General features: G+C 33.1%; 1 protein-coding gene and 1 pseudogene across 1 annotated transcript; both read right to left on the bottom strand.

The window, feature by feature from the left end:
• Nucleotides 1–29,179: 29,179 nt before the first annotated feature.
• On the bottom strand, nt 29,180–34,639 carry LOC129315630 (uncharacterized). The gene is made up of 3 exons (XM_054959501.1): nt 34,372–34,639; nt 34,210–34,283; nt 29,180–29,503 (listed from the first exon to the last, which is right to left on the bottom strand). Exons 1-3 carry the CDS (start codon nt 34,637–34,639, stop codon nt 29,180–29,182), a joined length of 666 nt encoding a protein of 221 aa, XP_054815476.1.
• A 2,662-nt stretch (nt 34,640–37,301) lies between these two features.
• On the bottom strand, nt 37,302–57,031 carry LOC129315631 (casein kinase 1-like protein HD16; annotated as a pseudogene).
• Nucleotides 57,032–72,089: the final 15,058 nt, after the last annotated feature.

Below are 72,089 nucleotides of genomic sequence, written 5' to 3' on the forward strand. Positions count from 1 at the left end.
GACAGGATGAATCTGAAGCTTGGGAGGGAGTTATACCTGATACGCAACCCTTCCTATACATTTGACGATAGGGAAAGGGCCTTCATATCTCCTGACCAAGCCTTTGTGGACTTTGCATAGTGACTTGAATTGATTCGGCAATAACTTGACCATGACCAAGTCACCAACTTGAAACTCAATGGGGCGCTACTTCTTATTTGCCCACTTCTTCATTTTACAGGAGGCTTTATCTAGGCATACACGAGTAATGTCGACTTCTTCTTGCCATTCCTTAGTAAACTTATAGGCAGCTGGATTGTCTCCCTTGTATGGTATGGCAAGTGTGTTGGGGGTTAGAGGTTGTTGCCCAGTAACTATCTCAAAAGGGCTCTTACATGTCGACTCACTTCACTATAAGTTGTAGGAGAATTGAGCCACATCAAGCAACTTAGCCCAATCTTGTTGATGAGTGCTCATGTAATGTCAAAGGTAGAGCTCTAATAAAGTGTTGATTTGCTCTGTTTGTCAATCACTCTGAGGATGAAAGCTTATTGAGAAGTTCAAGTCTATCCCCAGGAGCTTGAAAAGTTCTCTCCAAAATTTCTCGGTGAATCAGGGATCTCGATCACTGACAATGCTTTGAGGAATCCCCTATAATTTTACGACATGCTTGAAAAATAAGCGTATCGCTTCATCAAATTTGCAATCTACTGGGGCTGGTATAAAGGTGGCATATTTATTGAATCTATCAACCACCACCATGATACTCCTATATCCTTCAAACTTAAGGAGAGTAATTATGAAGTCCATTGAGACACTCTCCCATAGTCTTTCAGCCACCGGCAGAGGTTCGAGTAGAACAGTAGGATGTTGTTATTCAACTTTATCTTGCTGGCATACTAAGTATGTCCTCACATATGCTTTGACATCGTATTGCATATATGGCTGGTAGAAATGATTTTGCATGAGAGCAAGAGTTCTGGTCATACGTGGATGTCCAGCCCACATTGAGTCATGGCACTCTTTGAGGACATCCTTTCAAAGGTTGCCCCATTTCGGCATATAGACTCAGTTCCTAATAGTGTAGAGTATTCCATCATTCACCCAGAATCTTCGAGTCTTGCCTTTTGTAGCAAGCTTTACTAAGTCGCTTGCAGTTGAGTCTTGAGACATACCTTCCTTGATTCATTCAAGGAAGTCATTCTAAGGCATGCTTGCTGTGAGAATGGCTAGCTCAGCTTTTTTGCTTAATGTGTTCGCCACTATGTTTGCTTTGCCAAGCTTGTACTCTAATTGATAATCAAACTCAGCAAGAAAATCTTGCCAATGAGCTTGCTTCGGGCTGAGCTTCTTTTGTGTTTGGAAGTAGCTCGTAACAACATTTTCTGTCATTATAGTGAACTTACTTCCAAGCAAGTAGTGACGCCAGGTTCGAAGACAATGGATGATGGCAGACATCTCTTTTTCTTACACCGTGTAGCGCCTCTCTGTCTCATTTAGCTTGCGGCTCTCGTACGTAATAAGGTATCTTTCTTGCATCAACACACCTCCTATTGCAAAGTTTGAGGCATTAGTCTATACCTCAAATGACTTGGAGTAGTCGAGCAAGGACATAACAGGCTCTTGCATGACCATTTGCTTCAGCTTTTCAAAAGCATTTTGGCAATCTTGTGACCATTGCCAAGACTTATTCTTCTTGAGTAAATCTGTTAATGGAGTAATAATTGTTGAGTACCCCTTGATGAACCGTCGATAGTAGTTCACTATACCAGGGAATGATCTTAACTCTGGGACCTTAGTTGGAGGTTGCCATTCTTGAATAGCTCGAACTTTAGTTAGGTCTATCATGAGCCTCCCATCCTTGATCTTATACCCCAAGAAGTTTACCTCTTATTTGGAAAAAGAACATTTTTCCAACTTAATATAGAGTTCGTGATCAGAGAGTACCTGGAAGATTTTCTTCAAGTGTTGAGCATACTTTTCAAGAGTATTGCTGTACACCACGATGTCATCCAAGTATACCACCACGAACTGGTCCAAGTAAGGGTAGAATAACTTGTTCATGAGCGTGCAAAATGTTGCTGTGGCATTAGTCAGTCCAAAAGGCATGACAAGAAATTCAAATGCTCCACATCTCATCATGCAGGTTGTCTTCAAATCGTCACTTGCAGTAATGTGTACTTGATAGTACCCTGATCAAAAATTGAGCTTAGAGAAGTACCTGGCCTTTCTAAGCTGATCAAACAAGTCAGTGATCACAGGTATCAGGTACTTGTTCTTAATTGTGATCTTGTTCAAGACCTTGTAGTCAATACACATCCACAACAATCCATCCTTCTTCTTCTGGAAGAGGACTGGAATACCATATGGGGCCTTGGATGGTTGAATGTACCTAGAATCAAGGAGATCTTGGAGTTGTCTCCTTAATTTAGCAAGTTCTAGAGGTGGCATGTGGTAAGGTGCCAAGGCAAGTGGTTTGGCACCAAGCTCCAACTCGATCTGATAGTTTACCTCTCTTCTAGGAGGTAGTTTCTTGGGCAACTCATCTAGCATGACGTGCTTGTACTCTTGTAGTACCTCGTAGATGTAAGGGGGCAAGGTTTCCCATGGATTAGTTGTGCCATCCTCTTCCTCGGCCAATGAACGTACAGTGGCAACATATCCTTTTGAGTTCTTGAGACCCCTCTTGAATTGTAAGGCCAAAATCACAGGTTTGGATTTCTCCAAGCGCTTCAAGGGGATCACCCAAATCATGTTGGAGTCGATGACCACCATAGACTTGGCTTCAAGAATAGGGAAGGCATGTGCTTTGCAAAAGAAAGCAAGTCCCAACATAACTTTAAAATCATCTATAGGGATAATAGTAAAGTCCAGCATACCTTGCCAGTCCTTGATCTTCACTTTCACACCCTTGGCAATCCCAAGGACTTGTTTTACTGGAGAGTTCACCACCTTGATGGTGCCTTCTTCCTTATTGAGTTGGATGCCTCATCTCTTAGCTTCTTCAACCTCCATGAAGTTGTGAGATGCTCTAGTGTTGAGCATGATAGCGGTAGTCTTGCCTTCGATGACAAGATCTGTATAGAGTAGACCCTTCTCTTCCTTCTTGGATGGAGAAAAGAGTCCAGTCAGTGCATTCAAGTGTTAGAGGGAACCAAGGTTGACTTGTTGCTCTTTGTCCTGCCTTTCCTTCATTTCAGTAACTAAGGCATTCATAGCCTTGCGATTGGGGCAGTCACAAGTCCAATGTGGACCATCACATATGAAGCATGGCTTTGGTGGCTTTGAGGCATCACATTTGGTTGAGAATGATTTATCCTGTTTAAAACTTCCACTAAGGGATTTACTACCATCCTTACGATCAGAATTCTTCTTTTGTCCTCTTTTGTCTCCCCTACTCTTACCAGGATTAGACTTCTTGGACTTGGTAGAGTAGTCGATGAGGTACTCAGCAACCACAATTGCCTCATCTAGAGTTTTCACCTTGCACCTATCGAGCTATACTCTAAGCCAGTTTTTGAGTCCGTCCATAAAGTGGAAAAGAGCCTCCTTGTCGGACAGGTCCTTAATCTCGAGCATGATGGTAGTAAACTCTTTGATGTAGTCAGGAATACTACCAGTTTGTCTCAACTCACGGAGCTTACCTCGAGCCTCTATCTCAGTGTTGTGGGGAATAAAGTTCTTTCGAAGTTCTAACTTGAACAGCTCCCATGTGTTGAGAGTGCAGATGCCCTTCTCTCATTCAGCATGCTTTCTATGCCACTATAGTTGGGCTGCATCTCAAAGGAAAGTTGAAGCATTGTTAATTCTGATCAAGTTGCCAGTGACTCCCATGGCCTTGAAGTACTATTCTAAGCCAAAGAGGAAGTTCTCCACAACTGTGGCACTACGAGCCCCATTATACATTGCCAGCTTGGGCACTTTCAGACCCTGAGAAGTGGCGTTTGAAGTATTTCCACTAATAGGGTTGCTTACACAACGATGAGATTCCCACTCATGATGAATCTCTATTTGAAGGTATAGACCTTGTACCTCATCCTCGACATATTTGCAAAGATCGATGAGATCATGTGTAAGGGAATGAATGTCCTCCCCCAAATTATGGCCAAGTTCTGCGATCATCGACTTGGAAATGCACATTACCTTAGCATTCTCTTGGATGAGATTGCTGAGTTGATCGTCGAGTCCTCCCATAGTGTTTCTCACTTCCTTCATATTAGATTCCAAGCTAGTAACACGAGGTTCAAGGGACTCATCTGCGGGTGCCTTGCTCCTACTTCGCTTGGACTTGGAGTGAGCTTGCTCCTCAAGTACGCAAGCTTGCTCTTGCGCTTCCATGCCAACAATGTTTCCTTCCTCAGTTGCCATTGCACAATACCTTCCTTCAAGCACAAAAGTTAGAACCGTGCTCTGATACCAACTATCACAGGGCTAGTCTTTCAACCCGTGCAACACTTAGACAATCTTCACTAGAAGTTGCTAAGTAAGCCTAACTCGTATGAAAGGAGGATGCTTGGCTAAGTTGAGAAAAGGGAAAGCTTGAGGGCAAAGGATACTTGAAAGAGAGCTTGGAGAATGTGAGAGTAGTATTACTTTGAGAACTCAAGGTTGGTTACAAATGAGATGGGGTGAGGTATTTATAGATCTCCCCCTTGGATCTAGAAAGTTCCTACCTCCTTAATGGACGGTGGAGATTAAATTGATCCTACAGTTACAATTATTTTTTATAATCCTCTCCTAGATATTTACAACAAATATCTAGATATTTACATGAAATATCTAGTGGAAAATATTAAAATATTGAGGCTAGAGTTGTGTATACTTCTCTAGAATATTTTTGCACTCTCTAACACTCCTAAGGTTATCCGGGAGCCTTCTGGAGGGTTCTAGAATATTCTGAAGCTCCTTAACCTCATGAAAAATCATGAATCATGATAATGCGCTCTTTGAATTGCTAACACTTTCATGATGTGCTTTTTCTTCGATGCAATCTAATTCTGATGCAATATTTCAGAATTTCAAATATAGAAAGGACAAAGCGAAGCCTACTTTACACGTATTCTATTATAATGGCAGGCTTCCCATGGATAGTCTCAAAGAAGTCTTCCATTATTGTGAAAATTGTCCCCACGAGTCAAAAGGCTCAAATATCCAGTCATAAATTTCTATTGTTGAGATAAAACTTGAAGCAACCATGGTCTCTTAAAAAGACAACATATATTTTAGCAAAAATACTAAAATACTCTTCTTCTTTTTTTGCACTCATCATCCTTAGAATATAAATTATTAAAGATTCATGGATGATTTCTGATTTTCGATGCATTTTGGTCCTCATGACCAATTTTCACAAAATTACTTACATAACCACATACTTTACATGGGTTATTAGTTGGTAGTGTTTTAGATGGGCATGTTTGGTAAGATAGATTGGATAATATATATGAACGAGAATGTGATTCAAAATGGATGAATTATAAGAATGAAAAAGATATAAGAACAATTTATGATACTATTCTTAATAACAAGTTTGGGTATTTTAGAAAAAACGATATGATATGATAGGTATTTTAGTAGGGAAAAAGAGATTAATTACCTAGTGACCAAATTCATAAGTTATTTAGTCTTAAGGATAACAACCGTATTATTCATCGGACAAAAGTATACAAGTAAATAATATTTACATTTATTTACCCCTCAAACAACATAAATTTATAAGTAGAATTATGAGTATTAATCATTAGGAATGAATAATTTTAAATTTGGTCCTTAAATGTAATAATTAAATTTTATAAATCTCAAGTTAATAATTATCACTAACATGAATTTTGAATTTTTAATAATCACTTGGCTTTTCAAAAAAATAAGAAGGCTATAGACACCAACCATTAGAACCAGCTGAATGCACCAACGCAATTATGTGGCTTTTTTATGTGTAAAGTGATGAAGCACTTTCAGCTCACAAAAATATTATTGGAAAGCATCACTTTTTTTAAGGTGAAAAAAAAAATTAAGGTACAATTTTGAAGTCTCCAAGAAAGCACATCTCATATTCTCTTTTTTTTTTTTCAGTGACACCTCAAAGTTTTTTAATTGAGGATAATATCTTGACCGAGTTGATTATTAATTTTCTAGCATGTTACATTCATGCAGCTTTACCACCTCCTTCTTTTTCCTTTCTTTTCTTCTCCTCCTCCTCATATTCCAATCCTCACTTCAAAGTTTTAACTCTAAAAAACAATCTAATAAAACTAGCTAATTTTTAGATTTTAAAAATTTTACATTAATTTTCTTTTAAAATTAGAGCTAATTAATGCTCATAAATATGCCTTAATATATCTTTATTTAACCTTTTTCATTTGAATAAAGAATTACTAGTTGAATTTGTCTCTACTATATATGTATGTATGTATGTATGTATATGTATATCTATTTTTTCTTCTACATTCTCTCTTCCCTCTTTCCCCTCATTCTAGTCCACTGTACCTTTTCTATCAAGTCATTGAATTTGATATGTTTATTTAATTTACTATTTCACTACTGTTTTTTTAATGCTCAAATCTTGAGAAATAGCAAAGCAGGAGCATCGATAAAATTGTATGAGATGATACGCTGTGAAAATTGTTTATTGAATGAAATTCAAAATATAAAGTCCTGGTCAAAAAAAGCCTACTTTTCTATCTCTTAATAAATCACATAACATTTAGTTTTTAGAGTTTTATCGAATTTTATTTTTAATTTTTATAATCTTTTTAATATTTTTAATTCCTATAAAAATTAAAATCACTAAAAAATAAAAGTTATAAGAACTTAAAAATAAAGGTGGTGCAATCTTTTTAAAATTATAAAAATTGAAAATACGAGAGAAAAAACCTATCTAGAAATTGTGTTCTTCCATTTTTTAACGTGTAAAGCCTCAAAGAACCCTGACATCGTGTACAATGTACATTACTTTACAGTCTTTAGTGTTAAGCAATCGTACAACGGGGCGTAGATTTTAATGGTTATCCAAAAATATTGGCATAATAAAAATAATTGTGTTACTATACTGACATAGTAGAAATATAGTGGAAATGAAATATATATATATATATATATATAATAACAGTTTATCATAGTAGGCTTCATAATAAGACATTAATTATAGGTATTAAAAAAATATATTAATTAATTATTTTTAAAATTTTAAAATGTCTTATAAAATTTTTTAAATGCATCTTATAATTTTTTTTATTATTTAAAGTATTTTCACAACCGATAATCATAAGATTAATTTCTTTAAAAATTTAAATACCATTTGAAGGGTTATATATCCTTTTCAGATGATTTTTTTTTTGACATACACTTGAAGAAATCAAACAAAATGTCTTTATATTTGAAAGAGAGTTTAGGAAAAATTAAACCTCACGTACACATTTACAAGTTATTTATTTTTAATGACATTGAGTTTACTATTTACATAGGGCAAATTTAATAATCGAAATACAAGTATTTACTGTTAAAATAATGCTTTGCAACTCAAATAATATTTACTAGTATTATTTATCACTCAAACAGCACAAATTTATAATTAAATGGAATTATGAGTAGTTATCATAAGGAATAGTTATTATTTAAATTTGGTCCTTAAAAATAATTTCCTCCAAAATTTTTACGACATATAATGTAATCACTAAATTTTATATTTCTTAAGTTAATAATTATAATTATTTTGAATTTTGAATTTTTAATAATCACTTCTCTAAAATAAGTACATTAATTTTATAATGATTTTGAAAAAAAAGAAAAATAAGAAACTTCAAATCAATTACCAATGACCATATAATTAAACTAGCCCGAAGGCACAAACTTTGTTCTGTAGCTTTTTTATTTATAAAGTGGTAAAGCGCATTCACCTTCACAAGCTATTATCAAAAAGCATCACTTTTTTTAAGTTTCTTTTTTTTTTTCATAAAAAAGCATCACTTTTTGACTTGACTTCGAACATATGTGTACAACGGGATACACTTTGAAGATCCTTATTGATCATTATCTAGAAGAAACTTTTGGTAAATTTTTTTAGGAAGAATTTTATTAAAGGATTAGGATGAAACATTATTTTAATGGGAGAATCTGAGTCCTCAAAATGCAAAAATTTGTACTATAAATTCAATAAAATTTGAAAACACAACATAGGCTTGAGGGCCCTTCTTGCTAATTTTGTTGTGGACAAAAACTTATATTTGCTCTTGTCTCAATAAAATATTCGTGTATATATATATATATATATCTCACGATATTCACAAATTTTTAATACAATGTTCATGAATATACAACATATTTGATGGATATTAACTTGAAGTATGTTATTTCAATAAAAGTATTTTGTTCATTATGAATTTTATGTTCTACAAATGTTATAAGATTATATATGGTCATTGTGTTGAGAATTGAAGGACATTGTATTGTGTATTCGTAGATATTGTGATGTTTATCATTTGCTTACTTGTCCATTTCACTTCAAATTAGATCATGTCTACTAAATATGTTGTGTATTTATGAACATCATATTGAGAATTTGTAGACATTATGTTATGCATACATGAACATGCCCTTGAGAGAAGGGTAATTACATCTTTTTATTCATAACAAAATTTGCAAGTGTCTTCAAACCTGTAGTGCATTTTCAAATTCTTTTACGCTTGTAGTGTAAATTTTTGTATTTTAAATGCCTTAAGTGAGATTTTTCTTATTTTTTTAAAATTGAGGCCCAAATAGATCTAAAATGTGATCACATGAATTGGGCCGGGGCTGAAGTAATATTAAAATTTAAGGGAAAAAGATGAAAATAACATTCTTGAGTTAATGGGAAAGTTGCCACAGAAGAGAGAGAGAAAAAAAAAAAAAAGAAAACTGGCATCAAGCTGCGGCTCGACGTACACACTACCATTTCTCAACCATTGAGCTAAAGATGAGCTAGTAAATCATGGAGTGCATGATTACATCCTTCAAAAATTAGTTTTAGTTATTTTTAATTAGAGTGGATAATTCAAGTAAGCTTAACTTATTTAGATCCAATTTAAAATATTCAAACATATAAAAAAACTCATATAGCTAAATTCGACCCTAACATCTCAAGCTTTTGGACTTGTTCAAGTTTAATCAAATGACTTGATTATTAAATATTATTTTATTTTACCTTTTCTTTTTTATTCAATTCCAATTTATATCTTAAAAAATTAAGATTTTTGAATTTTTATTTAATTTTAATTTTATTTTGTTAATAATGAGAAAAAAATTCTAGAATTTGGACTAAGCCCATTGCTTAGATTTTTGAAGCTTGTTCAAGCTGCCAAAAGTAAAGAATTTCTAAACTCTCAAGCTAAGCTCTAAGATTTTTTAGTCTTATTCTAGCCAGCCAATAGGGTTTGGTTTAAATTACCTACTCTATTTTTAATAGAATTAATATTGTTATGAAACATATAATCAAATAAGTCTATTGCTCTTTAATTTCTTTTCTTCTGTTTTTTTTGGCACTATTACTCTTTAGTTAAGGTTTAGCAAGTCTATTCCTCTTTTTTAGTTTTGTCCCCAATTATTATAAATAAAAATTAATTTCTTTTTAAATATATAAATACTTATTTTTTTATAAAAATAAAGTTTTAGAAAATTTGTTATATTCAGGAAGGGAGAGAGTATATTAGACTAGATAGACTAGGTATTAGATTATAGGGGGAAATAATGGTCCCTCGTCCAGAACGTTGATGTTTCTATTTTAATGTGAATGTGAAGACCAAAACCACAAAAATCGTCCATTCTTTCCCACAGTTTTCAACAAAGTAATCAATGTAATTAAGTCTATGAAGTCATTGATTGAAGACTGAACACTTTGATTCAAGACAACATTGAAAAGAAAAATTAATTTTTTAATTTATATAATTCACTTATATATAACTCAATTTTAAAAATACTCTTTCAATTTTATTTGTAAGTATTTTTAACATATTTAATTAAAATTAAAAAAATTAAATTTTATTAATTTTATCTAAAAATTTAATAAATTTTTAATATTATCTTCATTATATATACACATATTTTAATAATATATTTTTTTATTAATATTTAAATGAGATGATGTGACATAATTAACCCAATGGCCGCTCTTTTTATAAAAGTTTGAAATGATTAGGGGCAACATTGACGAATATAAACCAAAGGGCCAGCCATATTTAATACTATTAAGAATAATTAAAATTGAGACTTCTTAGATACAATAATGTAGCTTTATTATATATCACCGACTTGCCAGTTGCCAGGGTTTGCTTTTTGCTTGACCACATACAGGAAAATTGAGATCAGCTTCCCTCCTCCTTGCCCTCCCTTCCTCTCATCCTTTGTTAGATCCGTTTGTCCAGGTTAAATATTTTAATTTTAATTTTAATTTTTATATTTATTAAAATAAAAAATTATAAAATATTTTATTAAATTTGATCAGTAATCTGGACTGTTTGATTTAGTGTATATAGTCTAAATTTCATATTAAATTTTTTATAATTTTAATATTAAATATATGTTGTTTAGAATATATTTGAATAATTAATTTATAAAAATTACAAAAAAATTATTACATCTAATCACTAGTCTGTACAGTCTATATTTAATATAAATGGTTCAAATTTAATATTAAAAATTTTTAGAATTTTAATATTAAATTTGTACTATCTAGAATATATCTAAATAATTAATTTATAAAAAATTATTAAAAAATTTAATATTATATTAAATTTGAACCACCTATATTAAATCTATAATATCCAAATTGTTGATCAGATTTAATAAAAATTTTGTAATTTTTTATTTTAATAAATATAAAATTAATATTATATCATTTCATGAGGACCATTCAAATTATACAAATTTAACAAGGAGAGGAGGAGAGTGGGGGGACTGGGGAGGAGAGTGGGTGACTCTTAAGGAAATTGTCCAAGTCTCTCAAACTTGGCTTCTCTCTTCCTACCCGTCTTCCCATCCTTTATTAAATATGGATCATTCAAATTTAATATAGTACATTCTTGATGATTTATTATTTTAACCCTTTTTTATATTATTCATTAGATTTTTTTTGGCCAAAATACTATTCATTAGATAAGATGAAGATAAATGTAGAAAATATTAAAGTGTCTTATAAATAAAATTAAAATTAATCTTCTTTATTTGTCCCATAAACATGATTAGAGGAGTATGAGAAACTCTTACTCATTTTCTCAAATTATAGATGATGAGGGATTTGAAAACAGCATTATATTATTGAAAAAAAATTTCATTGTATAATTTTTTAATCTCTTAAACAAAGTTAGGCTTTTGAATGTACTTCCTTTGTCTTTAAAAAAATTTGCCCCCAAATTTAAGAGGTTATCAGTATATTTTTAATAAATGGACCATTATATTCTAATTACATTGGAAAGGGAAAAACATAAGTATTCATAAATTTACTTGGAAAAAAAAATTCATTTTTTATTTACAATATTTAGAGATAAAATTGAAATATTTGTGTGCTTTTAAGTAGATAACTAATTTTTATTGATTTATGTGATTTGGTTAAAAATAATTTATATATAAGGATGGAAGGAGTATCTTCTTTTGCATAATTTAAATAGTGGTCCTTCCAGATGTTGATGTCTCTACTTTAATGTGAATGTGAAGATCGAGACCCATCAAAATTGCTCATTCTTTCCTACAATTTTCAAAAAGTTAATGAATAAGATTAAGTGTACATCTTCGAAGTCATTGATTGCAGATGGAATAATTTAAAAAAAATAATTTTTTAATCCTTGTAGTTACAATTCACTTAAAAGTCAGTTCTCACAATATTTTTCTAATTTTATTTATAAATCACTTTCAATATATTTTATTAAAATTAAGAAAATCTTAAAATTTATTAATTTTGTCTAAAAAATTAATATATTTTTAACTTTATTCTTATTAAATATATATATATATATGTGTGTGCTTTAAACACCAATCATTTATTTAATTATGAACATATGGAGGGTATTAACAAACCCATTATATAATGCTTAAGATTGTGGTTCTTCATAAAATAAAAATTAATATTAACATAAATAACGGTGTTTAAAACACCTGTCATATAACATGCCTTTTAGTTTCTTGCTTTTAAAATATTAAACAAATTTATATTATACATCATTACTATAAATAAATATGTTAAAAATTTATATTATACATCATTACTATATATGACATGTGTTTCAAACACTTGCCTTATATTCCGCTACACAGCTCCCTTTATATTACAGTTATCTCAAATTTTTATGTATGAATGAGTAAAAAATTCAAGACCTGAGGTACACTAAATTATACTCCCTCTAGTCCAATTTAAAAGATAGAGAGAGAATATCTTTTTTGTCATATTTATTACTCACATCGTTAAATTTTTATTATAATTTTTTTTACCCTCCATTAAATGTTGGTGAAATAAACATCATTTATTTTGTTAGCATCACCCAACCTCTCAACTATATGACGTATTTTATTTTAATCATTATTTTTCTTAGTATTATATATAGAGATTTTTGTAGTAGTGTTTACATGTTAAATTCTCTAACATTACATGATAACTATTACCGTACTTATTAAAGGCATATAGTTACGTGTTAATATATATACTTTACATGTAATTTACTAATATTACTTGATAACTTGTTAACTCAATTACTATATTTGTTAAATGTGTAATGCCACTTATTAATATCTTATAGTTACTTGTTGAAATATTTACCTTACACATTAATAGGGTTATTTTAGTAATTTTGCCTTACAGTTTAATTTCACTTGAGGTTTAAATTCCTATGGTGAAATTTTGAATTAATTTGAGCTTTATTTATAGTAATGTCACATCCATGGTCTTCTAATCTAATTTTGAGGAAATATTTCATAAAATTTCAAATAATTTTCTTAAAAACAAAACCGTGTTGTGTGGGATGCAATGTGAAAAGTGCTAATTGAAAGAAAGATAAAAAGGATGAATTATAATGGTAGGCTTCAGATGGAGAGCCTTAAAAAAATCTGTCATTATTGTGATAATGGTCCCCACGAGTGAAAAGGGTCAAATATTTGTCCATAAATTTCTAATGTTGATATAAAACTTGCAACAACCATGATCTTGGAAAGGCAATGTGTATCTCATCAGCAAAAATATTAAACCACTCATCTTCATTTTTTTTGCACTCATCATCCTTAGAATATAAATTATTAAAGATTCATGGCTAATTTCTGAATTCTAATATATGTTGGTCCTTGTGACCAATTTTCCCAAAATTACTTACAATAATTGCATACTTCACATGGATTATTAGTTATTACTTTTTTTTTATCCACAAGTATCTACTTATTATTAGAGGCAATCATATTTAAAGTACTGTTGAATACTAAATATTAGTACTTCTCTCAATGAAAATTCAAACTTTAGTTCGTCATATTATAAGAAATTAGCTTCTTCAACTAGATCTAACCCCATTAATCCTTATTATTATTTTAGATTGGCATATTTTGGAATGATAGAATGGATAATAAGTATTAATGAGGATGCATGATTGGAAATGGATGAATTATAAGAATGAAAAGAGATATAATAACGACAATATTATACTATTCTTACTAACAAGTTTGTGTATTTTAGAAAAAATGATATAATATGATAGATATTTTTAGGGGAGGGAGGGGATATTATTGCCCTTAAAAATCCATGCATATTTGAAACAAAAGGAGTTTGGGTAAATTTTTAGGGAACATAGCATCTAAGGACTACTAAGAAAAATTAATATCAATCAAGGACCAATTGACTTTAAGATTGCACTATAGTCCCTTGGTCCTTGACTGATATTAATTTTTAAAGTCAAAAGTCCAAACTACCCCACTAGTTAAAAAACAAAAAAAAAAAAGTTGCAGAGCTGGCTATTGGACTACCACTTGCAGCGAGGTCGTTGGAGGCCCTACTACCACCAAGGTCACTAATAGTAGGTCACTGGAGCTCTGGCGCCATCAACATTTTATTTAAAAAATAATTGATTTAGGTTGCCAAGGAAGGATTTGATCCCATGACCCTTGGCCACCTAAAAAGCTTGATAGCCTGGCCACCAAACCCTTTAATTGTTTATAGCAATATATATATATATATATATATATATATAAGTAGGAAACCAAGTTTCTAACTACTTCCATATCATAACATAATAGTGTGTTATTAATTTTTGAACAAAATTTATTATTTCACAAATGTTACTTATTAATTTGACATGTTAAAAGTTTGAATGTATTGTTGTTATTCATGAATAACTTGTTATCAAAACTTGAATGGATACTTGTTAATGAATGATTAACATGTACAACTAAACCTTTCCTATCAGTTTTTCTAACTTGTTAAAACCAAAATTGATTGTTGTTAATGTTGAATGAATTGTTGTGAAAACCTAAATATACACTTATTAATGAAGGACTAACACATGCAATTAAACATATTTTATCTATTTTTCTAGCTTGTTAAAGCTTGAATGGATTGTTGTTAATTTAGAATGAATTGTTGTCAAAATTTAAATCGATACTTGTTATTACTTTTATAGCTTTTTAAAATCTTGAATAGATTATTGTTAATTTAAAATTAGTTATCATTAAAACCCAAATAGATTCTTTTTGCTGAAAGACTAACATGTACAATTATGCTTATTCTATATGCTTTTCTAGCTTATTAAAGCCTGAATGAATTGTTATTAGTTGATTTAAGTTAATTCATTTTAAATTAATAAAAATTCATTTGAGCTTTAATTTGATACAAAGGTCCTTGGATGCTATTTTCCCGAATTTCTACCAAGTGACCGAATTCATAAGTTATTTGGTCTTAATGACAATAACCGTAGTACTATTCATAGGACAAAATTTTACAAGTAAAATAATATTTACAATTATTTATCACTCAAACAACATAAATTTAATTATAAGTAGAATTATGAGTATTTATCATTAGGAATAAATAATTCTAAAATTTGGTCCTTAAAACGTTCATGACAAATGTAATCATTAAATTTTATTAATTTAAAGTTAATAATTATCATTAACATGAATTTCAAATTTTTAATAATCACTTTTTTAAGATAAGTACATTAAATTTTTTAGGGCTTTAAAAAAATAAGAAAATTCAAGCCATCAACCATGTGAACCAGCTAGATGCACCAACGCTATTATGTGACTTTATATTTGGCATTGGCAATAATGTTTTTCTATTTTTTGAAGAAAAATTATAAGAATTTTTCTAAACCATGCACTATAATTACAAAGAAAAGAGGGGTGCATGCAACCACTCAATAATTAAGGTTAACTAACTCTATACTATTGCATGTCAATTAATTTTAAGACACAAATGGCAATTACAATCATTTTACAAAATCTATTTACCTTTCAAAATGTTGCCATGACCATAAAACTATCAACTTTTTAGCCAAGCACAAACATATATAATTTGACATCGATATTAAATATCTTAATACATATGGGGTTGTAATACTAATAACCATGAGGTGTGATATTTTTAATCTAGCATCCTCAGGAACCAATAGAGATTAATTAGATTTAAGTCCTGCAAAGGATAAGTGGGACTATCCCTCGATAATAATGAGACAATGACTAGCTCTCGATTTTAATGGTTGGTAGTTCAGTTAGTTTTTGATTCTGACGGTAAGTCGCCAATATCATGTAGATTTTATCACTATTCCTCTTTCTAGATGAACTCTTACTATAAATGATCATACCATACACACATTAACATTTTGTATGCAATTCTACTGACATTAATGACCTCATATCATGCTTAATACACATGACTTAATTCACAATTTCATCTCATTTTATTACTCACGACATTAATCATACATGTATAAATATACATATCATTTTCATTGTTTCAAAACATTTTTATACATCACATAACTTGCCACAATTTGCATCAAACTAATTTACAAAAATTAATGAGTTTCAAATAATTCTTTTTAATACATAATTAATTAACAAATAAATGCATAAACTATATTTTCCTTTGGTTACTTTAAACTTTTGAGATAAAGATTTACCCCTTAATTACCAATACTTTCAAAGCTCAAAATAACTTGAATGATGCTAATTTTGTGATTAATTTACAATTAATCTCATCAATAACCATCAATGTCCTCATTAGGATAATTTCTAATACTATAATTCGACATTTCCAACTCACAAGATCACAACCCTCACTTTTAAACATATCTATTAGGTTTATTAACCTTCTTTAACATACATTATTATTAATAAATCATTAAATTACTATTAATGGCCATTAAACACCTCTGCCAACCCTCATTTATGGCTATTTTTGGTCATTAATGGTCTTTCAACTACTAAAACTTACTAAGGCATAAATACAAGGTTTAAATAATTTAAATATATTCATTAATTCTATTTAAATAGGTCCTTATCTTATGTCCCTTGTGGCGGAGTGAAGCTTTATGTTCGATATTTTTAGGATCTCCTAGGTCCTTCTTGATAGAATTAAGCTTTACGCACAAGAACTTCAAGACTTTTTAGATTTACATAGAGTAGAGCCTCATCCCCCTATCTTAATCTAGGGTATACTTGTAGATGCAATGTATATCTCTATGCATGTCTCTTTAAATTCATTTCATACATGACTCATACACTCGCATGCATACTCTTTCATAATACTACTAGTCTATCAGTTTATAACACAATGCACATAATTATATAAAATACTTATAAATACACAAACGAGCAAGTAAAAAGGTTACTCTAATTACCTTTTTCCTTTACTATTAAGGGTTACCAATTGTAGTGGACTTCCAAGCATGTAGATTCGTACGAGCAATGTCATAGGTGCTCAGTCTACACAATGCAATCTTTTAGTCAGTTCTTAACATTCAATAGAAGTATTGATTTGGCTGAATCAAATCACTTAACACATAAAACAGTTCAATTAACACCTTTTGAATTTATAATTCCACTATCTAGAGTTATTGGCCTTATAGGCCATTCAAATGACCATAAAAACATTGTAATTCATTTATTCAACCAAATTTTCATCATTTTAACCTAATTTTCTAAGTTAATTGAGCCTCAATTCTTAAAACTAACTCCAGACTAGTTACAAAATCTTAGTTTCGCATTCGATAGCCTTCTTTAAACCTTTCTTTTAGATTTTAACACTTTAAAACTTTCTAATTTGATTTTTCAACCAGTCAAATTTAATGAAAATAGGATAAAACTAAAGCTTAAGGTTGTACAATATTTATCCGACAAGTCACTAACAAAGCAGATTCTTGAGCTCTTGCAAATCAATGTCCTAGTAGAGCTAGGTCTTCTCTCCTCTTCAAATATGTTTTCCAAATCCTTCCCTTCTATATTTACGAGTTAATCACGTCAGCTTTAAGCAATTTCTATGTAATGTACCACGGTGTGTGACATAATGTGGAAACTCTCATAGCTGCTCGTGTGTTACGCCACGAACTGTCATTTTACCATTCAATTCTATCAACATAATAGTCAACCAATGCATTATCAACTGGACATTCAAACCATAATCAATTCACTAATTATTAATTTGCCCTTAATTAGCAACTAAGGAAATGAAATTCTCCAACACCGCATCTCATCAGACATTAAGGCCTCGTTTGGCATAAGGGATTGAAGGAATGGGACTGGAATTAGGACTAGCCCATACCACTTTTTCATGTTTGGTGTGAAGGAATGAAAAATTTAATGCTAGTCCTAATCCCGTATAAGTAGGATTATTCAATACCACCACCCCCATGATATTGAAAAATCAATCTTGGGTTTGAAATTTTAAAGACTAAATTACCCTGCACTCCCCTTATCGTCTCTTCCTCTGCGAGATCGAGCCATCAACCACTCTCCTCTCCCTCAACCTTGCTTTCGTTCTAGCTTATCAGTGCTATATGAGTTTTCCTTCTCTCCATCTGGTGTCATCCTTGCTTTTCTTGGCACCACTATCACGGTCTTACTCAAGCTCCCTTAAGCTGTGCAGAACAAAAAAAAAAAAGATGCATGATGATTTAGCCTGGATTTGAGAAGAGACATTGCAATAAGAGTGAGAGATTAGAGTTGTGAAGATAAGTTCTCAGTAAAGTGTAAAGGCACATGTCTAGATCTAGTGAGTAGGAAGAGTAAAGTTGTGAGGTAGAGGAAGGAGGCAAGTCGTGAGTAGCGTAAGACCAAATTTGGTGATTAGAGGGCTTGAATGGATAAATTTTTGAGAGATGTGTGAGCTGTGAGGTACATAGCATAAAACTAGTGGCAAGCTTGCAACTGGTCGAAGGAAGAAGATGAGTTTTTGTGTCTTTTGGTTAATTTCTTGTTAATTATAGAGGTTATTATAGTATTTTCATAATTTATGTTTAATTATAAAATAAAATTAAGGAAACTATTCCTTCCCATTATTACTCTATATCAAATATAATTTTAAAACTTCAATCCCACTCAATCCCAATCCAAATTCCAATCATTTCAAATTCAAGCTTACATACCTAACAGGGTCTAAGGAGAATATACCATATGAGCTTTCTCTATTTCTCCCTTTGGATGAACTCCTACTCCCTACTATCATGCTTTCACATCAAACACTGGTTTACATTTAAATTTGCTTATACATACATACATATATATATATATATATATATTATATTTTCACCCGTTCATTGATCTGAAATCCATTTCATGCAACAATCATGCATTATATCAAAACATGCTTAGTTTAAAACAATTTCATGCATTATTTATGATACTTTCAAACAGTTTACAATAAACAGTCAAATAGAGTAAGTTATTTGGCTATCTTAATTTTTCTATTACAAAACAGGTTATTTGTGGATTTCACGACCACTAACACGTCTTTACAAGCTTCCTTTCTCACTTTACATATGCTAATCTATATACAATTGGCACTATTAGTCAATTAATAAAATTGACTAAAAATACTTATTTATTGCCTAAAACTACATTTAGCCATTTATTCATTTTCACTTAGTCAATCTAAGTTCATCATTACTGATTCACTACTTTCAATCTTCTAAGAACCCTTGCCGTAGCAAAGATATCTCTCCTTCTCCTCTTTGTTCGTGTTTCCTTTCCCTTTTTCTCTCCTTTTTACAAGTTGATCTCGCACTTATTAAATCATTTTCTATGGCATAGTGAGGAAAATCTTTATTGCGTGCACATGCTTCATTTCAAAAGACAATTCCTCCATCCTTATCTGTTCAATCGATACTCCAGTGAGTCAAAATATCAAGTTGTTATTTAGAATTCCAATCATTCACTAATTACTAATTAACAATTAGTTCTAGGATTGAAAAATTAGAATGTTATAAGCCTTAGTAGGACTTCAATCCTTATCTTTTGATGGAGACTTGGTAGTATGGGATATGAAGTTCCACATTGAGTAGTATGACATGCTCAATGGGATATATATGTAGGTTGGCTCTCCCACTTCAATAGTTATCTTTTGGGGTAAGGTTTCCCATTGCACTTATGTACCCATCATCTTTATTGTCTTTTCCTTTCTTAACTTAGCACATGCTTTTACTCAAGTTTTTAAAACATGATACATTTTCATAATAGTCATAAGCCAAATAGATTCCAAAGTTGGGAAAATCACATTTGCTAAGGAATTCAACATAAACATTCTCATCATCACAAACATTTCATAATCATACATGACCTACATACGACCTTATAAAAAGCTCATGAAGCTAATATAATAGTTTTATTAATGGTTTGTTATTTGTCTCAATTACTTTCTCCTATACCTTTAACCTTGAGGTACATTCACAAGCATCGAATGCTATTGTATAAATTAAATATTATTGCTAATACTAAAATAAAGTTTTTTAATAATTAAATAATGCACCTTAGTCAACTTTGACTTAAGTTAGGGATTGAATTAGGTGACCTGCAGTGGCATATGGACACCTAACTATCTTATTCACCAAGGCTGGATAACCCAACACAAAGTTAATTGGTTGCAACTTGGGAAACAAGCACTGGGTGCATGATGCTAATTTCTCAAGATCTTTAATAAAGCTTTTACATGAATGGATAATTTCCCTTTGACATTAATTAAGTGCTGTGTCTATAAATGAAGAGTTGGTTTTTAGACAGGGCGGTGGCACACTATACCTCTTGAGTTTCAATTGTTTTATGTTGTTTCTTTATAGCCATTACTCTCTTCCTTGCTCTCTTATTATCTAATCCAACTTTGCAAGTATAGGTGATTGAATATGATTTCTACTATCCAATTGCTCATTTCTTGTTGCTTAATGTTGGAGTCTCATGGTCAATGCCCTGACTATCAGAAAGTTGCTCTCCCTTTTCTTGAATCTTCTTAAGCCTTTTCTCAAAGGCCTTTGCAGCAAAAGTGGTTCTATCAGATACCAAGTAAATTTTGAATAACTTATTGTATTATTTCAACTGATTAGAGGGAGTATTTATACACAAAGAATATCCTAGCTAATGAGTTCCTATACATACATAGCCTACCTTATACAACCATGCACTATCAACTAGCATATTTATGCCTTACAACTAGTAAGAATTCTATCTATTTTGACAGTAGTAGTAGTAATAATAATAATATCTTAACAAAAATTAGTAGGGGTTGCCATCCAAAATTAAGTTCGAAATTAGGCTATGCACTGTGGCATGCAGTATATGTACCGTGGCATGTGGCACAGAGCCATTCACCTAACTTTCCATGCCATGCACCGCAACATGCCATTTCAAAATTTTTGTTGTCACTTTAATAGCAAAATGACAAACTTCAGGCATGCACCATTTTCACATGCAACGTCCGGTCGGAGTGATTCAAGTGCCCACACAAAGCTTATATCATAAGCTAGCTAATAAGATAGGTTTAGACATGATTTAATGGTCTGATTAAAATTTAGATAACTGAGTGTAAAAAGTCACTTTTTTTGAAAATTTTACTATGCACTCAAATCAATCCCTTTCTCTCATTAGACCACACAAGGCCTTGAATGAAGTCTAAAAGGACCTACTACACCTGATTAACCATAATATGTCACATATACACTTGTATATCAAAATTTAACCCCTCAACAGCCAATTTTTACATTTTATAAACTTTCACAATTTGCCATTGCTTGGCCCTTTTTCTATCACATATTTACTACTCAATCTTTGCCTCAAATTACTCATTTCATCATAATTTCACACATGGGCATAAGATTTACCAACATTCACAACATTTTCAACACATATACACCTAAATCTTAGCCCTTGATTCATTTCACCATATATGTACACAATTGGGCTAAGATGTTTTAAAATCACTACCTAAAACATGCATGCAATCCTATGACAACTCATATACACATTATCTACAAGAATTTTAGTTCATTACACAAACTCTAGAATCACCCAACTTCTCAACTCTAAGCTGATCTCAACTCTTTTTCCCTACCCTGATCACTGCCGTGTCCTGTAAAAATATATCCACGGGGGTGAAATAAAAATCTCAATAATAGAATAACTCACTCCTATCGACTATCACATGCAACTATATAAAAGTAAAGCATATTATACCATTTAATATAGTATATCACATATTCCATTTCAATTCACAATCATAAGTGTCAATTCATTTCTTTTACCACTTTAATCACCACTTTTACATATAGCATCACATAGCATCCCATAGCATGATCACTACCAACTGAACCTCCAAATCACCTCAACACGAAACCATAGGCTCGCATTAGACTAATGTACACTCTCAATAGTTCTAAGCTCACCTTTAGTGGTAGAATCACCCGGCCAAAGGTGTTCTATCTCACTTTTGGACTATAGTTTTTCCCAATACACACAATGAGGTGTCATTTAGTGTATCACATAGACACTAAGGAGTCTTAAATCTCTAACACCGCACCTCAATAGGCACCAAGTAAATCTTTTCCAACACCGCACCTTGAAAGGCACTAAGGAGGTATAATTCTCTAACACCGCACCTCGTCGGGCACTAAGGAGAATATGCCATATGATCTTATCACCACCTCTCCACTCGGATAAACTTCCACTCCTATGATCATACTTTTCGAATCATATAGGTTCCCAATCACTACTTTACATTTTTTTGTTCATACATAGTAGATATATATGTATTTTTATACCATATGAAATCACATGTTTCTATACTTTTATCTAGTCAAAAGTCATTTGATGCAACATTCACAAAATTCCATAAATCATGTTTAGTTGAAAACCATTTCATGCACTACATAGAAAACTCACACACAGTTACAACAAATAGTCAAACAAAGGAAGTTATTCAGTTACCTCAACCCTTCTATCACTAGAAAGGTTACCCGTGGATTTCAATTACCACTACAGCTTATCACAAGCTTCCTTTCTCAACTCACATGCTCAATATGCCAATCTGAACATATTTGGCACAATTTAGTCATTTAGTCCAATTTAACCAAAAATACAAAATCACTACTTATGGCTATATCTAACTGTATATTCTTTTTCATTTATCCATTCTAAGTCTATTAATACTTGATTACTACTTTTCATCACCTCAAATAGTCTCATTTCACTTAAATAAGATTTTCACCCTAAAATCTCTCTCTCTTAGGGCCAAATTGAGCTTGCAGGTTTAAAGCTCTATTGTTCAACTCTAAACCAGTCCCAAAGCTCTAATTTAACTCTTGAGAACCTTTTCATTACTATTGGGCAAGAATTAAACCCTTAAAATTTTACCAATTCAATTTCTCTATAACTTATTTGCATAGAAATTTGTTTAGAATGAAAAGTAAGAGTTATACATAGCTTACCTGTTAAGTTATCGATCAAAAGCACCTTTCAATGACCTAATATGGCTTGCCCTACCTGACTTGCCCTTCTTCTCTTCTCCTTTCATGTGTTTTTAATTTCTCTCTTTTGAAATTTCTAAAATTTCATGACTTAAGAAGTCACTTTCTAGTCTATGCGCTGCGACACATGCAGCACAAGGTGCTGGACCAACCTGCTATGAGAAAGTTGCATGGTATAAGTCATAAGCTTATCTCATATGTAACTATATCACTAAGTCTTTTAACCTGAGATTATCATATATTCCTATATGATGACCACTAAACTTTGACCTAGTCAAAAGTCACCTTTGACCAGGTGATCATAAAGGCTATGATTGAGTTTAGTGATATTTATGCAGAGGAATATGAGTGGTCAAGATGGAATTTGTCCCCCATATTAAGTGAGAGATATTGCTAGGCCACTCGATGAGTAAGACTGAGAAAATGTATGGCCATACTAGAATAGAAAGGGTTTCTCTATTGGTATTGTTAGTCTACTCAAAGATCGAGAAAGTAAGGATCAGGTAAAGGAGAATGATAATTCCATGTCTCATACTTGACAAAAATATCACTTGACAAAAGGAATGTGATATGATTGCATGATAGGTTACATCGGATCATTAATCCCCATGTAAATTGGGTAGTTGCAATATCTTACTAGAGGCTACTTGTGACCTGTAGGCTAATAGTGTAATAAGCCTATGCCAATTTCATATAAGCCTACAAGGTCATACGTAAGAACAGCCCAACTCAAGCTATAATATCCAAGTTCATTGAATCTGGAAATATGTCTAGATTCAATGAATGTAATATATATAGATAGGGATTAAATTTATGAGATAAATTTAATTAAATTTTTGTAGGCTTTTAAGTAGAGGACGAAAACCCTTAACTATATATAGATAGGGATATCCTTTATGAAGAATGAGAGAGTTAGAAAAGTTTTGACAATAAAAATACTCTAAGCACGAAACACCCTATAGAAAGGAAAATTAACGTTCAAAGAAGAACGGACGTTGAGAGCGCTAGCATGCTGTTCAAGTTAGAAAGCTGTTCATATGGATACCAATAAAGGGAGTAGATCTATGTTGTCAGCTCTTGAGATCCAAACTCTTGAAGAGAACATGCGCCAAGCTTGAAGAATTAAAAGGTAACTCTTCTATCCACCTTGACTTAGACGAGTTCGTTCGGTCCATATCAGGATAGGAACTTTAAAATTTTAATCTTCCACTGCGCCTTTGTATCCAACATTGTGTTACCAAGGAAGTGATCTACACCTAATAAGATACTCCAACATGGATTTAGGCGAAGATGAAGATGAACGAAGATCAACTTCAGGATACACTTTATTATTAAACAATGGGACTATTTGTTAGAGCAATAAGAAGTAGACATGCATTGCACTACACTTTATATAAGTTAAGTTTGTAGCATGTACTGCAACAGTGCAAGAGTCTCTATGGCTGAAGAGATTTTTAGAACATCTTGGATTTGGAAATGAAAGTACAAATCCAATGTTAATTCATTGTGACAACATTACAGCCATAGCCTATACCAAAGATCCTAAGTACCACAGTAAAACCAAACATATAGACTTGAAGTACAATTTTGTAAGGGATCATATAGTACAAAAGGTTATCATTGTTCAATACATTTCCATGAAATGTATGATAATAGATCCCCTAACAAACTCCATAGCCAAAGAGATATTTGAGAAACATGTAAGGGCCCTTGGAATGTCTAGATTATGAAAAGATAGACTTGATGTAATATTTTTGTTAAATTAATGAGAATTTTATTAGATTAATGATATGTTTGAGTAGAAAACAAGTCCCAACTTGTACTTTTTACTCAAGTCTAAAATCTTAGAAGTTTAAAACTCAACTATTTAAAGTCCATGTTTGACTTTTGAAATTCGATTCCTTTCTAAAAAGAAGAAAATAAGTGAAGCAATCCCCGAGTGATATCTTAAATTTGTAAAGATAGAAAAATCCCAAACCTTAATTGGCATTTGTGGCCACAAGAGTACTCCACTTCGCAAGGAAGTGGACAAGGAGGACAGGCTCTATAATGACATTTGTGAGGCTAGACAAGAATTATAAAATTATTAATGATAAGGGGGAGAAAAGATGCAACATCCATTACTAAACAATTATTTTTACTAAAAATCTTATATCCACATATAATTTTTACTATGTATCCTATATAAATTATAGGTCCTGCAATCCTTTTTTTTGTCATTGGCAATTTCTTTGCATATCAAACGCATTATTATTTTTATTAAAAATATTATATTCACCACCAATTTTTATCATGGATTCTACATAATCTTTCGAAATATAAAAATCTTCATCTTTTTTACACAATTGTCTAAATTTTTAACTTGTATAAATGGTGGCCCTACACCCATATTTTTTAATGGTAGATCACACATTAACTTTTTCACTAAATCCTACAACTATACTATTTATTTTTTTTAACAAAATCATTCATTAACTGATTTTAATTTTTTTAAATAATTACTAATTTTATTTTATTAATTAAATTACACGTCCCTCATCCACTTTTTTATCATTATAAATTTCTTTACATATCTAACACCTAGTATTTTTACCATGATCTTTCGAAATATAAATGTCTAGATTTTTAAAATTTATAAATATATCACCCCACTTACATTTTTTAATGATAACTCCACACACCACTTCTTCAAACTACACTACTCTAATTTTTTTAAAAAATCAAGTTTATTAAAATCTCACATTTTCTTCATTCTCATTAGATTCTCAATTGATTTTAAAATATATAAACATATAAAAAAATCAACAATCAAGCCTAGCTCTTGCATTTCTGGCTCTAAAATTTATTTAGGTTGATCTAACTACCCCAAATTTTAAAAAATTATTTTGTTTTATTTTTCTCTTTATTGAGCCCATAACTATGTTTTTGAAATTTTTTTGGCCAATTTATATATTAACTTTTTAAAAAAGTTACAAAATTAAATTTTTGACAATTTAAATGATTTTTAGACAATATTTATATTTAAATAGGAGCATTTTAGTTTAGCACATATGACTTAACAGTTAACTAATGGTTAGGTGGATAAAAATAAAGAAATCTTATGGCTCCGATGACTTCGGCCCTTATGGCTCCAGCTCCTCTAGTACTGGCCCTAATGATTTCGGCCCTTGTGGCCGAACATGCCTACTATTGAATTAGACCTGCCATTTATCTTTTCAAGGATGTTATAGCGGTCCTCGTTATTGATCTTCTGGTCGAAGGACATTTTAGGAGACTGTCATCCGAGTCCATCTATTCTCTAAAGGTACGGGCAAATTGGAACTTGCTCCTGTTACAACCTAGACAACACAGCAGAGATGTTCCTTAGCCCCTCCTTTAGAGTTTGCAACAGAGCTCTTTACTTCTTGTTAGCTCGTATTTCACGTTTTGTGTGTATAGCCATGTTTTTTGAGTCGTAAGACTCAGGTCTATTCTTTCCAACAATATATTGGTCCTTATGTATTTTAGGCATTCCTTTCACACGGGTCCCACCGAGCGTGCCAAAAAATTGTTCGTAAAAAAAACAAACAATGAAAGGCATGGTGTCGTGAGGTGTACCAGAGATGCGGGGTCTCAAGAAAATGGAAGAATTTGACTTCTAATCAAATGCAAGGAACCCGGGCTCCCTTACCATGGTTCACCCGGATGTGAGAATGCAAAGTGAAGAACACTAATAATGATACATAAAAGTAGAGATGCATTAATTAAAGAAAAAGGGTGGCAGGCTATGTCGGGCATACAAAAAATAAAGACTAAAGTTACATGATAAAAAGAAAAATAAAGTAACAAACGCAGAGTCTAAGATTAGTAGTTTGTTGATGTTGATGATAATCTGGTGATAGAGAGCTCCTCTATTTATAGATGATCTTGGCTTGGTGCTCAAGCCCCATGATCGCCACTTTTCTTGAATTTCGGAAGCACTTCCTCTATCATGTTCACTCATCATGGGTGATGGTCTTAACTTAATGGCTAAGACTTCATAAATATTTTTTTATATAATTATTTTAAAGCCAATTAAGTTAAATTGGGCCAGGACCTCTAAATTCACATTTTGGATGCAAGTAGTTACTCACTCTATTTAAAAATAAGAAAAATGATAGAAAAATTTATTTAAATTACGTAAATAATAGATTAGTCTCACCAAATGGCATAATTTCTTTGGAGTTTTAAGGGATGTTTTTGTCATTAAAAATAATGACACTTTTTCCCTTTATTCATCTTAACAAAATTCACAATTTTTCATTCACAATTTTTGTTCATATATTAACAACTTTTGTTTCTAAGTTTTGTAAGTCTTGATTTGCAGGTCCTGACTAAGACATGTCAATTCATCTAATTTGCAACTTACATTCAAAAATTAACAAATAGAGAAAGAAAATTAACAATTAATAATTCTGTATAACAAGTAAAAGGTATTTTAATCTTTTCACCCATCTAAAATTAAATCTCTATAGCAATTTTTAATTAAAATTCTCCTTTAATTTTTTATTTACTCCGGAACATATATTAATTTTTAAAAATAATAGTATTATGATGAGCCACTATTTTAACTATATTTTTGCTTTTTTCTCAAAATAGTAAAATTATATTATATATATAAATATATACCCTAAGAAATAATAGACCATTATTACTTCCTCCCCTTATTTTTGTATTTTGATGGTGTCAGGTTGGTACAAAGGTCTCACCCTTTTCCCTTACACCCACTCACACGTCATATCTATACACACAGTCTCTCTTTTCTAAATCATAATAATTATGGTTATATATTTTTTTAGTATTTATTAATATCAAAGTATGATGTAGTCCTGCTGTTGGTTTGATTTTTTACCTATTCTATCTGCTACCCACCCTCATCCTAAACGCACCACTCGCTTTATCATAAAAAAAAATCCCAACCTAAGCTCCTTTTAACTTTTTTGAGTTTTTTTTATAATTTTTATATTAACTAATAATTATTATTTTTTAAAAAATATGGTCTGTCCTATAGTAAAAGAGTACATGTGGGATATTTAATTAAAAATAAGTAAAATATTTCATATATTTTTGTCCACCTCATTTGAATTTACATTATATGTTTATTTTTATGAACACTGATCTACAGTATCCATCTATAGCAAATAAAAATAATGAGAAAGTGGGTATAGTGCCATATTTATAATATATTATAGATATAGGTTGTAGATTTCTTGTCATATCTGTGTCTAAAGTATAAAAATAGTTAAAACTTGCCTTGGGGTTATGACTTCAATTTACTAATTTCATTATTATTATGATAGGACGGCTCAGAAAATTATGCATGTGACTTTGACGCTAAAATTGTCATTTTAATTTCCCACCCCTAACAGCTTTCAATTATTAGTCTCATATATTTTTGTAAGCCTTTTTTTAAATTTAAAGGCATGTATTAATTTTAATAAGTTCCTAAAATTCAACTCACTTAAATTTTTTTACAACAGAAATTATTTTAGATAATAATTTTTTTTACAAATTCAACTCACCTAAATTCAAGGAAAGTGGCAAACATGGGGCTTGGGCACTAAGCCATGATCATCTATAAATAGAGTAGCTCTCTATTATCAGATCATCATCAACATTAACAAACTATCAATCTCAAACTCTGCGTCTGTTACTTTATTTTTCTTTTATCATGTAACTTTAGTCTTTATTTTGTGTACGGCCGGCATAGCCCGCCACCCTTTTTCTTTAATTAGTGTTCTTCACTTTGCATTCTCACATCCAAGTGAACCGTGGTAAGGGAGCTCGAGTTCCCTGTATTTGATTAGAAATTAGGTTCTCCCATCCTCTTGAGACCCCACGTCTCTGGCATGCCTCGCAACACCACGACTTTAATTGTTTTTTTTTTACGAAGAATTTTTTGTTACGCCCAGTGGGACTCGTGTGAAAGGAATGCCTAGAACACGTAAGGATCAATATGTTGTTGGAAAGAATAGACCTGAGTCTTATGACTTAGAAAACGTGGCTGCATACGTAGAACGTGAAGTATGAGCTAACAAGAAGCAAAGAGCTCTATTGCAAACTCTGAAGGAGGGGCTAAGGAACATCTCTGTTATGTTGTCTAAATTATCACAGGAGCAAGCTCCAATTCGCCCACACCTTTAGAGAATAGATGGACTCAGGAGGCAGTCTCCCAAAATGCCCTTTGACCAAAAGATCAATAACAAGGACTACTATAACATCCTTCAAAAGATATGGCAGGTCTAATTCAATAGTAGGCCCGTTCGACTACAAGGGCCAAAATCATTGGGGCCAGCACCAGAGGAGCTGGAGCTATAAGGGCCGAAGTCATTGGGGCCAGGGCCATCAGGGCTAAAGCCATTAAGGCTAGCACCAGAGGGGCTGGAGCCACAAGGGCCAGAACCATTGGGGGTGAAGCCATTGGGGCCAGCACCAGAGGGGCCGGAGCCACAAGGGCCGAAGTTATTAGGGCTGGAACCATTAGGGCCAAAGTCATTAGGGCTAACACCAGAGGGGCTAGAGTCATAAAGATCGAAGTCATGGGGGTCGCAACCAAGGGGCCAGCACTAAAGGGACAATAACCACTGGGGCTGCTATCATAAAGGCTGGCACCACAGGGACCAAAGTCAGAAAGGCAAGTTTTGCAAGTGCCCTTTTCACGAGAGCTCTCTCCACAGGGGCCTTGCAATAGCTAGATTTTATAGAATCAGTCCTTAAAGTCTAAAAACTCGAAGGGCCAATTCCAAAACTAGCTCTTGAGGTCCTAAACTTAAGAAACTTGATCCTAAGCTGGACCACATGGTCCTTAATCCTCAATCACAAGGGTGTCCCTCAAAAAAAGTACTAGAGCAACCATTAATTAGAATGAGAATGAGCTGATCCTTCAAGATATATCCATACAAAATTAGCCTACGAAGACTCTAGCCAATTTGTATACGGGGGGCTTTGTTTCCTAAAAATGCTCCTGCGACATAAAGTTATATGTGCTGTTATGACTTAACAGTCAACTAATTCGATTCTATCTGTGCCTGCAAATTTTCTTTTAGGAAACATGAAGTTATAATTACTTTGATTGAATTGATGCCGATATTTTGTTTAAATCACAAGAAGGAGGAAGACTTGATTAATACATGGAGTGATTTCTCTAACAAGACACAAATTCAATTGTCATAAAATACACAAAATACGTAACATTGTAATTAAGAAACATAGATATACTATTTTCTTACCAAACATATTATCATCTCCTATTTCTCGTGCTTCTCTCATTTCTTCTTTCTTGTTCTAATGTTCTAAGTATTGATTACATCCAGTTAATATATCAAAAGCACTTCCCTACGTAAAAGAGGATAAGCAGGATCATAACTATTGTTATATAATAATCCTCTGAAATAGTAAAGATTTTCATGGCCGAGAATGCGTTGAGCATATCAAAATTCATCATTATCAATCTCTCCATTGTTACGCATCTCAGTTAAAAAAGCAACCAATTGTGCTGGTGTTAGATATAGCAGTGCTTGTTGTGGTTGCTGCTGCTGCTGCTGTGGTTGATATGCTATAGGAGCTTCTTGTTGCTGTAGCTCATTTTGAAATATTATTTCTAAAGTATTTATATACCATCTATGTGGACGGCCATCATCCGCCTCACCAATAGCATTTAAAAGAGAGCGTACCTATATAAATTATAAAATAATAATTAATTATAATTATGAAAATAATAAATATTAAGTTTATTAAAAAAACTCACATTTCCTGAATGAAGAGTATAAAATAAAAATTGAATTCTTCATCAAATCCTCCCTCAATTGTATTCATTAGTGTTTGACCAAGTATTTAAGGCATCTACCCATTGATCTCTAATCACATTTCTGACATTCAAAATTGAAGTATTCATGTGTTCATTTTTATATTCCAATGCCAATCGAATGAGTTGCTTGGTTTGTCCAACTCCCCATCGAAAATGAGAAGACGTGATGTAAACAAATGAAACTGCAAGGTAAAGAGTGGATGAGTAAGAAAAAAAATAAACATGAAAATATAAAATTATTAAAATATTAAAAGGGAATATATCAGAACTAATATAATCTTATATTACTCATTAGAATTCATTAAAAAAAACAAACTCATCCAACATCTATAAAAAATCCTTTCATATCTTGGCATACTAAAAGGGTTCAATTACAATCTTCCAAATTATTATGGAAAGTGAACAATTAACATGTTCATCATATTATTATAGAAAGCCAACAACTCATCACAATATATCAAGCAATATTTAGATATAAAGGTTGCACTACCTTAAAAGTTTTCACTGCTTAGAATGCCTCAAACTTCCTTCCTTCCTTTCCTCTAAGCTACTCCTCAAGACTCAAGAGCACTCTCTCTTCTCTCCTTTGTGTGATAGTCGAATGTGTGCATGTTTGTGTGGGAGGGCTGAATGTCCATTTATAGAGTGGAAGGAGTGGTCATGGTCTTCATAGTCAATTTAATCACATGTCAGTTTTTTTATTTAGTAATGTTAAGGGCTTCCTATTATGTTCTTATCTTTCTCATTTGCATGCCACTTTTGGTGTTTTAGGTTGGGAATGATATTTTATTATATAATTAGGATTTATGCCATTTGTTCCCTATTTAATCCTTCTTTTATTTATCCCTTGAATTTTGACCATAATTCTTGTTGTACTCATTATAATTCCCTCATCGCTCTATGGCTTATTCATACTTTAATTTCTTGGCCTAATTTAATTATAACTTATCATAATTTTATACATTATTTAGTCAATTAATATTCTTTATTTGAGTGTTATCCAAACTTAAATTTTATATTACTAATTTCTTGAGAACATACTCTTATTATAACCATCATCATCATCATTTTCTAAATTTCCATCTAAAATATAATTTGGAAATAATTCATCCTCTTATGATCATTGAGGTAGCGCACTTTTAATGATAGGGAGTGTGTTAACATTATTTTAAGGTGTAAACATGACACTTTATATTATTTTAATGAGAGAAATATAATATTATTTTATTGATATAAGTAAAAAAAATATTATCTAAAATAATTTTTTTTGTAAAAAAATTTAAGTGAGTTGAATTTTAGGAACTTATTAAAATTAAGACATGCCTTTAAATTTAAAAAAGGGCTTACAAAAATGTATGAGACTAATAATTGAAAGCTGTTGGGGGTGGGAAATTAAAATGACAATTTTAGCGTCAAAGTCACACGCATAATTTTCTGAGTTGTCCTGTCGTAATAATAATGAAATTAGTAAAATGAAGTCATAACCCCAAGCCAAGTTTTAACTATTTTTATATTTTAGACATATATATGACAAGAAATCTACAACCTATACCTATAATATATTATAAATATGGCACTGTACCCACTTTCTCATTATTTTTTATTTGCTATAGATGGATACTATAGATCGGTGTTCATAAAAATAAACATATAATGTAAATTCAAATGAGGTGGATATAAATATATAAAATATTTTACTTATTTTTAATTATATATCCCACATGTATCTCTTTTACTACAGGACCGACCATATTTTTTTAAAAAATTAATAATTATTAGTTAATATAAAAATTATAAAAAAAACTCAAAAAAGTTAAAAGGAGCTTAGGTTGGGATTTTTTTTTATGATAAAGCGTGTGGTGTGTTAGGGATGGGGATGGGTAGCAGATAGAATAGGTAAAAAATCGAACCAGCAACAGGACTACATCGTACTTTGATAGTAATAAATACTAAAAATATATATAACCATAATTATTATGATTTAGAAAAAGAGAGACTGTGTGTATAGATATGACGTGTGAATGGGTGAAAGGGAAAAGGGTGAGACCTCTGTACTAACCTGACACCATCAAAATACAAAAATAGGGGAGGAAGTAATAATGATCTATTATTTCTTAGGGTATATATATATATATAATATAATTTTACTGTTTTGAGAAAAAAGCAAAAGTATAATTAAAATAGTGGCTCATCATAATACTATTATTTTTGAAAATTCATATATGTTCCAAAGTAAATAAAAAATTAAAGGAGAATTTTAATTAAGAATCACTGTAGAGATTTAATTCTAGATGGGTGAAAAGATTAAAGTACCTTTTACTTGTTATATAGAATTATTAATTATTAATTTTCTTACTCTATTTGTTAATTTATGAATGTAAGTTGCAAATTAGATGAATTGACATGTCTTAGTCAGGACCTGCAAATCAAGACTAGCAAAACTTAGAAACAAAGGTTGTTAATATGTGAACAAAAATGTGAATGAAAAGTTGTAAATTTTGTTAAGATGAATAAAGGGCAAAAGTGTCATTTTCTATAATTTTTTAATGACAAAAACATCCCTTAAAACTTCAAAGAAATTATGCCATTTGGTGAGACTAATCTATTATTTACGTAATTTAAATAAATTTTTCTATTATTTTTCTTATTTTTAAACAGAGTGAGTAACTGTTTGCACCCAAATTGTGAATTTAGAGGTCCTGGCCCAACTCAACTTAATTGGCTTTAAAATAATTATATAAAAAAAGAATATTTATGAAGTCTTAGCCATTAAGTCAAGACTATCACCCATGATGAGTGAACATGATGGAGGAAGTACTCCCTAAATTTAAGAAAAGTGGCGATCATGGGGCTTAGGCACCAAGCTAGGATCATCTATAAATAGAGGAGCTCTCTATCATCAAATCATCATCAACATTAACAAACTACCAATCTCAGACTCTGTGTTTGTTACTTTATTTTTCTTTTTATCATGTAACTTTAGTCTTTATTTTTTATACAGCTGGCATAGCCCTTCATCCTTTTTCTTTAATTAATGCATCTCTGCTCTTCTGCATCTATATTAGTGTTCTTCACTTTGCATTCTCACATCAGGGTGAATCATGGTAAGGGAACCCAGGTACCTCGTATTTGATTAGAAGTCAGGTTCTTCCATCCTTTTGAGACCCCACGTCTCTAGCACACCTTGCGACACCACGCCTTTCATTGTTTGTTTTTTACGAACAATTTTTTGGCACGCCCAGTGGGATCTATGTGAAAGGAATGCCTAGAACACGTAAGGATCAATATGTTGGAAAGAATAGACCTGAGTCTTATGACTCAAAAAATGTGGCCGCATATGTAGAATGTGAAGTACAAGCTAACAAGAAGTAAAGAGCTCTGTTGCAAACTCTAAAGGTGGGGCTAAGGAACATCTTTGCTGTGTTGTCTAGATTGTTGTAGGAGCAAGCTCCAATTCGCCCGCACCTTCAAAGAATAGATGGACTCGGGAGGCAGTCTCCCAAAATGCCCTTCGACCAGATGATCAATAATAAGGGCCACTATAACATCCTTCAAAAGATAAATGATAGGTCTAATTCAATAGTAGGCCCGTTCGGCCACAAGGGTCGAAATCATTAAGGCCAGCACCAGAGGAGTCGGAGCTAAAAGGGCCGAAGTCATCAAGGCCAGTGCCATCAAGGCCGAAGCCATTAGGGCCAGCACCAAAAAGGTCGAAGCCACAAGGGCCAGAGCCATCGGGGGCAGCACCATTAGGGCCGAAGCCATTAGAGCCAGCACTAAAGGGGCTAGAGCCACAAAGGCCAAAGTCATCGGGGCTAAAACCATCGGGGCCAAAGTCATTGGGGCCAGCACTAGAGGGGCCAGAGTCACAAGGATCGAAGTCAGTTAATGTCATAATTACAGTGAAATGACAATCCCTTGAAAACCTATAAACTCATGTCACTTAAGGATTCAGCAAGTAACTGCTTCAATTATCAAGGTCGATGCATGGGTAGGAAGAATCAACATTTTATGGGATTCACTATAAGAATCCAAAACTTACATGATAGAATATGAAATAATAGTTAATTAGGATTTATTAAAGATAATATTATTATCCACTAAGGACATTTAAACAAGGATATTTATCCATTAAATTTATGATTTATTATTTATTTTATTGTTATTTCATATATCATTGTCTTTAAGATTATATTTAAATTTAAGATTTGACATTTGAATTTAAATTTTTATTATTTTATTATTTTTAGAACTCTATAAATAGAGCTACTTTTCATTTATAATCAACTTTTGAATATTATTGAATAAAAGTTTTTAAGAGTTTTGGCGTTTCCCTCCCCTTTTCTCTTATCTCTCTTTCCTTCACCCTTTTCTTATCTCTCTTCCCCTCTCCCCTTCCCATTTTACATCAAGAAAAATATTTAAGGGATAACTTTTATATTTATGTTTATGATTTTTTATGTTTTTTTTTTGTAACTTCCTATGTAAGGAGTGTCAAAAGCATTATGGCACCCCACCTCAACTTGTTCAGCATCCATAATATCATGAAGGCTACTGTAAAAAAACTATTAGAGATCAACACAAGTACTAGTATGCATAGAACCAAAGGAATAATTATAAAGCACATCCTAAAGCCAAATATGAAAGGCAAATGTCTGAGGATGAGAGATTCGATGCTGAATTAGATAGAAGAATAGCTAAAATCAAATATCACAATAGTGAATTGGAATGTCAAATTCAAGAAGACACACGTCTAATTGAAAAAATAAGAGTTTTCAACAAATTATGGAATCACTAAATCAACAAAAATAAGCAATCGAGTAGGAAGAAATAAAAATGCCTAAAATTCAAGAATATATAATAACCCATAAAGAGCCCGATCATGAAAGTCATCTATCCATTGCAGAACTTTTAGCACTAAAAACTACATTAAAAACTCCAATAAAAGGTCATCTACTTCCAATACAAGTGGCACATTCCTAAGTTGTGATTAGTTAGAACCAACTTCGCCTTGCTATAATTTCACCTCATCCACAAGATATATCTACCAAGAATACCCTATCACTTTACGGGAAGCTTTAACAATATCTTGTTTGTTAGAAAAGTTTTTTAGAGATTCTGTTTAATCAATGTTGTCCTCCATATGATGCAATCTGTCCCTACCTTACTTGCTAGAAGGGATTTCCATATCTATACATGTGAATGAAATTTTATCCCACTCATCCTTCCTCGACTAATTGAAATTACTTGTTATTGTTGGAATTGAAGAGATCCAGGAGGAACGAGCTTTCATAGGAGGGTGAAAGATTGAACTCACTATAACAAGGTCAACTTGTTGATTCTTCTTGAGACGTGGATTATCCAACAAGTTTTTCAAGCGGGGGATAAATGATGAAATATGAGATAATGGTTAATGATTAATTAGGTTAATTAGAATTTTTTTAAGATACTAGAATTATACAATAAGGATATTTATTCATTAAAATTAAGATTTTTTTATTTTTTATTATTTTATATATCAATATCTTTAAAATTGTATTTAGATTTAGGATTCATAATTTGAATTTGAATTTTTATTACTTTATTATTTTTATAACTTTATAAATATAGTTAAGTTTTTTATTTGTATAAGAGTTCACAAGAGTTTTGGTATTCTTCCTCCCTCTTTCTCTTACTTCTCTTTCCTCCCACTTTCTCTTATCTCCCTTTCCCCTCTCCCCTTCCCATTTTACATTAACACAAGTCAGAATAAACCAAACATCACAAGAGAAGTCAACCCAACCATTACACTCATGCAATTCATCTTGAGAATCCAGAAGAAAAAGCATGTTAGACTAAACCAAACATCGCAAGAAAAGTAAGCTCTTATACAAATTAAAAAAGTTGAGAAACTAAAAGCAAAAACACATGAAACAGCATAATGACATGCTAGACTTTAATAATTCTAAATTTTCAAGCTAACTATTGTTTAAGTGCTTCATGTTGGATTATATCTAAAAAATTTTATACCATTATATATTTTAGAAATTTTGAAGCAAACAAAACTTAAAAATGGATAAAATAATCTTTAATTTACATTGGAAATTATATAAATAATATGGTTGAATGTTAAGTTTTATTATATAAATATTTTCATACAAATAACAATGTTATTAATGTCTATAAAATTAACCATTTTTCTTTATGTTTTCATACAAATAAAAATAATAAATAAACAAATATGCCACATGAATGAAAAATTAAGCCTCATAAAAAAGATATTAGGCTCAGTAGAATTTCATCTTCCAGAGTTAACTTGTTAGGCTCGGTAGTTGAGAGTTATGATTGGTTGACGAATGGAGGCTCCCTAGGGCTCTGTTTAAGCTCTTGTGCGTCTCCAACCTCTGTGGTCGCTCTCCATCTCATCTTATCCCCTAAAATTGAAAGATATTGAACTACTTTGCACCACATACAATATATATTTATATATATTTATATATATTATACACAATCGCTCAAGACAAAAAATCAATATAATTTACCTTGGAAAAAACAGATGCTTTGACATCCAAAGGAAACTAGCAAATTGTGCGACCATAGACCAAACAAGCAATATGCATATTTCTTTCCAAATTTTCCTGAAAGACGAGACCAATAAAAAAAATCAAATATTGGTGGTCAGAAAAATAAGCCATTTATCAATGAACTATACCTTAATATGTGTATAGGGAAACTCAGATGTTCGCAAAGATTCCTGCGAAGTAACCTCCTCATACAAAATCTCCTTGGGGATGCTTAATACCACAGCAATTTCATCTTTTGTTGCAGCTATTGACATTATCAAATAATCTTTGTCCCACTGTATGTCGATGCCATCACTTGGATAGCAGAAATCATATTCAATCACCTACACTTATAAAGATGGATTAGATAATAAGAGAGCAAGTAGGAGAGTAATGGCTATAAAGAAACTACATAAAACAATTGCAACTAAAGAGGTATAGTGTGCCACCGCCCTGTCTAAAAACCAAACTCTTCATATATAGAGACAGCACTTAATTAATGTTAAAGGGAAATTATCCACTCATGTAAAAGCTTTATTGAATATCTTGAGAAATCAGCATCATGCACCCAGTACTTGTTTCCCAAGTTGCAACCAATTAACTTTGTGTTGGGTTATCCAGCCTTGGTGAATAAGATCCAAATATAAGCCCTATCACAAGATTATGGATTTCTTCTATTTGGTGTTGCTTAATTTTCAATTGTTCTTCAATTTATATTCTGATATGTATGCTAAATAAAAAACAATTGGGAGCAAACTTGATCATAAAATCTACAATATCGTGACATAACAGTAGCCCAATGATTTCAAGCAGTAGCCGTGGAGGTCACATGGAAACGTTGAGTTGACATCATGTCTATCCATTTGAAGGGAAAATAATCAGACACTTTGTATGATTGTGGATCATACCCTGTACCTACAGACAAATAATTAGATTTACCACATCTCTTACTCTACCTCAAGCTGGTTAGTTAATAACCTCCATAACAAGCTTGTAATGGTTCTAAAAATGTCAGTAGATAATCTAAGCCATGTATGATGATGAACCAAAACAGGAAGGGCATCATAATCTAATAGTTTTTTCTTTTTTCAGGTGAAAAATACTTGAAAATAAGATCAAATAACCTTTTGATGGAATATGGAATGATGACTAATTAAGATAATTAGGGTTTATTTAAGATATTGAGATTTTCTATTAGGTATATTTAAATAAAGATTTTATCCATTAGTATTAGAATTTTTTTTACTGTTATCTTAAATTTATCCATCTCAATAAAATAGGATATTATTATCTTATCAATATCTTTAAATTAGATTTAGGATTTAAATTGATTATTTTATTAATCTTTTATATAAATATAGTTAAGGTTTTTATTTATATTTAGTTTTTTAATACTTGATAGGATCCAAGATAGGTAAAAAGAACTAAAGAAGACAAATCTCTATTAACATATAAAATCAAAACATAACTTCATAATGTTAATAAGAGAATATAGAATTGATAGAAGAAACTAGAAAGAATAAATCTATTAAAATGATAAAAAATTAGAATCTCATTCTATATTTATTTTAAAAGCCACGCTTAGAAGAATCTTCAAAAGATCAAAAGTCTCAAAAGTCCATTTTGTTCATGATATGCTTACTTCTGAGTTGCTAAACATATTTATAATATTAAATACAATTTAAAATAATAAACAAAATTTAAATAAATAGATAATTAAATAAAAAATGAATAACATCTCCTAGAATCTATATCTAGAAAAAAATGCTAAATAAAATATAAATGACTAGATATCTAGATCAATATCTAGATATATAAATAAATATCTATATAAAATTTAGATAACTAAAAATCTAAAGAAAATATAAACAATATTATAAAAAAATATCTAAAATAAGCTAAAAAAATATTTATTTATAACATTTCTCTAACTTTCCAAATTATCTATTATCCCACTAAAGTTGGTACCCTTATCAATATTGAATAGATTTTCTATGAAATTCGACCTTCTCCCACCTCTCTTCCTCCCGTTTTCCTTTCTCTATCCCTCCTTTTCCCTTCCCATTTTTTATCACCTTTTCAAGCAGAAAGCATAGAAAAATTGCAACACCTAAAGAGATTTTCTTGATATATTGCATCATCAAAAACATGAAACTAAGCTCTATTGTAAGATGTCATTTGACAAAGCAAGCAAACCTTTTGACATGACTACAACAGAACTCCCATCATCAGCCCCCGCAACAGAGGTAATGCAAAAACCATTTTCCTACTGCTCCATGATCTATTGCTGTAAGGGTATGTAAGAATGAGATAAGGGACATTTAAGCACATAGAGTATAAATTACAAGAAAGATGCAATAACAATTCCACCTCGGGTAAGAAGAAAGGTAAGAGTTTGCAAATTTGACTCATAGAACCAGTACCAATATCCATAATAACTGCCCAATGATTGGAATGGGAGGCTACACAGCTGATATGGAAGCCATTTGTAATCCCTTTCTCCAAGCATTATGCTAATATCTTATTAGATACAGGATAATGAAACCTACAAAATATCCTCAACACAAATGTCACGATCAATATTTTTAACTTATTATTTCACTTATTCAGGTTCCACGCCATAATTCATTAGGAAATATTAAAAAATATTATGTCATTGGAGAGATTTTGGGATGATTTATAGATAATTTTCACAATCCATGACTTTTCACGAGGCCAAGTTAAGGAGGTCCAAAACATTCCAGAACCCTCTAGAAGGCTCCTGGATAACCTTAGGAGTGCTAGAGAGTGCAAGAGCATTCTAGAAAAATCTACACAACTTTAGCCTCAATATTTTAATATTGCCTCAATATTTAGATATTTGATGTAAATATCTAGATATTTTTTGTAAATATCTAGGAGAGAATTCTAGAGAATCAATTATAACTATAGGATCGATTTAACTTCCACCATCTATTAAGGAGGTGGGAGTTTTCTAGATTCAAGGGGAGGTCTCTAAATACCTCACCCCTCCTAATTTGTAAATCATCTTGAATTCTCAAAGCAATACTACTCTCACATTCCCCAAACTCTCTCAACTATCTTTTGCCCTCAAGCTTTCCCTTTCCTCAACTTAACCAAGCATCCTTCTCTTCTACAAATCAAGCTTACTTGGCGTCTTCCAAGAAGAGTGTCCAAGTGCCACACGGGTCAAAATACTAGCTTCGTGACATAATGCTATGGTCTATATAATTATAAATATATAGGCATTATAATTGCCAAGGTCCTAAACCAATTGGATGATATTTTTGACAAAATACAAGTTGTGGTACATAAGATAATAAAGAAAATACTTTATTCTCTAGTTAAAAAAGAAAAAAGTCAACGCAACTCTACCTTTGTTTTGTTGGTTTTCTTTCATTAAAAATTGAAATCCACTGCGTCGCAGGAAGACCTAACCGAACTGTCATTCTCATCATCGGGCGCTTATCATCTTCCCAAAGATTCAATCTACTTTGATTTTGTTCAACCTGACAACATTTTATATTGCAACAAAAACTAAAGATATGCATTGAAACATTAAATATCTACTAATTAATCAATTAATTAATTAAATTTAAGGGACTACCTTTTGTGCATCTTCAGTATTAACTGGTCCTAATACAGGAATAGGTTCAATTATCCAGTCAAATAATGATCTTAACTTAGAATAATTAGGCTCTTCCTCAAATTTCAAGTTCACAACAATCCCAAGAAATTTATTAAGAGGAGCAAAAGAGGACACTATGGGGGAGGTGTTTTCATCTTCTCTTTGCAGACAATGAAAGATTCTTCAATATCCTAAGAGAAGTGATCAAATAATATTAAAACATACATGAAGTAAAGAAATTTAACTAATATTGAATCACTAGGTCAAAATATAAAATTAATATCATACTCAGAATTCTTACCATGGTAATTGACCTTCATGAAGAAATATAAGTGTATATGCAAGAGATTCAAGATCATCCCGTCTGCTAGGAGTTCTTCTTAAGTGTGCATGAACACTAGCATATCCAATAGTCCCCCTAAAACAATTCAAAGAAAAAATGTTTTTACCTCTATCAAATAAATAAAAAAAGAACATGGTAAACAAAATGATGAGATATTTTGAAGAGGAGACAAGACAATAGAAAAGGATAGGAAAATAACAATTCTAAAATTGATTACCTAAACCTAAGAGGGAATTTATTATATTCAACATGCTTCCCATTAGAGTCTCTCCACTTGGTTGCTACGATGCATATGCTTGTATCAAAAAAATGATAGAGTAGGTGGGACATGTTAGAAAGAAATGATGCATTTTGGAATAGTCCAACCACTAACCGAATCCAAGGTCAATAACAAATAATTTCTTCTCATCAGGAGAATTTGGCTTCCCAAGCAAAAGGTTCTCTGGCTTTATATCTCCATGTACATAACTAAATAAACAAGACAAATAAAACCATAATAGGTTGAAGTTGAGATTAGAAAAGAAGATTAGTACATGATAAGTTAGCATTGGTTTAAGGTTAAAATTGCAAATCAAGTTGAGAAAGTTGGGCTTAGTATAAGAGATTAGCACATAACAAGTTAGCATTGGCTTAAGGTTAAAGTTTAAATTATCATGGCTTTAAAAGTTATTTAAATGATGTAATGCATGCAAGTTAATATATAAGTCTTATGTGAGTTCTAGGAGGCCTATGGGTCATGTGCTTGGCCAAGTGTATGGGGCCAAGTTTAAGATGTTTCCAGCATTGTATTTGTTAAAGAATATATGTTGTTTAAATGTTATTAAAATATGGGTTGTTAATGAAAAATATCCTTTCAAACTCTATAGATGTTAAAAATTATACCCAATCCAATCACAAAGTATGACAAGTTTGAAAGGTATACAAGAGAATGTTAAGAGGTTATGGATTGAAAAAAGTCTCTACTGAAACCACATGATACCAAATCAATTGCTATTCAAATAAATTTGTAACATCAAGGTTAATCTCATAGTATAGTTAGGTGTCCATATGCCACTGCAGGTTACCTAATTCAATCCCTAACTTAAGTCAAAGTTCACTAAGGTGCATTATTTAATTATTAAAAAATCTTTATTTTAGTATTAACAATAATATTTAATATATACAATAGGATTCGATGCTTGTAAATGTACCTCAAGGTCAAAGGTATAGGAGAAAGTAACTAAGACAAATAACAAATCATTACTAAAACTATTATATTTGTTGTATGAGCTTTTTAAAACTATTGTAAAGATTTTCCTCACTATGCCATAGAAAATGATCTGATAAGTGCGAGATCAACTTGGAAAAAGGAGAGAAAAAGGGAAATGAAACACGAACAAAGAGGAGAAGGAGAGATATCTTAGCTAGGGCAAGGGTTCTTGGAACATTGAAAGTAGTGAATCAGTAATAATGAACCTAGATTGATTAAGTGAAAATGAATAAATGGCTAAATGTAGTTTTAGGCAATAAATAAGTATTTTTAATCAATTTTATTAATTGACTAATAATGCCAATTGTGTATAGATTAGCATAATACATGTGTAGAGTGAGAAAGGAAGCTTGTAAAGATGTGTTAGTGGTCGTGAAATCCACAGATAACCTTTCTTGTGACAAAAAAATTAAGATAGTCAAATAATTTACTCTATTTGAATGTTTATTGTAAACTATTTAAAAGTATTATAAATAATGCATAAAATTGTTTTAAACTAAGCATGTTTTGATATAATGCATGATTATTGCATGAAATGGATTTCAGATAAATGAACAGGTGAAAATATATGATTATATTTATACGTATGTATGTGTAAGCAATTTTAAATGTAAACCAGTGTTTGATGTGAAAACATGATCCTAGGGAGTAGGAGTTCATCTAAAGGGAGAAGTAGAGAAAGCCCATATGGTATATTCTCCTTAGACCCTATTAGGTATGCAAGCTTGAATTTGAAATTATTGGAAATAGGATTGGGATTGAGTGGGATTGAAGTGTTAAAATTATGTTTGGTATGTAGTAATAATGGGAAGGAATACTTTCCTTCATTTTATTTTATAATTAAACATAAATTATGAAAATACTATAATAACCTCTATAATTAACCAGAAATTAACCAAAAGACACAAAAACTCATCTTTTTCCTTTAACTAGTTACAAGCTCGCCATTGGTTTTGTGCTATGTACCTCACAGCTCACACATCTCTCAAAAATTTATGCACTCAAGCCCTCCAATCACCAAATTTGATCTTGCGCTACTCATGACTTGCCTCGTTCCTCTACCTCACAACTTTACTCTTCCTACTCACTAGATCTGGACATGCGCCTTTGCACTTTACTGAGAAATTATCTTCATAACTCTAATCTATCACTCTTGTTGCAATGTCTCTCATCAAATCTAGGCTAAATCATCATGTGTCTTATATTTTTTTTTGTTCTGCACAGCTTAGGAGAGCTTGAGTGAGACAGTGATAGTGGTGCCGAGAAAGGCAAGGATGACACCAGATGGAGAGAAGGGAAACTCATATAGCACCAATAAGTTAGAAGGAAAGTAAAGTCGAGGGAGAGGAGAGTGGTTGATGGCTCGATGCTTGTAGAGGAAGAGACAATGAGGGGAGTGCAGGGTAATTTAGTCTTTAAAATTTCAAACCCAAGATTGATTTTTCAATATTATGGGGGTGGTAGTATTGAATAATCCTACTTCTATAGGATTGGGACTGGCATTAATTTTTTCATTCCTTCACACCAAACATGAAAAAGTGGTATCAGCTAGTCCCAATTCCAATCCCATTCCTTCAATCCCTTGTGCCAAATGAGGCCTTAATGTCTGATGAGATGCGGTGTTAGAGAATTCCATTTCCTTAGTTATAACATCCTAAAATTCAATCTAAAAAAATTAGTTGCTAATCAGAGGCAAATTAAAAATTAGTGAATTGATTATGGTTTGAATGTCGAGTTGATATTATGTTGGTTGACTATTATGTTGATAGAATTGAATGGTAAAACGATAGTCCTCAGCATAACATATGAGCAACCGTGAGAGTTTCCACACTATGCCACGCATCGCGGCACATTGCATAGAAATTACTTAAAGCTGATGTGATCAACTCGTGAAAATAGAAGGGAAGAATTTAGAAAACATATTTGAAGAGGAGAGAAGACCTAACTCTACTAGGGCATTGATTTGTAAGAGCTCAAGAATCTGTTTTGGTTAGTGACTTGTCAAGTAAATATTTTATAGCCCTAAGCTTCAGTTTTATCCTATTTTCATTAAATTTGACTAGTTGAAAAATCAAATCAGAAAGTTTTAAAGTGTTGAAATCTAAAAGAAAAGTTTAAAGAGGGCTATCGAATGTAGAACTAAAATTTTGTAACTAGTCTGGAGTTAGTTTTGAGAATTTAGGCTCAATTAACCTGGAAAGTTAGGTTAAAATGGTGAAAGTTTTGTTGAATAAATGAATTATGAAGTTGTTATAGTCATTTAAATGGCCTATAAGGCTAATGACTCTAGATAGTAGAGTTATGAATTCAAAAGATGTTAATTGAACCATTTTGTGTGTTAAAGGATTCAATTCAGCCAAATCAATACTTGTGTTGAATGTTAACAATTGATTAAGAGACTGCATTGTGTAGACTAAGCACTTATGACATTGCTCGTAGGAATCTACACTCTTAGAAGTCCACTACGATTGGTAACCCTTAGTAATAAAGGAAAAAGGTAACTGCAGTAACCCTTTTACTTGTTCGTTTGTGAAATTATAAGTATTTTATATAATTATATGCATTGTGTTATAAACTAATAGAGTAGCAATATTATGAAAGAATATGCATGTGAGTGTGTGAGTCATGTATAAAATGAATGTGAACAGACATGCATAGACATATACATTGCATCTATAAGTATACCCTAGATTAGAATAGAGGGTCGAGGCTCTACTCTATGTAAATCTAGAAAGTCTTGAAGTTCTTGAGCATAAAGCTTAACTTTGTCAAGAAAGACTTAAGAGATCCTAAAAATCTCAAACATAAAGCTTCACTCCACCACAAGAGACCTAAGATAATGATCCATAAGTGTACCCTAAATTAAGATAGGGGATTAGGGTCTTACTCTACATAAGGCTAAGAAGTCCCAAAGGTCTCAAGCGTAAAACTTGACTCTACCACAACTAACCTAGAAAATCACCTATATGCAAAGAGAATACCTAGTTTGAATAGTAATATGGTGAGCCCTGCCTCATGAAAGACTGAAAGTCTTGGTTTGAGCATGGAGATTGCTTCGTTAGGTGGAACCAAGAATGCATGAGCATGAGCATGATGAGATTGATAAGAATGAATTCTTGTATATACATATAATGTTGCTTTTACTGAAACACATGCGACTTTTATCTCTTATTTATAGTTTTGCTTATTAACTAGTAATTGGAGTTATATTCAAGTTAGTTGGACATATGTCTTACTTTGTTACTTTTGTATCTAGGTGAAGAGAGCACAAGAAGGCCGAGAAAGCAAGCAAGGAAACTTGATAGTGGTATAACTATTAATTGTGTAGAATGAATTTATAAAATTGTATTTAAAATTTAAGTTGCCAACTAGAATGCATAAGTGTATGTGAATATGAAAATATGAATGTTATGAATTATGATTGAAAACTTGCTTGTATATATATATATATATGATGTTGCATCTCGTTAAAGATGCCCTAGTGATGGGTATGTGAGTAGGCCTATATACGATTCAAACAAGTACGTGTTATGTAACTTGTACCACTCATGTGTGGTGTGTGTGTGAATTGAATGTGAAAATATTTGTATGTGAGAACTTGACACAAATGGTGAGATAGAGTCTTATGTAGAAGAGTCAAATATATTTGTAATTCCTAACCATATGATACAGCGGAACCCCATATGTAAGTCGAATAATTGAAAGTAGAAAAAGTCTATGTGTATATATGATTATTTGTGGACTTCTCATATATAAGCTTACAGTTGTGTAATGTGGCATTAAGAGATTAAAATGGGCAAATGATATGATGTATGTGATTAAATATATCAATTAGGTGTATAAATCATTTTAGACTGGATTCAAAACTTGAAGCGATCTAATGGGATAAGGAATGAGAATTGAGTACTTAAGGTATAAATTAAAAAAAAAGTAATTTTTTACACTTGGGTGCCCAATTTTAGATTAGACAGTTAGATTGAGTCTAAACTTATCTCATTAGATAGAATACATTATAACCTTTATGTGGGCACTTGAATCACTCTAACTAGATGACGGATGTGGAAATGGCGTGCGGAAAAAATTCATCTTCTAAGCTATCAAATGATAGCAGATTTTGCTATCATATCTGCCACGGTGCATGACATAGTGAAGAACAGAGCACATTGCTCTACACCATATGCCACGACGCATGGTCCTATGAGCCACGGTGCATGGTACTTTTCAAGGGGAATAACATTGTGTTTTATTAATCTTGATAATTGTGTTTGCACTTCCATTAACCCTCTTATTTAAATACATTTTTAAAAAATTAGGATCTCACATTTTGAAAAGAATTCGAGAGCTGTTACTTTATTATTATGTTAATGTTGTTTGATAATTGTGTGATAGAAATGGTAAAGTCTAGATTAAGTAAGGGACTTTATATTAGTGCCTATTAAGATGTGATGTTGGATATTGTCTCCTTAATACCCTTGTAGGGTATGGTGTTGGAGATTTGAGGTCCTTCACATTTATATGATACAATGTTAGAGTAACAATACCCCAATTAATGTAATAAGGGGAAATCATAATCTGAAAATAAAACAGAACATCTTTGGGCGGGATGATTTTATCACTATAAGTTTGCTTAGGTGAATGAGTATATATTGACCTATTGAGAACCTATGATTTCAAAAGGAGTGATTCTAAGGTTCAAATGGTAGTATCATGCTGATAATAGTGGTGATTTGTTATGAAAATGGCTTTGTGAAGTGATACTTATGTTATATATTATAATATGCAATACTCGCTTATAGTTTACTTGTAATAGTTTAGTAGCGAGTTATTCTGTTACTGAAATTATTCTCACCTCGTGGTTATATTTTTATAATTCAAAGTAGTGAGCTAGGCAAAGAAAAAGACTCAAAATTGACTTAGTGTGGATAAAGCCGTGTAAATTTAGAGTTTGTGTAATGAACCTAATCTCTTGAAAATATTGTAAATGAAAAGTAACCATAGGGCTTGCCTGCACATTTTAAGTTGTAATTTGTAGTGACTTTTTGAGAAATCTTAGCCCAATGTATGTGAATGATATGATTGAGGGCTAAAATTTATTTGTGAATATGTGGTAAATGTGTGGACAAAAGGTTTATAGTACATAAAAGAGTTGATATTGTGTAAAGTTGTGAACAAGCTAGTGAATGGCCAAACTTTGATTTACAAATATATTTGCTATGATTGTTAGTCAATTAGGTATGCTTAGTCCTTTTGCACTTGGCTTAATGAGACTGAGTGTGTGATTTGAACACTATAAAGCATGAAAATTTAATAATTGACTTTTTGTACTCGAGTGTCTAAATTTTGATCAAACCATCTATACACTTAGTGGCGCTTAAATCACTCCTATCAGATATCATATGTAGAAATGACACACATTGGAAGTTCACTTTTACGAACTGATATTTGATAGTAAAATTCTATCACGTGCGCCACAGCACATTACACAAAAAGGAAAGCTTGTGGCTTTATGCTATATGTTGCGATGTATGTGGTGTACACTACAATGCACAACCCAATTTTTAACCTTATTTCCATGATTTTAAATCATGACTTAGGTGTGATGAATGCATGTGTTTATCTTTCGTTGCATATTTTGATATGTAGAGATCTTGATTATTTTAAAAAAGAAGTCTTAGACCCAAGTGCTTTCAAACAAATGAACCTTATTGATATAGATTAGCATATGTGGTGATTTATGTTAACCCCTCCTGATATTAAATGGATATTGGGAGAGGTTACATTACCCAAATGACTTGATTGAGAAAACATATAGTTTTGTACTCTTACATCAATATGCCATCTTTTGAAAGTTGAAAAAGGTTTTGATTCATCCATGATAAAAATGTATGGTATTATATTGCAATTAAGCAAAAAGTATTTATGATGATCTTATGGTAAGCTCCTATTATTTAATAAACAATCAAAGGGAATAAAAAACTATCAAAGGGAATAAACCATGCCCATTTAGTGGCTTTTCTCTTGATGAATAAACTATCAGAATAGTTTTAAGCTTTGTTTCAAGAATTACCCTTTAGAGTGCATCTCCTCCAAGATTAATAATGATTGAACCCCTATACTTGCAACCATTTATGTAGAAATCCTATGGAAGGGGAGAAAAATAAATCAATCAACTAAACAAATATATTAAATCTCCAAAATAAAATAAAAACAATACCCAATCGGACAAACAGAAAGAGAAACGAGGATAGGTAGCACCTCTTGAAGCAAAGCGATGCTCATTCCCACATTCGAGCCATACATAAAACATGATTAAATAGAAAAAAAAAATTGTAAATCCTTATACTATGATTTTCTTTCGTATATTTTTATGAAGACTTAAATTATGTTGTTGTGCTATGTAGGATATTGATCTAGGAAATAAATTTAGGGTTAGACCAATCTAGGTGTTTAGGTCTTAAGAGTTTAATCGAGTTATTTTATTTTATTTTTTTATTGGTATCACTAGGTGAATAAGAACTTAGTAAAATGCAATCTATGATTAAAAAAATATCAAACCACAAATCAAAACATTAACACAAGAATCATAACTTGTTAGATTAATGCCAAACTATAAGGACCTGCTTTTGGTTTGATTGATACATGGTCCTTATGTTAAGCCCAACTTGAGACCACTCCGAGTCCTTACATTAATATGTTAAACTATAAAATCAAGCCAAACTCCTATCCTCTTGTTCCTTATGTTAAGGTTTTGATTAATGCTATGATCCTTTTGAGGTTTTTTTAGTTCAACATAGACTCTTGCATGACAAGGTTTCATCCAAGCTTCCAAACAATCTTTAAAAATGCATTTATTGATAATTCCATGTATATATCAATAATCACACTCTTACCTTTCTTAGTTCCATCTCTTAACACATTTTAACTCTCTTGACTATAAATCTTCATTCAACACATAATACTTATATTTTTTTACTATAAATAATAGACCACATTAAGTGATTTTAACAATTGAAAGTGAGAGAGAGCATTCATTGATTTATTAAAAAGCTAATAGTTAAGAGATCATCTTTATTTTACATTATGGACCCATTAAAATAATAGGTTAAGATGCATTTTTATCCCTGAATATCTTTTTGAGAAACTTTGAGTACCCTGCACTGATAAGTGAAGCAAATTGGAGCTAGATAGCACCTAAGGTAAGTGCATTAAGCTTCTCCCTTTTTTTTTCATTTTCTTGAAGAGTTTAGTTAAAGTATATGTTAGGATAATGACTGAGTCTGAACTCATTGATTTAAATGGAATTAATGAAAATTATTTAAATTATTTAAACCTTGTATTTATGCCTTAGTAAGTTTTGGCAATTGAAAAGCCATTAATGACCAAAAATAGCCATAAATGAGGGTTGGCAAAGGTGTTTAATGGCCATTAATAGTAATTTAATGATTCATTAATAATAATGTATGCTTTTTACCAAAATAATAATGTGTGTTAAAGAAAGTTAATAAACCTAATAGATAAGTTTAAAAGTGAGGGTTGTGATTTTGTGAGTTGAAAGTGTTGAATTATAGTGTTAGAAATTATCCTATTAAGGACATTGATGGTTATTGGTGAGATTGATTGTAAATTAATCACAAAATTGGCATCATTCAAGCTATTTTGAGCTTTGAAAGTATTGATAATTGAGGGGTAAATCTTTGTCTCAAAAGTTTAAAGTATTATTTGAGGATGAAAATTAATTATATATAAAAAAGAATTATTTGAAACTCTTTGATTTTTGTAAATTAGTTTGATGCAAATTGTGGCAAGTTATGTGATGTATAAAAATGTTTTGAAACAATGAAAATGATATGTATTTTTATACATATATAATTAATGTTGTGAGTAATAAAATGAGATGAAATTGTGAATTGAGTCACGTGTATTAAGCATGATATGAGGTCATTAATGTTAGTATAATTGCATACTAAATGTTAATGTGTGCATGGTATGATCATTTATAGCAAGAATTCACCTAGAGAGAGGAATAGTGATAAAATCCACATGATATTGGTGACTTACTGTCAGAATAAAAAACTAATCGAACTACCAACCGTTAAAATCAAGGGCTAGTCATTGTCTCATTATTATTGAGGGATTGTCCCAATTATTCTTTATGGGACTTAAATCTAATTAATCTCTATTAATTCCTGAGGATGTTAGATTCAGAATACGACACCTCATGGTTATTAGTATTACGACCCCATATGTATTAAGATATTTAATATCGATGTCAAATTATATATGTTTGTGCTTGGTTACAAAGTTGATAGTTTTGTGGTCATGGCAACATTTTGAAAGGTAAATAGATTTTGTAAAATGATTGTAATTGCCATTTGCGTCTTAGAATTAATTGACATGTAATAGTATAGAGTTAGTTAACCTTGATTATTGAGTGGTTGCACTCATCCCTCTTTCTTTAAAATTATAAGGACTAGTTTATCGAACCAAAATCGAGATAAAAAACTAGAGGAATAGGATTTTATTGAAATCTTACTCATAGGCCTCATAGTTTTATTCATGTGTATTTTGTGAATAATTTGCCAACTATGATATGTACTACTTTCACTAATTGAAAAATTAATTTTTATGTGTATTTTGTGTCATGAATTATATGTTGATTTATAAGAATTTGACTCCTCCTTATGTTTTTGTAATGAAAAGATTGAACATCAAAAGTGTAATATATGTGTGAATAATTGGCTATAGTATATTGTATGAATCCTGTATTGTTCATTGAGTGTGATCTAAGGGTTGGCATAAGCTTTTAAAACTTAGATCGAGTGTTAGATGTTCCCAACTAGAAAACATCACATTTTCACTTGCACTATGTGATTATTAAGCTAAATTAGGTATTTTGTACCCTAGGTTATATATGCATTAATTAATTGTAAAATCTATAACAAGCCAAAAAACTAGTGTAAGTGAAAAGTGAGTAAATATGTGATTGATGTTACATGATGTGATAGTTCATGAATTTAAGGCTCCCTCTTCTATTTTTGATATTAAGGGTTTAAACATTAGCAATGTGATGGATAGGTTATTTGTATGATGTAGTATGTTGTACAAGTTTGTTATAATCTAATGAGCATGGTTTGTAAAACTAGACCAAATCGACCAGTCGAACTAACAAACTGATAGTGCATCTTGTTCGATTTCGTATTTTATTTGGATACTAGTTAACCTATGTGACTTAGGATTAACCCGCCCAACACTAATGATTAAGCGGGTTGGGCAAGTTACATGAAAATTTAATAAAAAATAAAAAGATAAATTTAATCTGGATAGTGCATATTTGGTGCTCTTCACCAAGTGATCAACACTGAAACTCATTTCGTCTACAATAAGGGACACAATGGCCTGAAAAAACTTGGTGAAATAATGAAACTTTAAAGTTAGATTCGGATAGTAGAGATCATACTTGTGTTATAAAGTGGTGAAAAGTGGTATAAAGAGGTGAAATGAAAAATATTAATGTGATTTAAGTTAAACTTGTGATATATTTAATTGCATATACACTTTACTTTCATATAATTGCTTGTGATAGTCAGTAGAAGTAAGTTATTCTATTATTGAAATTTTTATCTTAGCCCCGTGATTACATTTTTATAGGACAAAGCAGTGATTAGGACAAAGGAAGAGAGTTTGGACCAGCATAGTGGTGCTGTAGTTGTGTGAACTCAAAGTGTTGTATAATGAACAAATTTTAGTATGAATTTTGTATATATGAATTGCCACATGAGATTACATGCACATTTAAGTTGTTGAATGGGAGAATGTGGAATTTGTGGTACATGTCATGAGTTTTGATAAATCTTAATCCACGTGTGAAATTATAATGAAATGAGTGATTTGGAACTAAGATTAAGTTGTGTTTGTGTAATGAGTATAAAAAGATGTGATTATGGTGAGAAAAGAGCCAAGTGGACTAAGTTGTGCCAAATTGTAACAAGTTATGAAAAGTTGAGAAATGTGAAAATTGGCCATTAAGGAGTCAAATTTCAATATAGGTGCATATATATGATATATTATGATTAATCAAATGTAATAGGTCCTTTCGAACTTGGTTCAAGACCTTGTATGGTCTAATAAAAGAAAGAGATCGATTTAAATGCTTGGGTGCAACAATTTTTAAAAAATTAACTTTATGTACCCAGGTGCCCAAATTTTTATCAGACTGTTAAATTGTGTTTTAACCTGTTTCATTAGCTGACTCATGAGATAAGCTTTATGTGGAAGCTTGAACCACTCCGATCGGACGTTATATGTGAAAATGATGCACGCTGAAAGTTAATCATTTGATAGCAAAAAATTTAGACTGGCATGTCGCAGTACTTAACATAAAGAGTCAAGCATGTGGCTTTGTGCCACTCGTTACGGTGCACGTATTGCACGCCGTGACACATGACCCATTTTCCAGTTTAATTTTATGGTTTTAGTACATCTAAATTTAAGATAGAAATTCTTATAAGTTGTATCCATTGTATATTATATTGTAATTTTAATAATTTTGTAAAATGAGTCCTAAATCAAAGCTTCTCAAACAAATTTTAAGTGCTGATTGTTTTGATTAATGTGGTGATTGGGTTAACTTTATCTTGTATCGAGCGGATATAGGAAGAGGTTACACACACATCTTAGAAGCCAAACTCGTATAAATCTTCAATGTTAAGGGAAGGAAGGAGTGTGAATATACTTACCCTATGACATGAGGAATTCAAAAAATCCTTCAAGTTAGGTCCAAGCATGTCCATGACCTTTATATACATAGAGACTAGTTAAAGGGCCAATCATGGCCTATTAGCAATTGAGATAAAAGTCATAATTGTTTTGTAGATCACACCATTACATGATAATCTCCCACTCTTCCTCTATAGTATACTTGAGGAATTCTATGACAACCATGAAGGATGCTTTTAACAAAAATTCAAATTCAAATTGTGCACATTTCATGTCACACAAACCTTAAAGTTGACCAAATATGATAACTTGTAGGCAAATTAGCACCACTAATTAGTATCACTAACTCGAATGATACCAATAAAGGAGAACTTACTCATACACTTGCCACTCAAATGGTTAACAAACTTTATTCCTACAACCTTGACTCTTTTTATGCTCAAATTTTAGAGCCACCTGAATAATGAAAGTTGAAATTAATTATATTAGTCTCAAAAGTTTCACATCTCTTTAAATAAATAAATTGGGTAATAGCATAATCCAACCTTCATAGCACTATGACTTGTCGTTCCTTCATCACCACTAATTACAGGGACACCAACAAAAACATGACCAAACCTCCCTTTACCCAACTTCCTGCATACTTGGTACGAAGGTGATTCCCCTACCTATGTTAAACATATTATTTTAGTCTGTTGCACAAAGACAACATGAGAATAGTCAAATACATATTTAATGTATTTAATTAAGAGTGATTTACTCCTTGATCAAAAGGACATGATTACATGAGTTAATAGGCAGTTAATATATGATATTATTTGCATATACAAAGGATCCCATGTGACCTACATATATCATCAATTCAATGAATTAATATCATGTTTAGCATATTTTAAATATGAATTTTATATGAAGGATTGTATAGATGAACGAATCCTCTAAGTCATAATTAATATTTATTATTTCTTAGTATCATATTATTTCTAATATTTAGGAGATTTTCTATTGATTATTTTTTCTATTTTTTGACATCTTGTATCTCAATCAGATCCTAATTTTAACTATATGAAAAAAAAATCCAATATAAAGTTTGAAATAATATTTAAAAAAGAACTAAGATAAGCCCCTAAAAGATTCCTATGATGAAGTACTTTATACAAATATACCCTTAGACCCAAAAAGAAGAGTAAATTTCAATAAAGGACCCTCGACCAAATATAATAAAAAAGAAGACCCTTGAATTTCTAAAATTTAACTAAAGGAACCATACAGATTTTCATTTGAATTTATAATAAAAATGATAAAATTGCTCTTATTTAAATAAACAACATAAATGACTTGTTCATTTTCATATTATATATTGTTCATTTACTTATAAAATATTCATTTCTTTACTTCACTTGTTTATAATTTTTGTTTCACTTGATTTCATTTCAAATTAATTTCATGATAAAACAACTTGTTCATTTTCATATTGTATGTTGTTCAATTACTTACAAAATGCTGTTCGCTTACCCACTTCACTCATTTATGGCCCTGAAATGAAATCAAATAAAGCAGAGCTATAAACAAGTAAAGTAAAAAAGCAAGTCATTTATATTGTTTTTTTAAACGAGTGCAATTTTATCCTTTTCATCACAAATTCAAATGAAAATTCATACAGTTTTTTAGTGAAATTTTAAAAATTCAGAGCCTTTTGTATAAAAAAAATCAAGGATCCTCTATTTCATCCTGTTTAGTCAAAAACCCCTCATTGAAATTTTCCCCAAAAATAACACTAGTAAACGGGCTACAGGCTAATCTGTGGGCTAGCCCACACGGGTTGATATTTTTGTGAGTTAAGTTGAGCCAGCCCACCAAATAAAACGAGCCGAAAAATCCAACCCAACCACTTTTTTAGTGGGCTAGCTGTTGGCTCACAAAAAATTACCAAATTTTTTTTAACAATTTAAGATATATATATATATATATATATCATTTTAAGGCAAACTAGCAATTAAAGAACTTGTAAATAAATAAAATAAATATAAAATTTAACCAAGCAAATTTATTTTGTTAGATTTTTACTATTAATCATCTTTTCATCTAAGTATGTTATCTTTCTTACTGAGAAAGAAAATTTGAATATAAACCCATATCATTTTTCTCAATGAATTTTATGATTTAAATTAATAAATCTTATGAGATTAACAAATAATATATATTTCTTTATAAAAATTAATAAATCATCAATTTACATACTATAACAAAAACTTCATTTGCAAATTATAAGAAAGATTTACATTATCTTTCAAATGTACAAAACATATTTAGGAGTCATAAACTATATATTTAAGAAATATTATCATCATTATTATAGATTTATAAAAAGATATATTATGATTAAAAATAAAAAATTATTTAAAAAATATACTAGCCTGCGAGTCAACTTGTTTATCTAGCAGGCTAACCTGTTTTAGCCTACTAATTTTGTGGATTGGGCTAGTCTGGCCCCTTTTTAGAAACGAGCTAATTTATTCAACCCAATTCATCAAATTTGGCAAGTTAAATGAGTTAGCCTATAGGCTTAACCCATTTTCCCTGCTCTACCCAAAAAGAATCTAAATATTGTGAAAAAATAAATAAAATGTCAATTATATTATTATGATTATTACCAGTACTCATATCATATCATATCATCAAAATCAAATTTTTTTGAAAATTATTTTTATTTTTTTCTTTCAATTTAAATAATTTTAGAATATGTTGACACCTTTAATTTAAAATTTTAAAATTTTTATTTTATGTGACATTTTTTTCTTAAATATATCACAATATATATAGATATTATTATAAAACTCATGTCATTTTTAGCCCATATAAAGCCTAAACATATTTTAAAATTATATCATTGAAACAAGTTTAAATTTTTCAAAAAACAAAATAAATAAAGAAGTTTTGATTTGTCAAACTAATTTTTTGAAAAAATATCCTAACTTTAGCTTGCAATCTTGCAAAATTTAGTTTGTGCAAGTTGTAATTTTATAAAATTTAATATAAACAAGCCTTAAACATACTTTTAGACAAAGCTACTGCTTTTGCATTTTTACATTTCCACTTGAATTTTTGAAATCTAATCCACCAAAAATGACACACAATATTAAGATTTTTAATGTTTTCAAGAAAATATCAATTATAAGGTAATTAAATATATGATATCTCATTATAAAATAAGTTAAAAATTAAAAAATTAATTAATATTTAATATATTTTTTAAAAAAATCTACTGGGTGAATTTTTTTCAACATAAAAATTATTCAATCTTTATTATAGCTCCACCCTAAATCTTTCACGCTTATTTAAGCTTGATCTAAATTACTAAACGTAATTTTTTTTACCATTAATAAGAGGTAACTAAAAGTTACATAGAAGTTTGCATGCCTAGAAACTTACATTAGTTGCTCTATTAATGAAACCAGCATAAAAAATAAAAAATCTCTCGCCACTATACCCGGCAAATATAGCCCTGTTCAAAAAGTCTACAACTTTTGCTTTGGACTTAACAATGGATTTAAACAGATTGAATAAACTGGTTTAACTTTTAAAATTGTAAGGATCCAATTCCAACCAATAGAAAAAATCTAATTCCAATGTGATGCAAATTAGAAGGACCCTCAAAATAATTTTCATAAATAAAAATAATAACAATAACATTTCATTGCACGTACCACCTCGGGAATAGTTTCTTCCTCGTCCTTCCAGTTGCAATCAAAGGTTACATCACTATATAACTCTAAGCTATTATCACTATCATCAGACTCCATCTTCATCGTCTGGCTATTCTCTAAAACAGGGAAGATGAGGAGCGATGGATTGAGTACGATAGTGAAAGAGGATGGTGAATTACGAAGGCGTAAGTGAAGCCGAATGGCCGAGGATCGAACTCGTGGAGATCTTCAAAGAGGCAGAGCGTTGGCGACTTGGCGTGGGAAGAGGATGAGAGGAGGAATGGTGTGGGTAACACTAATCAGAGAGGGAAAGAAATCGGGTGGCAACAGCGTGCTTACTACCTATGAGTTTTTGAAACAAATGTCTACCAAGAGGCAAGAGAGTTTATCTGCATAATGTTTTCAAGCAGGAGAAAGATTCTATACGAATTAGGATCTGTCTTTTCATCAGTGCTTGTGGACGATTGCATGATTTGAATAAGAGAATTAGAGGTACCTGGAGGCTAAAGCAGAGGTTGAGTGACTGAGATCAGCGAGCACTGTAAAGTTATGATCGTGAGTCAGAGAAAGGCAAGGAAGCACCCACTTGATAATCGCAACAATCCAGAGAGGGGCATTGATCCAAGAAAGAAGATTGTGATGTGTCGGGAGGGAGAAGAAGACAATGCGGCCGCCGGTAAGGAGTGAGATGAGGAAGCAGACTAGGGTTTCTTGAGTCGGAGGACTGGTAGCTATAACTGGTAAGGTTGCATAAGAAAAGGCAGTGGGCTAATTAGTAGTAGGAAAGTGGGTAGATAGAAAGTGGGCTTCGGTAAACAAGACATCCCTTAAATATGGCTCGATTGAAAATGAAAGCATAGACAGCCTAAATGATTGTGTGCATAGCCAATAAAAACACACATTAGATCTAGGAGCAACCTCACGTGGTGCATAGGGCCTTAAATTGGACCAACAGGCTCTTCTTAAAAAATATATATTTTCTTCTTATCAACAACTTTGAAATGAAAAGCTCCTTTTGACCTTGAATGGTTGTAATTTGTGTTATCAGTAGCCATAGACACCTTATCATGGGGTTAAAATTATGCTTCATATTCCTTCTTCACAACTACAGCAGTCTTCATCCGCAGATGGCTATCCTACTTCGGGCTTACTATGATCTACTAGCCCAATGCACATAATACAAGTAAGAACCAAAAATAGATAAAATCTAGTTGGCAATTTAAATTGTCAAATATACATAATGACTAAAAAATAGAGGCATACAAAATAGAATTGCAGTCATAAGCCTCTGGGAGTTTTCCTCTTTCCAATCCTCTTGAGCTATTCCCTGTAATATTAAAGATAGTGGGGTATATAACCTTCACTATATATCCACTCAATATAGGAGAAGATTACAGTGTTATCACATCCCTCACAATAATAAAACAAATATTTTGTTTGAAAAAGCATAGGCCCAAGACTCTTTATTTATATCTATCCAAAATCACAATCAAAGAAAATCACAGCGGAAGCAATATGCATACTAGTCTAACATGTAATGGACATAACCCCATTTCCATTGCATGCATTTTCATAACCCCATTTCCATTTTGGGTTTTCCCCAAATGGTCCAAAACTACTTTGGAGCCATCCGGGCTTTTCATATTCTGCCCCTTCGGGCCTACATCCTGTTTAGATGATTTGTTCTTATTAGATTAGCCTATAGGCTTCCCCATGTAGTCCCATACTATCTTAGTGTCTCTTTGAGTTGCTTTACCCCTATTCCAGACATTCTAAGGTCTCCCATCCTTCTGTTTACCATCATTCATCCTGAGCCATTGTTTGCCAGAGGTTATCTCTACCATGTTGACCATAGCAAATGGGGGAAATAGGTCCTCGTCTACTACCATAGATTCTTCCTTAAGGAATTTCAAAACTCCCTTGTTGATTCGGTCCTAGACGACATTCTTGAATCCCTAGCATGCTTTGGTACTGTGACTCCACGAGTGATGATATTTAAGTATTCCTTCCATCTCTGTTCTTCCTTCAAGGAAATCTTATGATCTATGGGCAGAGAGATGAAGTTTTCCTTGAGAAGGAAATTAAAAATTTCTTTTGTTTTTTTGGTATCAAAGGTGTACTGGACTACATTTGGTCTTTTGGACATTTCTTTGGCCTTCCTAACCAGAGCCTGGCATGTGTAGTTACCAGCATTCTTTAATTCTGCCACCGATAGCCAGCATCTGTATTGACTCTAGCTTGTTAGCCCCCGAGCAGCCCTATGTTGGAGCCTGCTTCCTGATGGGTGCTTTTCAATGATATGGCTATATTCTTCATGCCTTCATGCATAACCTGCATCATGATTTGCTGTCGTTCCTTCTCCTTAGGTTTTGATGTTTCCAGGGATATTACAAAGAACCTTTGGTTCTCTTCCAACTGCTTATCCATCCGGTCTTGAATTTCCCATAGCACTTTTGCAATAGGTTTGTTGGATATGATTAGTAGGTTAGGTTGATCACTTCCTAACTTAGAGCCAGGGTTTGTGCTGCTGCTATCTGTTATCACCGGCACTATGTGGTCACGATGATCAGCTACTCCAACATCGGGCAATAAGTGTTCTAATACTGTGTGCATAGAGATCCCTTCTAGTCTGTGAGAACTAGCACCTGTTTCATCAGTCCTTTTATCTTTCTGCATCCTTGCCATCTTTGTTACACAGGTTCCACCAGGTGTGCCACAAATTGTTTGTGGTTGGACAATAAATACTAGGCGTGCCAGAGACGCTAGGTCTCAAATAGATAACGAAAGGGTCTCGAGTTCCCTTACTATAGTTCGCTCGGATGTAAAAAGATAGTAGGCTTTGGTAGAACAAGTACGTAATTTTATTAAAGTATTTGAAAATTACAAACTAAAAACTAAGAACTGAAAAGGGCAAGTAAATGTAAATCATGTGAGTCTTGATCGAGTGTTGACTGTTCTCTCTATTTTTTCTTCTTTTTTACAGTGTCTGATAGCAGAAGCCTTTTTTTTGGAACTTAGCATGTTCTATCGAAGATTTAGGAACCACGAAACTTATGGCATGGTCTCTCCATCAGCCTGTTTCACCGAACTACTTGGGCATAGATTTCAACATCACTTAGGATCGTGTCTTCGTGCCAATGGTCTGATATTTGAAGCTGACGGGATTTTGGCATGTTTATGTATTGTGGACTTCATTGAGCTTTGGGGCTGGCTTCTTTTGTTCATATTGGGCCTGACGTTTCAATTATTTAGCCCAACTAACCTCATGACCTATTTGAGTGAGATTTCATATTTAGCCCAAACAAAATAAAATAAGAAATAATTGATTGAATTCAATATCTAAACAATATCCTAATTTAAACAAAATAACTATCAAGTGATTTAAAAGGTCATATCTATTATTCAATTCAAATTTAATTTAAATATTTAAAATATCTCATAAATCTTTACAATAATCCATTAAATTATAAAACACTCTTTTAAACAATAAAAATAAATATAGTCCCCCTAAACAATGTACAATTTAAAAGTTAAATGCATGGTGGACTGCTACTTGGAATGCAACATTATGGAGGATATTACTTAGTAGGACATCCACTCTCTTGGAAGAATTTTTTTTTTAATTGAATTTCTCTCATTTGATTGAAATGTTTTTTTTAATAGACAGAGGAATTTGAGACCAGGTTTTGCTAATAAACGGATGAGAAATAGTTTTCTTATAAAAAAACTCTAACAGAGGAGGATCTTTAAGGAAAAAACTAATAATAAATAGAAAGGTTCACATAAAAAGAAATAGGGGCGGAGTGCACATGGGAAGCATTATTTGGGAATGCAGGGTTGGAGAAGCACCCCCTGTCCTACGTCACATTGCTTTCTACTTCTTTTTTACTTTTTCTCATGAATAATGAATTTAACGAATGGTGGCCCCACCCAAAGCACAGCAAATAAAAGGCCATGAAAAGGTCCTCAATTTGACTTCCTCTTTTGTTGTTTCCTCCTCCTGTGCCTTGCTTTCCCACCCTCTTTTTCTCACATCCTTCATTCTTTTTCCACCTTTTGGGCACCGTCGCCCATCTGTGTTACCCACTCTTACTATATATAAATTATTTTTAATTATCTCATTTAACTTAAATTGAGTTAACTGAGTCATTAATATCATCAAAAAGACTTTTAATTCATTTTTATTGAATATATCATCTTCAAAAAAATATTTGTCCCCTGTATAATTTCTTACCTTGTACAAATTTGAGAAAGGATAAGATGAAAACATAATTAATAGTTCATATTTTCTTTTCTTTTTCATTAAAGAAAGTTTAGGTGAATTGGACAAACCATAGCATATTTTTAGATTTAAATAATACTTATAGGGATATATATATATATATATATATCATAACCAAACAAAATTTTTACATTAATAGACTTATAGAGTCAATTTTTTATTAATTGAATTAACATTTGTTATTAGATTTCCTCCCTTCCAGAAAAAAGAATAAATCAAAATAGTTATATTTCTATATATATATATATTTTTTAAAAAATAATAGATATGCGTAATTCGAGCAAGTATTATTCATTTTTCTTACTTCAAAGTGCCATAATATTTCTGACACTCTGCTCCTGCCAACTATATTTGACTCCTTCTCTTATTTAATTACAAAAGGTCAAGGTCAACAAAATATTTAACTCCAGCATAGCAATTATCGCTTACTGCACAGACGAACAACCCCTCCTCGCTAAAAAGAAACCAACATCTTGGGTTGGACTAAAGTGCTTCTTTTTTATTCTTTTGTACTTCTTCTCCATTAGCCCTAGATATTTTATATTATTAAGTGAAATATTTTTTTAAAACTATTTTTTAAATTTCTTCTTGGATTACTATTAAAGTCTGAAGATAAGCTTTTGCCCTTTCTAAAAAAAACTGTTTACATGTTGTGGACTTTGATGAGCTTCGGGGCCGGCCTCTTTTGTTTATATTGGGCCTGGCATTTCAACTACTCAACCCAACTAGCCTAGTGACCTATTTGAGCGATATTTCATATTTAGCCCAAACAATGACCCTCGCGTGCCAATGGCTGGTAACATAAGCCACGTGGCACGTTTGAAAAAATTGAAACGTCGCATCATTTCTGAGCGCCCTCTGTAGATATAAACTTGTTTTCAAGTTTTGGTCACTTCTCTTGCTTTCTTTGCCATTTCTTGAACTTTAAGGCTTTAGTCTACTAAATTTCTTCCTACCCTAACCTTCAAATGGCTTCATCCGCTTTCCCTTTCTCTATTTCCACTGGGACTTTGCTGGATTCTCTAGTAACTATCCATAATCCAGTGAATCAATTAGGCGAGCTTGTAATGGTATGTATTTCGTGGTCTGAAAAAACCCTTTTTATATTAGCCTAGTTTCCTATCCTCCTGATTCTCATTCATTTCTTTTTTAGGAGAGTTCGTCATTCCACCAATCAATGGCCTTCTGGTAAGTTTCTTGCCTCTAGTATTTAGCCCTTTTATTTTATTAAAAAGTGCTCTAATTGTGCTTCCTTTTTGTCAGCACTTCACCTTAGAGTTTCTAAATCTCTAACAGAAGCGAAGTCAGATATCTGACGATTTCTCCTAACCTGTCCAACATCAGTGCTCCTACACAACCGAACCCATGGCCATTGACCTCTCTTCATAACTTGGTCTTGGCCTGGATAACCACTCCCTTCCCCGAGTCGTCCTGCAGAAAACTCAAAAATTGGCCCCGGTCTCCTCAAGCTTGGGTCAATTGGGTGAAGCATCCAAAGGTTGATCATGAGCCCCAATGGACAGAGATGGGTCTATGTGACCTAATTCAACTGTCTGTGGCTGACGTTAATGTCCTCGTGGACCTTCTAATGGCCCTCCTCAATTTTTGGGCTCTAGGCTGCAATGCTTTCATCTTCGAGCTCAGCCCAATGTCCATCACGCTATGGACGTCTTCATGTTCCTGCGCCTGCCCATCACCAGGGAGGAGAACTTCTACGCCATCCCCAAGAAACACGACTCCTACACCGCCCTGTCTGCTGACTTAGAGAGTAAGATCAAGGCCGTAAGCTCTTATACAAAGATTATAGAGCTGTTCTCTGAGAAACCAACCTCTGAGCCCATCACTGCCATAGAGCACGTGGTCTTCATCTGGATCCTACTCAGCTAATGGATCCTGGCCTTAGGAGGAGGAAAGCTTGTGCAGCTGCATCTCCGGATCGCCCAGTCCCTTCTTTGTGGCAATCAGATAGCCCTAAGGACCATATGTCTATGCCGTCTCTATGATGGCATGAGGGAGTCACTGATCAAGAAGCCCTTCAGTAACTTCACTGGGCCCGTCTAGTTCTTAAAGTTGTGGATGATGGCCTACTTCCCCAACCTTCGACGAGAGCCCTTTCTTAATAATTTCGGCACCAACTACCCATTCACCTGTCTCCTGGGTGGACATTCGTTGGTGGAGTCGAAGAACTTCTTTAAGTTCTTCTATCAATAAAGCTAGTCCTTGGGGAGGACCTTAAAAGGTTTCTACATCCCCAACCGCCGCCTTCCCACCTGGTACAATTATATGGTGGAGAAGAAGAACAAGCCCACCAACAAGGTCTTTCTCTCAGCCACCACTCCTCGGAAGATGTGGCTGTCGTACACTAGCTCCTCCTCCAAGTCTCTCAGAGTATACTTGGAGTCTTATCATCCTCAACTGGTGGCAGGCCAGTTTGGACTGAGCCAGTGTGTCCCTCAAGGCCTATCCCCCCAAATCAGCATGGAGCTATTAGAAGAAAGGCTATTGATCAAATAGCCGTTCCACTCACTACCCAGAGGCAGTGCAAAGTGGAACTTGTAAATAGAGACGCCTGCCTTCACTTCAACAAATGGCGGCCCCAGCGCTTTAGACGCATAATAAAGAGCCACACTAGTAAGTGTTTCCTGTGCATTCTGCTTTAGTTTTGTCCTTTTTATTTTGTTTCCTTAGACTAAACCTGTCTTGTTTTATGCAGGCTGTGATTGGATACAGTCCCACGCGTTGGTGACCTTTTTAAGGGGCAAGGTTGACGCCCCCACCACTTCCGAGACCCTGACGGCCCCTTTCGTAAGGACCGTGGTCCAAGGGATAGAGCAAGATGATGCTTCCTCCTAACTTTCCATTCCCTCGGTCTCTAAAATGTCTTGGGCCAAGAAGATCTCTTCCAGTCGTCCTGACTGAGGAGACATTCTAGACAAAAGGAAGTGGGCTCCATCCCCCTCTCCTGAGGTGAAGAGGAGAAAGAAGACAAGGCCTCCATTGTTTGACCAACCTGCCTCTACCCTTCTCCAAATCAGCCCCACATCTCAAAAGGGGAGGTGCACATATAAGTGCTAATGGACGATAGTCTTGTCAGTAGACTCTGATGATGGTAGAGTGAGTCTGGTCCAATAAGGGAAGAAGGAAACCCAGCACCCTAATCTCTAAATGGTCTCCTTCCAAGCCACTACCACCCCTGAGCCTACACCCATAGATCTAGCTGTATTTGCTCAGGAGGTGGCCCATTAGGTGGTAGAAGGTGGTGAAAGTCAAGGAGCTGTCCTATTTATCGCAGCCCCAAGTGGTCTAAAAAATATCGAGGCTACTCTTGATCAAAGGGGAGCTACTGTTGCTGACTCAAGCGACCAGCTGGAGGTTGGGGTCCAGGACCCTACTACCAATGCGAGCCCCTGGATGATCTCATGACTCAGTCTAATCCTTCCCCCTATTTAACCAATCTTTAAAAGGGTAGGAGTTCTGAGGGGCCACAGGCGAAGTTGATAGGTGCTGCTCTGACTGCCCTGGTCTCTGCCCAAGGTGGCTCAGTGTAAGGTCAAGTAGGTTCCTCCACTCTAACAGACCATGTGGAAGAGGCCTTGTGCTCGGTGGTGTGGTCTGCACACACTCTTCCTTCTTCCGTGAATAAAGACAAGGATCTCGTGGACCTAGTCTAGGTATAGTCTTGTTTGTTATTTATTTTCATTCCTACTAGCTTAGTCTTGGTCTCTTACTAATATTATTTTACTTTTCTTCAGCTGGCCGCACTGGAGGTAGTACCTATAGATGCTCTTTTCTTCGGCATTCACGTCCCTAAAATGAACATGATATTGGATACTTGGAGAGTCGTCTAATTCAAACTCAGCCGCGATCCCTTCCTCATCCTTGAGAAAAATTTCAAGGAAATGATCCGGACTCTCAAGGCTGTGGCGAAGGAGGTCTCCATGTTCGAGTTGGTGCTTCTGCGAGCTCTAGTCCTAGCATGTTATGGCATTGTCAGCCAATGCCATAAAGAACTTCTCCTCCTGTCTGAATATTTAAAGAACAAATAGGCTGTGAGGGATGAATATTTGGCCACCAAGACTCGGACGGCTACTGCTTCTGACTGGGTCTAAGAGATTACCCCCTATGTTAATAATCTTTGGGCATTACGGGCTAAGGTGACGGACTTAAGGCGCCAGCTTACAGAGGCTAAAGAAGAGTTGATAAAGGCTGAGGCTGAAGATGATCCAGTAGAACTTGAGCTGGAAGTAGCTACCAAAGTACTGAATGAGGCGTGGACCGTCTCAGATGCTAAGCTTCATGCTTTACTTGAGTTCAAAACGGTCCTCACACATCACCAGACCCTTTCTATGGATTTAGATTCAACTCAATCAATGTGGGAGCTTATGTGCAGCCTTTGTAAATAGTGTACTCTATGTATAAACACACACATTTTCTTTTATTTGTTATTCTTTATTCCTTGTAACACGATTCAATGATAATAAAGAATAAACATTTTTTTCTCATTGTGTGAGTTTTGTATACCCGGAGGCCATTCTAGGCCTCGGGTCCTTTATCGCTTTCCTATTATAACGACGGCCAATACTTCTTTAAATATTTTCCATTTATAGCCCCTTTGTGTGGAATTCCATCTACGCTGGTTAACATGTATGTGTTCCCTCTAAGTACTTTGTCTACCTTGAACGGTCCTTCCCAATTAGGTGAAAACTTACCAAGTGTCCAATCTTTAGAACCAGGTGGTAACACAAGTTTCCATACGATCTCGCCCGCCTAAAAATGTTTCCATCTTATCCTCTTATTGTATATTTTCGAAACTTCTTTCTTTTGGGTGATCATATGATCAAGTGCTTGTAAGCGAATTTCGTCTAATTGGATTAACTCATTCATCATGGCTTCGTTATATTCGTCAGATGATCTTTCTAGACTATTTGCAATGCATAGCGAAGGAATTGCTATTTCCATAGGCAAAACGGCCTCATGCCCATATGTTAACACATACGAGCTCGTGCCTGTAGCTTCCCTTTTAGATGTCCAATATACCTATCATGTCTCAACCAGTCGTTCGTGCCATTCTTGAGGATTCTCTTCAATTGTTTTCTTTAAAATTTCGAGGATGATCTTATTGGAAGCTTCAGCTTGCCCATTTGCCTGAGGGTAATATAGTGAGGATGCTAATAACTTAATTCCACTTTCCTCGACAAAGGCCTTGAATTCACTTCCTATGAACATTGTCCCCTAGTTTGTTGTAATTGCTTAAGGAATCCTAAAACGAAACACGATTTGCTCCCGTACGAAGTTAATAACATCGCTCTGTTCTACTTTTTTCATAGGGATAGCCTTAAACCACTTAGTGAAATAATCTGTGGCCACCAAGATGAATGAGTGGCCCTTGGCTGAGGTCGGATATATTTTTCCTATTATATCCATGGCCCATCCTCGGAAAGGCCATAGTTTGATAATGGGATGCATATCTGATATTGGCACTTGTTGTGTTGGCCTGTGACTCTGACACTTCTTGCACCTCCTAGCGTACTCGATGCAATCTTTTGTCATTAAAGGTTAATAGTATCCATGCCTATGCACTAACCATTGCATCTTTGGCCCCGACTGATAAGCCCCATAGACTCCCTCATGTACCTGTCTTAAAACCTCTATATAATCAGTGAAGGCCAAAAACTTAAGTAATAACCCATCAGGGCCTTTCATATATAATTCATCTCTAATTAAAATAAAATGTTGAGCACATATCCTTGTTTTGTACAGGTAACGTTGACTGGGATTTTGAAGATAACTCTTAAAGTCATCTCTCCAATCCCGGGCTAACCCTTATGAGACCGTACTGCACTGGACTATCAAACCACGCTGAATGACTGAGGGATGTTCTTTTCGCTCCACCACAATTACTTTTTTAGTGAGCTCAGGCGACAACCTTAGCCCTGATGCTATTTGAGCCAATTCATTGGCTTTCTAGTTTTGAGCTTGAGGAATGTGAATTAACGTTACTGTTTTAAACTCCTCTAGAATATGAGAAGCCCTGGCATAATACATCACTAGAGCTGGGCTCATGCACTTGTACTCGCCAGTTAATTATTTGATGACTAACTGAGAATCCCCCTTTACGACCATATCACGGGCCTTCATTTCTTGAAGAATCTCAAGCCCTTTGAGTAGTGGTTCATATTCTGCCTGGTTGTTTGTACACTTAAAATTTAATTGAAGAGACAGTATAATTTTTATCCCCGTAGGAGAGGTTATCACTATACCGGCCCCAAACGCCTATTCAGTGTTAGATTCGTCAAACTTGAGCACTCAGGGCCCTGGATCTACTGAGAACACCGGTAATTCCTGTTCATCTTCAGGGAGCCCAGCTGAGGGATGATCAGCCAGGAAATCCACTAATGCTTGGCCCTTTACTGATTTTTGAGATAAAAATATTAAAGAAAATTCAACCAAGGCCAAACTCCATTTTCCTATACGTCCTGACATGATTGGCCAACTAAGCATGTCTTTAATCAAATCAGAATGAGAAACCATATACACAACTGTGTTTATTATATAATGCCTTAACTCAGTACAAGCATAACATAACACCAAACACGCTATTTCCACAACTGAGTATTTGGTCTCTGTGGGAGTTAAACACCTACTTAAATAATATACTGCTTGCTCACATCCCCCATCAACATTTTGGGCTAACAGACAACCTATGGACATGACGGTAGAAGCTAAATACAACAGAAATGGGGTGTTCTCCCTCAGGGCTGTTAAGACCGGAGATTTTGTCAAGTGTTCTTTAATCTTGTCAAAGGCCGCCTGATGATATCTGATCTAGGTGAATTCATCAGCAGCTTTAAGTTTCAAGAGTTTGGAAAACTCCTTCGTCTTCCCTGTAAGGTTCAGGATAAAACGCTTGAGATAATTGACTAGCCCCATGAACCTTTGAAGTTCTTTCTTGTTGCTCGGCGCCTTTACCTCCAAGATGGCTTGTGCTTTATTCTGGTCCACTTTAATTCCCCTTCTGTGGACCAAGAATCCAAGGAAGTTCCCTGCGGTTACACCGAAAGCACACTTTAATGGATTTAATTTAAGGCCAACCTCCCTCATTCGAAGGAAACTCATCCTCAAATGTTCAATATGATCATGTGCATTCTTAGATTTTATCATTATGTCATCTATGTATACTTCTAGGTGCTTTCCTATCATATCATGAAAGATGGCATTTATAGCCCACTGATAGGTGGCCCCAGCATTCTTTAGTCTGAAGGGCATAACTACCTATTCAAAAGTTCTAATAGAGCTTGGACACCTAAAAGCAGTCTTGTGAATGCCTTCTTTTGCGATAAATATCTGATTGTATCTGGAGAAGCAATCCATGAATGACAATAAAGCATTTCTAGCCCTAGCATCTATTAACCTGTCTACAATAGGCATTTCATACATGTCTTTAGGTGTAGCTATGTTTATGTTTTGGAAATCTACGCAAACTTGCAGTTTCTCATTCTTCTTGATTACTAGGACTATGTTTGAGAGCCACTGGGCATACCTGTAGGGCCGTATGAATTCGACCCATAGGAGGCATTTGATTTCCTTCCTTACTCGTAGCTCTACCTCTACTGACATTCTTCAAGCGGGCTATTGGTATGGTCTATAGTTTGGCTTTATAGGAAGCCTATGTTTGACTAACTGCCTAGCCAACCCTGGCATTTCATCATAGTCCCATGCAAAGCAGTTCTTGAATTCCAGTCGTGTTAATTTGATGTCATCCTTTTGTTCTTTATCTAGTAGTGAGCTAATAAATGTGCTCCTCAGCTCTTCTGGGGATCCGAGGTTTACTCTTTCTAATGGATCTTGGACCTCTGGGGTTATATCTTCGAATTTTAGAGGTGCAGGGTCTAACTCGTGTAGCTGTGCTATCTTCTGAGTCTCATCTTCATATACGACTTCGATCCCATAGACCTTTTGTCTATAGTCTTCTAGTTTCTCTTGTAGATTATGCAACCATAACTTTTGGAAGGCCACGGCTGCTACGGCCTTTCCTTCTTTTCCTTTAATCATTGACCAGTTCTATAATAGGCTCACACCTCTGTGAGGTTAGAGACACTATAGCGTCTGGTGTTGTTCTGCATTAAAGGATTCCTTGAGCCTTTCGGAATGTGAACGGGCCCACGTCAGCATCGTAGTACCTTGCATCCATGAAATTAGTAGCTGCTATGAATGGCTTGTCTTCAGCCCAGACTACTTCTACCTCCTCTTATTTCCACATCAGGAGCATCTGGTACAATAAAGAAGGTACACAATCATTGGCATGAATCCAATCCTGTCCCAAGAGAGCTTGGTATTGAGATGTGGTGCTGATCACGAAAAAGGCTGTTAGTGATGACTTGGTCCCGACATCAACCTATAATAGTAGTACGCTGAGGACCTTAGATGCGGTCCTAGTGAACCCTACCATTGATTCCTCAGTTGGCATTAGGTCGTTCTTTTCTCGCCCCATCTTGATCATCATACGGGCTAGCAGAATATTCACCGTCAAGCCATTATCGACAAGGACTTTAGTCATCGGTCTCCTATCAAAATGTGCCCTGATGTATAAGGGCTTCAAGTGTTGAGTCATCTTCACGCTAGGTTCCTCCAGGACAGCTCTCTTTGGTTCCCCTTCTATTTCTTGTAATGTAATTTGGCAAACAGGCTCTGCAATCTTTTCTTTCTGTGCCTGTATGCTTATAGGCTCGTGCTCCTTCTCTTCCCTTGGCTCCATTAGGCAATACTGATACAGGTTTGTCAGTGCTAGCTCCGACGAGTTCTGCTCTTGCTGGTCCTGGGTATTGCTAGTGGTGGACTGGAATTGAAAAGGTAGTATTAACAAGACCATGCAGCAGAGGTTGAGCAGTATCTGTCCAACGTGAATGGTTCCTTTTTCTAATTTTTGGCCTCGCTTCCTTCATCCTGATCTTTAGTAAACTTTCTTCTGAATTTGCTAGCCTCCTGTTGAATGTCGGGGCTATCCTGTACCTTGGTTTTTTACTGTTCAAGGTACCTCTGTGTAGCCCATTTTCACCGAAGATGTTGCTTCTGGGTTCTTGTTAAGGCAGCTGAGAATTTTTTGTGCCTCACAACTCTCCATTTCTGAAGCGGCACGTTGCCAGGCGGCGTAACAAACCTGCCTGAGCCCTGAGTGGCTTTTGGTTTTGGAGGAAGCTCTATGCTATTTTCTGATAGTGTTGACGGTGGTAACGATAAATCATCAAGGTCTACATCCCAGCCCATTGGTATCCTTACGAATGGTTCAGCTGACCTAAGGGGTACTGAGTACTTTACAAAGAAGTTGAATTTGCCAGATGGTTCACCTAAATGGTCCCAGACCACCTTAGATCCATTTGGTTCTAACATCACTAATCCTCCAAGGCCAACATCCCATCCTGAGGGTCGTTAGCTATTTTCCTTCTTTTTCTACTGACTGTCTCCATTCTGGGTTTCCCCCAAACAGTCCTAAACTACTTTAGAGCCATTCGGGCTTTTCATGTTCTGCCCCTCCGGGCCTATATCCCATTTAGAAGACCTGTTCTTACTGGACCAGCTCGTAGGCTTCCCCAGGCGATCCTATACTGTCTTAGTATCTCTTTGAGTTACTTCACCCCTGTTCTAAACATTCCAAGTAGTAAAGTAAACTATTATTAATCATTTAATCAAGAAGAATCTACTGTCACGTTGCAATTATAAAGGCTATTCAATATCACTATAACATTCCCAAGTAGTAAAGTAAACTATTAATTTATAAGCCTTTAGGAATACCCCTTTTAAATCCTGGACACATGGTTTGAAAACCATCTGCCATTTAAAAGTATTTATTGAAATAAATTATCCATTTTTCCTTATTTCCTGAAAAGGCACAAACTCCAACCACTGCACCAAATTAAATTAATTTGTAAACCAAGAGTCTTTCATTTTAATGGCTTTAGAGAATCCATATCTATACTATTTCAATTTCAACTCAGATTCCCGAGTCAAATTAATTTTACATTAAAATAGAGCAGTAATTTCTTTTAAGAACATTGAACTTCTTAATAACTCTTAAACCCTAAAACAATCATTAATGCTTAATATCATCCGTTTATAAAGGGGCTCCCTATTGTAATACTCATTTCAATTTCTCCTTCATCAAAATCAATCCTGTACTTATCTATACTTTACAAAAATACAGATTCTACATCATTAGCTTCAATCATGTCATTTGATGAATATTATTTTGTGGAGAATATCAATGACTCCATGGAGACATGGTGTATTGTGGTTAGAGTTTTAAGAAAGTGGCCTATGAAGCAGAAAAATCCACCTTTCAACACCTGGAACTTTTCTTACCTACTAATTGATGAGAAGGTGTTCATTAAAGTTTGCAGCTTGGTATGTTATTAGTTATCAGTTTTCACTAACAAATTCTTATTGTTTACTCAGGGACAGGTCTATTTCATAGAGAACTTTGAAGTTTTCCCTAATGCTGACAACAACAAGGCTTGCACTCATCCCTAGAAAATAAATTTCCATGCAAATACTTTTGTCGTGCAATATGAAGCAGATGTTCCTTCATATGGATTTAACTTTGTCCCAATTAAAGAGGTTATTAGTAAGGCAAATATAGTAAAGAAAATAACAAACTTTTATCATTTAATTTGTATGACATTGTTTTTTTTTATTGAACCCACATATTACAATTAATTCTACCAAGTCATATATTTAAATGTGTAGTTAGAATGGTTGGGCTTATTATAGATGTCATAGGTTTCTTGCAAAGTTTTGGAACAATTCAAGACCATAAGTCTGGTATTGCTAACAAGGATAGGCTATCATTCACAATAGTTAATGAAGAGTGAGTATTGTAAATGC

This window comes from Prosopis cineraria, unplaced genomic scaffold, assembly GCF_029017545.1.
Source record: "Prosopis cineraria cultivar Desert tree isolate PC_DT_omini unplaced genomic scaffold, ASM2901754v1 PC7, whole genome shotgun sequence".
Lineage (NCBI taxonomy): Eukaryota > Viridiplantae > Streptophyta > Magnoliopsida > Fabales > Fabaceae > Prosopis > Prosopis cineraria.

What these genes read in the sequence shown, in the direction of transcription:
- LOC129315630 (XM_054959501.1), bottom strand. Translation starts at nt 34,639, where the DNA reads ATGACATTAACTGACTTCGATCCTTGTGACTCTGGCCCCTCTAGTGCT. An exon ending in TTTTAGCTCCGACTCCTCTG is followed by an intron (nt 34,284 to 34,371) that starts GTGCTGGCCTTA and finishes AGGATGTTATAG; the next exon opens with TGGCCCTTATTATTGATCAT. An exon ending in AGTCCATCTATTCTTTGAAG is followed by an intron (nt 29,504 to 34,209) that starts GTGCGGGCGAAT and finishes TTGTCCCTTTAG; the next exon opens with TGCTGGCCCCTTGGTTGCGA.